Source organism: Microchirus variegatus (assembly GCF_963457635.1).
Source record: "Microchirus variegatus genome assembly, chromosome: 1".
Taxonomy (NCBI): domain Eukaryota; kingdom Metazoa; phylum Chordata; class Actinopteri; order Pleuronectiformes; family Soleidae; genus Microchirus; species Microchirus variegatus.
The window spans coordinates 18,582,187-18,636,453 of NC_139802.1; the positions used below are offsets into that span (position 1 = coordinate 18,582,187).

At 40.3% G+C, this 54,267-nt stretch overlaps 2 protein-coding genes across 4 annotated transcripts; one reads left to right on the forward strand and one right to left on the reverse strand.

Moving 5' to 3' along the window:
- Window positions 1-16,697: 16,697 nt before the first annotated feature.
- Window positions 16,698-22,274, reverse strand: abhd5a (abhydrolase domain containing 5, lysophosphatidic acid acyltransferase a). 2 transcript variants are annotated; one of them, XR_014592784.1, is made up of 9 exons: window positions 22,236-22,274; window positions 21,816-21,896; window positions 21,547-21,632; window positions 21,079-21,454; window positions 20,839-20,993; window positions 20,298-20,409; window positions 19,027-19,213; window positions 18,135-18,289; window positions 16,698-17,203 (listed from the first exon to the last, which is right to left on the reverse strand). XR_014592784.1 is itself a non-coding variant. In XM_083885911.1 (8 exons), exons 1-8 carry the CDS (start codon window positions 22,265-22,267, stop codon window positions 18,200-18,202), a joined length of 1,119 nt encoding a protein of 372 aa, XP_083742037.1. In that variant the 5' UTR covers window positions 22,268-22,274; the 3' UTR covers window positions 18,103-18,199. The 2 variants fall into 2 exon arrangements, 1 of the variants encoding a protein (XP_083742037.1); XM_083885911.1 differs by lacking the exon at window positions 16,698-17,203 and having other exon boundaries at window positions 18,103-18,289.
- A 2,081-nt stretch (window positions 22,275-24,355) lies between these two features.
- ano10a (anoctamin 10a) lies at window positions 24,356-49,778 on the forward strand. Of its 2 annotated transcripts, XM_083888046.1 has the most exons (15): window positions 24,356-24,480; window positions 26,900-27,042; window positions 27,127-27,324; window positions 28,083-28,217; window positions 29,196-29,315; window positions 29,796-29,980; window positions 30,054-30,438; window positions 31,683-31,738; window positions 31,970-32,044; window positions 32,141-32,329; window positions 32,958-33,149; window positions 34,007-34,135; window positions 42,475-42,591; window positions 44,843-44,859; window positions 48,443-49,778. In XM_083888046.1, exons 2-15 carry the CDS (start codon window positions 26,928-26,930, stop codon window positions 48,510-48,512), a joined length of 1,983 nt encoding a protein of 660 aa, XP_083744172.1. In that variant the 5' UTR covers window positions 24,356-24,480; window positions 26,900-26,927; the 3' UTR covers window positions 48,513-49,778. The 2 variants fall into 2 exon arrangements, with proteins under 2 accessions (XP_083744172.1, XP_083744173.1); XM_083888047.1 differs by lacking the exon at window positions 44,843-44,859.
- The last annotated feature ends 4,489 nt before the right edge of the window (window positions 49,779-54,267 follow it).

Below are 54,267 nucleotides of genomic sequence, written 5' to 3' on the forward strand. Positions count from 1 at the left end.
TGTATTGTGTGGATCATTTTGCATTGAAAAAGCTCTCTCTCTCTCTCTCTCTCACGCTGTTGATTAGCAGCGAGAATGTGCTGTATTGCAGCCATGGTTTCTCACACATGCGGACTTTGGCAACGCCTTTATATAGAGTAGCAGGTGAAGCCTCTCTGGATTAGGTTCAGCTGTGCTCAATTACACCTGTTTCCTTGATATCTGTGAAATTCCACAGGGTTGTTGATGGTTTTTTTTATGTGTAGTACTATAAACTCATAAACGTGTAATTCAATAGCAGTTTTTTCTTCTCTACTATTTCCCTATGTTTCTTGCGCCAGTGGTCCACAGCTATGAGCGCATTTCAACATTGAACATTGTTTTATTATTTCAAAAAGTGGAGGATATAAATTTCCCTGACGCGGCTTGATCACTGTAGCCTAGAAATCTAGACGCCCCTAGCGGCAGGCTGTGATCACTGAACATTTGATCGCTAAGAAGGCTGTTAAGAGTGGGTCAGCTCGATCTTACGTTTCCTTCTTAGTGAAAGATCTTCTTAAGCTAAGAGCGACTCTGGGAAACACGTTCTTCTTTCACAGCGTTCTTAAGAGGGCTCCAAAGAAGATCTGGGATCGCGGCCATTAACTGTACTATTATTAGTCCGGGTTTCTTACATTCATATCATATAAAAATGTGTTTTGAATGCTAATAATTCACTTCATGTTTATGTCATTGCGGAATCTGACTGAGCGAAAACAAATAAGAATACAAATGATTATTGTTTATCAAGTAAATATGAGGTAAAATCATGTCATGTAAAATAATACATGAAAGGGGTGGGAGGAAAAAAATCAATACAGTGAAATATTGAGGTAATTTGCGTGGCCATATTATGTCGCTTTTGAGATACCAAGTATCGATATTTTCTTTTAGAATACGTTTGTTTTTCAAATAAACATTAAACTTTTTTATGGATTAGCTTAAAAAAATCAATTGGCGTTTCAGTCCAGAATGGTACCAAGTGCTCAGTGGAGATGTCGTGTGAGTATATCGCAATATTCGATTCTGCAAAAATACACAATATCGTGGTAATATCGTAACACGGTCTAATCAATCGAATTGTTTAATACCACAATAGTAAGAGAAACTCTTAGCAGCAGGTTTTTTAAACGGGACATTGAGGGTGACAGACTCGCATATTGATCAGCACACAAACGCTGATCTCTGCATAACAGGAAAAGGATGATAGTAAAAACCCATTTTTCCTTTAATTATTATTGCACTATAAGACCTCTCCACCCCCCCCCCATCCACGGCTTATATTACACAAACACACACACACACATCTCCCAACATCCATTTCCTCCGCACCCCCCCCCCCCCCCTCTCCTTTTGCTATACTCTTAGTTTGGGTGTGTCCATCTATTTCAGTGTCTGGCTGGGCTGGTGGTGGGTAACGGTGGCTTTGCATTGCACTCAGCAGCAGAGCTGTCCAGCCAGCACTCTCCCTCATTAGCCTCATGCCTCTTCTTCCTGAAAATGCACTTTTAAAGCATCTTAATTGCATTGGGGAGATAACCCCGTGGGCGCAAGACAGGAAGCCTTGACCATATAGAGCTTGAAGGGCTGGAGGGTTTGCGTGTGTGTGTGTTAGTGTATTTGTGTGTGTGTTGGGATGTCGAGAGTGGAGAGTTGAGGTTCTTTTCGTCAAATCAATGGCCCATCCAGAGGCTAATGCAGCTCTGGGCAACTCCTCAGGAAGCATTAAGACTATTAGTGCAGGCCTGGCAGGAACACACACACACACACACACACACACACACACACAATAAGAGAGAAAGAGAAAAATGCCGTACATGCACACGCTGCCTTTACGTGATAGACACACACTGATGCATTCCCATTATCCAGTGGTGTAGTGTGGTCTACTGTAATGAGGATACTGTTACCCCACCACCACCACACACACACACACACATTTTTACACAGCATTCAAAATGAGAACCCTCATGACATAATGCTTTCCCTAACCCATTAATCTAAACACCAATTCTGACCCTTAAACCGGGTCTTAACTCCCCAAAAGTGGTCATACCTATGTTCCCCGTGTCCTATGTATGAGGCGCCGATTGTAAAGTTGCACATGCTAAAATAAACAGCAACTTTTTGCCACATTTAGCAAAATAACATATATAAAAAACATGTGAATTTTTTTAATCTTAGTTTTGACCAGATTTACAGCAATATTTGTGAATTTTGTGATATTTACTTCTCCTGTGAAAATATAATTTCAATGTTTAATCTGAATAAAAAATCTAAATCTAAATGTTAAATATTACATATAAATTTTAAATGTTAAATAACATAATACATATATATATAAATATATACATAGCCATGTAAATCAAAAAAATAAATGTTTTTCTCTGTCCCGGAACGTAGTTTCCAAATCATTTGACGCAAAAGAAATTAGTCATTTAGAATCCAATCATGTGGTTTGTGTATTAAGATAAGACGTATTTATAGTTTGGCAGCGACGTTGTCGGAGGTGATCAGCTCCGCCTCTGTGGACGCTCGGTGCGCACAGTGGCCGGCGTTGGGCATAGAGCAGTGTTTCCTCTGCCTGTCATATTGAAATGATACGCTGGCTCAGATGTCTCTGTCATCAGATACTTGGTGTGATCCATAGATTTGTTGTTGACGTGTTATTTTGTTTTTAATGTAAATGTTTTCACCTGACAGTTTGAAAAACGTTTATATAGTTAAGGTAGTTATTAGTTATAGTTTGATTGTATAAACACAGCCTGACCTCCTCAAGCTTTTATTTTGGTACATCCGGTTACCGGCAATTTGAATTTGCATATTAGCTAAATATTTCGTTTCAAACGATATATATATATTTATATTTAACATTTAGATTTATATTTAACATTTATATTTAACATTTCGATTTAACGATCAGGGAGCATCGGACCTTTTTTTTAAAAAAGGGTTCGCCCATGGTTTATATAATTTTTGGTTAAAGCTAGCAGGCTAACGCTATGCTTTGCCAGCCTGCTAACTTATACGTAATTATAATTTAAGAGGGTTGTAATTTGAAAACTGTGAGAGAACAAATGTAACGTGTTAACAGTAAGGGATTATTTTTTAAATTAAGAGAAAGTAAATGAATAAATTATGTATGTTTTTATTTATTTATTTTGCTTTTGAACATTTTGATTTTGTTTTTGTGGTTTTTGTTTTTTGTGGTTATTGCTGTTGTTATTCTGAATTTTTACCTAATTGTAGAGATTAGGCCAAAATAATCCTTGTGCTTCATCCTGTTCCTTTTCCGGTTACTGATTTTGAGAAATGTATGTTGAATTAGTTTTTCTTTGCTTTTCTATCTAAATATTCTGTTGTTCCTTCCTCTCCTTTTTCTTTTAAATGCTCAATTTCATTGTACTTGTGCAATGACAATAACATCTTTCTGACTCTGATTCTCTGCAGGACACCTGGTTTACTTTTTGTAAATAATATTATTTGTTAAAGAAATAATTTGTCACCAGTTATGTCGTGAATGGGGTTGTAAAGGTTAGTCACTGAAGTTTAATCTGCTCTTGCTAGTTCTTCTGGAATATCAGTGTCAAACAAAGTGAATCCTACATTAACACTCAAATTCTCCATTGTTCTGATGTTACACCTACTTTTTTTTATCTTTTGTCAGAATGAAACTTCAAACCTCACCTGCCGTAGAGTCAGTGGGAGTTGGCGAGGGCTGGAAGGTCTGCTCTGTGTTACAGTGGATGTCATCAGCACATCCACTCGTCTCCTTCCATCAGGAGAATCGTGATGAAGTCTGATTCTGACTTCAAAAGATCACACTGACCTGTGGCAAGAAGAGAGTAAGATTTCTACCTGAGCCTTTTGTCAAATGACATGGTTATGTTTAGATAATGAACTTTGATGTATATTATTATTATTATCGTGTGTAGCTTCAGATGGCCAGTATGTCATTTCTGCCACTTGGGTTTTATCAATGAAAACAATACCAAAGTTAGACCTAGTTTGATGACATCAGATAGCAGCGTGAGATCATTGAAATTGACCAAATAGATAGACCAAAACCTGGTCCTAGTGAGGCTGTACCTACACCACCGTTCAAAACTTCTCATTTTTGAAGGAAAAGCACTTTTTTTTTCAATGAATATAACATTAAATGGATCAGAAATACCCTATACATTGTTAATGTGATAAACGACTATTCTAGCTGCAAAGGTCTGTTTTTTAATGGAATTTGTACATAGGTGTATAGAGGCCCATTTCAAGTGTTCTAATGGTACATTGTGTTTGCTAAAGGTGTTAGAAGGCTATTGGATGATTAGAAAACCCTTGAAAACCCTTGTGCAATGATGTTAGCACAGCTGAAAACAGTTTAGCTGGTTCTTTTGAATAAAAATCATTATTTCTAATCTTTTTATTCATTTTGCAACTCTTTTGATGAATAAAAGTGTGACTTTTAAAGGTCACATAGAGTGGTCCTGTTGCACATATATGTTAGTTATGGAGGTCTACTTACATACATTAACCACTTCTTCCCTGAGTCCCTGCTCGAAAATGACATGCCCAAACTAAATAGAGTAAACCTCTGCAGTTACAAGCTCTATGTGGATTATCTTGGTATCAAAATGAACTCGGGGAACAGATAGAGATCATTCATGTTACTGTGAACTAAAATGTGCCTCCAACCTTTAGCCAAAGGCACCGAGTTGACGGTCTTCACCTCCATCCCTTTTCACCTGTATTCCCTGTCACCAGCCAACAAGACCATGCTTTCAGCTGGGACTCCCCTGGTTGCTATGGCAACCCACTCTGGTGGGGCGGGGGGGGGTCGCTCTTAGTGTGCCTCACCTGAGCAATTCCAGACTGGCAGACAGACATGCTGTGGGCAGGTGTGTGTCAGCGTCAGCGCTGTCCCTGCTGTGGCGATATCACCATGGAGACCAGTGTGTGTGTGGAGGTGTGTCGCTGCGGGCACTTCCTCGCCTGCGTGGCAGATGCCAGATCGGGCGACCACACACCACCACCCTGCCTATACAATATCATCGACATCATGTTTTATGGATTTTCGTCCCCTTCCGCTTTGTTTGCCGCTCCCCTGGCTGTCGATGGCACCCACAGAGTATTTTTAGGAGTGTATTTCTGTTTTCGCTCTGCTTGCACATAACTCGACACAGCCAGCTTCACATTGATTTTGGAATGCATGATCCCTCTCTCTTTCTATCTCTTTTCAATGTTTGTCCCCCCCCCCCTCCCTCCTGTCGATTTATTCTCCTCAGATTTACATCCATCTGTTTTCCTCAGACGCCATCCTCATCGTTTCAATTCAGTCTTTATGCTTCTGGCACTTTGCAGTCTTCCCAGCTCCCTCCTGCTTTTCTTCTATCCATCTTTCTCTCTCTCCTTCCTTTGCTTTCATATTCTCTGTGTCATGTCACAGCAGCTGAGGCCAGCCATAAACAGGATATGTACCTGTGAGATTGTGTGTGTGTGTGTGTGTGTGTGTGTGTGTGTGTGTGTGTGTGTGTGTGTGTGTGTGTGTGTGTGTGTGTGTGTGTGTGTGTGTGTGTGTGTGTGTGTGTGTGTGTGTGTGCACACAATAGGACCAGCAGCCCTTTGGGGTGAGAAGCACAAACAAACAACCACTGGGCAATAAACTATATCTTTCCCCCCGGATGATTTTTTCAGAGAGGAAAGAATAGATGTGATGAGTACGGGAAGAGGGAAAAGATAAAATAATGACAAAGGACAGTTGGTGAGGGACCCTTGATAGTTTAAAAAAAATTTATTTGTAACGCGGGAATCAGACTGCATGATATTTTTTAGTCTTCTACGGTGTCAGATTATCAATCACAGTGGCATAGATTCTGGCAACACTATACATTTGCCCACAACCAATCATTGTTTGCGACACAAAGTGAGTCCATAGGTCATTGGGAGGCGGGTGGTAAGGAGTTGTCAATCATGGCTTCTGTTGTCAAAGCTCAACGAAACGTCTACGGTGTCACTATTCCACCTAACAGCTGCAGCATCCCAGGAGCATGATGACGTAAGAGATGTCAGACTAGGCAAGAAAATAAAAAAACATCCAACATGCTAGACTTCTCATCAGGGTGTCATGGAGCATCCCAGACGCCAAAATCTTCAGTTGTGTTCTTCATTGTTCCCAATGTTTGTAATCTGGAAATGAGTCGGTCAAGACCAGATCGCTTGAAAATCGGCCTGAATTTGTGTCGGCTGACCCCGACATAAGACCTCGACTGTCTACAGTTTTCCTCCTTCCTTCCATGAAGTAGATGCCAAGTACAAACAAATGTGCACAGTTTTCCCACTAACTGCTTCTCACTATTTGACAACCTTTTCCAGCTTGAAACTGAAGTTTTGAAACCTGCCCACACCAAAACCCATTGATAAAATCAGCAGGTGTGATCTTGTGAATTCTTTGTTGGGGAAATGTTTGTTCTGATTCAACACAGTGACACAAACTTACCAAAGAAGGCATGCCGTTTACCAACATATCCTTGAGAGATGAAAACTCGTTAGCGGCGTCAACGGTAATGCACATTAACGCATTACGCTAAAGGTGCTAATGCAGCTAACTGGTAAACGGTGCCTGGACTCGTAAACATAACGTCAGGCACGTCTTTTTACGGTCAGTCATCGTAGAAACAGGCCATGTGCTAATGTGCATTAACGTTTACGTCGCTAACTGCCGTTAACGTAATAAAAACACACATTTTATCTATTTATGGACTGCGGTGGCAGGAGGAACACGTGCTTGGACTCAATCAGAAGACTTAATCTGTTGTTTATTAACCTCCAATGTCTCTGTGAGTATAACAGAGACATTGCTTAATGCTTTTATAAGCATTTACTAGTACAATTATTGTACTAATACATACATTCACTTTGTTCATAAATAAATATATAAAGTGCTGTTTACACATTATTTTATTTCCTTCCTGAAATACTACATTTTTCATTGTTGCTCAAGCGTATAATTCAGTTTAACTTCCCCCCTTAATTCATAATTATCCTCCTGGTAAAAGAACGTCTCGGTGTACTGCCCGGTTGGAGATTATATTTTATTTTACTTGTTCCACAAGAGCAGTGAACTTAAAAAATATGAAGTTCAAAATAAGTAACACTCTCAAAAAAAAAGAAAGAGAAATAAATCATAGCAGCAATACGGAACAGGATTGGGGCCACAGAGGGAAAAAAATATTTGAATTCTGACTTTAAAACTCTCAGAATTCTGACTTCTGACAATCCTCCTCTTTACAACACTTTTAAATGAGTTGTAAAAATATTGCAGAGATGGTGAATAAGGATGCACAGAGTTAGAAATAACACAACGTGACTTTTCTCCTATCTGCAAGAAGTACACGGAACGTGATAGGAAGCGACGGCGCGGCTAAAACCTGCTGCTCTTTCACTCACTGTGGGTTCATGCAGAGACCTGCCGTGAAACTCCCAGGTGTGAATTTAAATTATTTTAAACAGAAGTGATAGTGGCACGCCACAGATTCACAGAGGACTGGTTCATGTCTGTGCAATTTGTTTGTGTGTGTGTGTGTGTGTGTGTGTGTGTGTGTGTGTGTGTGTGTGTGTGTGTGTGTTTGTGTGTGTGTGTGTTTTCTCCACACATTTTCATTTTCTCCAACTATATAAACACACCTTTGTGAATTTGTGAAATTTGGAAACACATCACAGTTTTTTTAAAAACTGTCGAATTTTGTGACTTCTGCACAATTAATGTCAGGTATATCTGTTAACTGACTTGAAATGACATTAAAAGCTTCAAGTAACTAAGTGTAAATGCCTCTCTGTAATGCATTCATGTGTAATAGCACTAAAGAGTCATTGCATATCTCTGTTAAGCAGTACTTATGGCATCTAAGCATTTACTAACAATGATCACCCTTTCCGTTATTAATTTTCCTTGCGACCATTTTATTTGAACATTAACAATAGTTATTACAGGATAAATTGTGCTCATATAAAGTTTATTTGGGGTGTGTATTTGTGAAGTTGTGACCCACAATATAACATTTATACTTCCTGAAACACAGTTAGAGGTTTTTCGTACAAAGCTGTCGACTCCACACAACTGTTTCTCAGTCTAGTCGTTTTTTCAGGCACTGACTCTGGACGATTCGACAGTTTCTGGAGTTTGAGACATGTTGTTCACGTATGAGAAATTCAGCAGAGGGGAAAATGTCTAACTTTCATGTGAGGCTTGAAACCATTGGTTTTTGTGGACACTTTCTTGCCGGTGAAGCAGACGCAGCTCCTCCAGTGTGTTCTCACAGGGGCTCAGTGTGACGTTAGCCTGAAATCTGACAAGAGAGCCGGCAGGTGGAGTTGTGTCTGGACTACAGAATGACTTATGCATATATATATATATATATATATATATACACACTCAACAAAAATATAAATGCACGAAGAAAAACTTGTAGTTATTGTTATGTGACAAAACAGAGTAACTATCCAAAAATAACAGTACAACTTTATCAATAAAGTGGCTTTAATTTGCGAGCATTAGGATCAATTTCAAAACAAAAGTCCTAGAGTAATGGCAGGAAGAACTCAATGGGGGTCAATGATCCATGAGGTTTGATGAGCCACTTGAAGTTGGCGGCCGTTCTGGGGAACTGGAACCCGCTGGCGGACACGCCTACCCAGAACATCCCAAAGGTGTTCGATAGGTGACATGTCTGGTGAATACGGCGTCATTCAGTTGTGTTGCCACAGCTGTAACGCTCAACCCAGCACTCAGCATGCCAATGGCACGCTCCCTCATGATTTGTGACATCTGTGGCATATTGACAAGTGACAAAAGTCCACATTTTGGTGTGCCCTTTTATTGACCAGACCATAAGGAGTGTCTGTGTACTGGTCACGCATAATTGACCACCACTCTGCCATGCTCCATGACTCTGGTGAGTTGAAATAGGAGTGGCCAAGTGACACTGGACTACTGGGTTTGAGCAAAACAAATCATTCCGTAAACAAATGCATCAAGAATCTGAGCAAATGTCATGACATTCTGTTTCAAGTTTGTGCGTTTATATTTTTGTTGAGTATATATACACGCCCTCTGAACAATTCCTGCTTCGATTTCATCACTCTGCCAACCCAGTTTCCAGCTACATCAGGCTCTGTATGAAGTCAGCCCACAAAACAGCAGACAGGAGTCGGCAGCCAGTGGCTGAACACTCTGCAGAGGAGGAGGAGCTCATTCCCTCAGAGGACAGTGACCAAAATAGAGCTAAAAGGAGAACATTGGACTGATATTATCAGGACTCCTGGAGAATGCTGAATATGTTTGTTTTCTTTGCATTTGTGACATTACAATGATGTGTCAAATATCACATTTATTGCGGTTTGTTGCTCCCCAGTTGCAAAAGAAACAAAAAAAATATGATTGTATTACAATTTAATGTCTTAAAAAAAAGGACCCAAATGCAAATTTAAGACAATCAAAAACCCAGGGAAACATTAGGAAACCGAAGAAGTGCACTGAAACAAACGAAATGAACCAACGTAGACACTGAAGAGCACGGAGATTAAATGCACTCGGGAGGCACGGGGTTAATCAGACACAGGTGAGACAAACGAGACGCAGGTGGATCACATCAGGGCCAACAGGACGAGGAAGTCAAAGTGAACAAGGTACACACAGCAGGGAGAAGTACAAAATAAAACAGGAAAGGTCAAGAAATAAAGAATAAGTGTCAAGTAACTCACAGCTACTGTATTCAAACAAACTGACTATTCTACCTGCATGTTACAAATATAATCAGGATTATTTTTGGTCAAGATAATCACAACAAGAAATTCTTATTTTGTCCAATGCCTAGTAGTCTGAAGTGAGGGCTTCTCTCCTTGCATGAACATATATATATATATATATATAGTGCACATTATTAAGTAAACAGAAGATATTTTCCAATCCAACTCCTTCCCACTAAACGCAGAGTATCTCCACAGTCGTGTAGGTAAACGGCAACACCTCAGTTCTGCAGACATATAGCTGTGAAACTGAAATAAAATCTTTGTATGTAAATGACAAAAAAGAATGCTTCTGCCCACATACATTGGATGCACAAAACAGTAGAGAGCGAGAAAGAGAGAGAGCTGTGAAAGAGTGTCAATGTTCTTTCTGGAGAGAAAACACCAGCATATTCAATTGTGCTCCTGGCCTGTGGAGGGCGCTGTCGTGCAGCTCTAATGCTGTGTTCCAGAGCCCATCCAAACCAGTTGGACATGGGACTTATCCTACCTCCAACTAGAAAAAGTGCACTGGAATACCTGTCGAAGTGGGACCTCCTCCTCGCGAAGTCGGGGCTGATCGATCTACCCCGACTTCACCAAAATGACGTCAGAGAATAATGGCGGCGCCCATGGAGTCACATGAATTAACTATTTTCATTCAGGAAAAGTTGTTGTTGTGTTGCCTGTTCTCTCTTAAAGCACTCGGCAAATAGCCGCTAGCTAGCTAGTTAGCTCGCTGCTTTCATAAACCGTCAGTTATTTTCTGACTTTAGTGTTCAAACTGAAATAAATTCTCGAGTTGTATCTAATTTCGTATCGTATCTAGTCGTATCGTATCTAACCAAGCAGGGCGAAGCTGCATTTAGCTTCTATGGTCCTTACCTGTGGAACAAGCTCCCTGAACACCTGAGGCGTGCACAAACTGTCAGCTTGTTTAAATCAGGGTTAAAAACATTATTGTTTACTGCAGCTTTCTAATATTACCAATTTTAACCACTTTAACTTTCCTTTTTAATGATTTTAATAATTTTAAAATAATGATTTTAAATTGCATTTTTTTGCATGATTTTAAGTTGTTAAATGTTTTAAATTGTTGATCTTAAATTGTTTAATGTTTTAAATTGTTTTAATTTCATAATTGATTTTTGAATTTATTGCTTAAATTTCAAATGATTTTATATTACACTCATTTCTGCTTGATTTTAAATTGTTTGATGTTTTAAATGGTTTTAATTTCTTTACTTGATTTTTTAATTGATTGTGTTTTAATTTCAAATGTATTTCCTGCCTGTAAAGCACTATGAATTAACTTGTGTAAGAATGGTGCTATACAAATAAACTTGCCTTGCCTTGCCTTCAAAGCTCAACGGTCCTCTGGATGTATATCAAACCAACATATTCCAACACATTTCGACATTGTAACGTGCTTATTTGCGAAAAAATGCTTACAACGAAATTGTTCCTCTGCAGATGTGGCCGCCATCTTTGTTGAAAATAATCAGCCGGTTCGCTGAATTCGCAAAGCATCATGGGTAATTTCAACTTTCACTTCTTTTTAAGCCCGCATCAGAGCTCACAAGGGCAAAATCGCACTCCCCCTGTCCCCCCCCCCTACACGAGAATACACAAAATTAAGGATTAGGGCAGAGATTTAGCTCCCCTAAATTATTGTTATGGGGCCTTTGAGTGTCCTCGCAAAGACTCTGTACAGAAATCACACATACACACAGATCACAATCACACCCACACCAGCTACTACATCTTCTTATTCAAATTTTCTTCAAGCCTCCTGTTCCCTGAGGGCGTCACAACAGTGGGTGGGTATTATTTCTCTCTTTCATCAGCCTCTCATTCTGTCATACACACACATGAGCACCTAAGGCCAGTGATGATCCACCAACTGAGCCGAGCCGTAGTAGCATAAAATTGGTGAGGGAGCTGCTAAGAAAGAAAAAAAAAAAAAACCAGGTTTAACAAGCGTTTTTATGGCCTTTCATTTTACGTTTCTTTGTTGGTGAAGGTTGATGACGTCTCATGTGTGGCTGCAGGTAGGTTTGAAGTGCGACTCTCTTTCTCTCTCTCTCGGTTTGTGCTGTGTCACTGTGTTCCGACCAAACCGTGACAGCTGTGCCGCTGATCTCACCGCGCTGAGGTCACGACTGACCGTATACCCTCGGCGGTCATGAGAGGAAACGTGTTTTCTGTGTCTGACTTCACTGACGCTTCATACATATTTTACGGTGGGCAGCTGCAGCCTCATCTCCCTAAAACATTATTACTATTTCACTTTTGGCGCTAGAGGTCGATATCCAGTAAATATGCTTCACTGCAGTGGTTCTTAAACTTTATAAATCAAGCACCACCTGAAAATATTATCACCAACGTTAAAATACAGTGGTGTAACTCAGCCACGCGCTTTTTACAGGAGGCAGATTTATTCCCAATAAGATCATTTGTTCTCTCATCATCCTCCTCTTCCTCACATATACTTCACACACTGGTATAGTGAAATTAGATTAAGATGCAGCGCGAGAGATACAAAATTGTTATTAATATTGTTTGGTTAATTGTCTACGCACTCACAGTAGAACAGTATTTCTGACTTTTGTACCAACAGAGGAAGCTCACGTACCACTGGTGGTACACGCACCACAGACTGAGAACCATGGCTTTACTGTATTTCTGCAAGCCTAAGTCTTAATAAGGATGGTTTAATGATTATTGATTTGCTTTGTTGATAAGAAATGACTAGGACTGAAAAGAGGCTTTTGCTCAGTGTACAAATAAATAAAATGAATGAATAAATATGCAGTCCCATGCGATCACAACTGCAATGAGAATATATGTTGTATACAGATAAATGGAGCACAGATATGGACATTTTCTTCTATTTACAATCCGACTATAAATGAGGTTTAAAAAAACAATTTAGGCAAAAACAAATAGAGCAACATCAACATGTAAGTCAGTGAGTATATTTCATTTACTTCACAAGAAAATACAAGTAGAATACAACACATAAAATAATAAAACACAGTTTACATTTAAATGATAGGTTTTAAAAACACATTTAAATGAATAAAACAACGACAAACATGTCGGATTATACCCATCAGTCGGACATTCAAGTTGCCTTAGCTGCTCTGATACCTATCCAGGAGTCATTTCAGCAATTAAGCCGAGTTAATGTTTTGGTTTTCGACTGTGGGTTACTTTGTGCTACTAGAGAGAAGTAGAAGGAAGTTTCAACGCATGCACACACGCTCCTGGTGTTGTTGTATGGCAGTGCTTCACAGTGCCACCTAGCCACCTGGCATGCATACTACACCATATTTCACACACTTTAGCGTCACCGTGTGCATGCAGATTTCCACCCAAAGACGCTCGTCTACATAAAAAGTGGGAATGCAACGCCACCTTTACGGTTTGTGTTCACATCGTCGTTGTGTAAAGTCAGCCTTAAAATGTGTTTTTCGAACCACAAATAGTCCATACATCGTCACCCGTGGACGCATGATGGACTTAATTCCAAATCTAGGACTGCATACTGAAGTGTAGTGATGTGGTCATGTGACGCAGTGTAAATGGTGAAAGTTTGACCCTTATGTGCACAAACACTACCTCAGTTATGACTGACAGTATTGCTTGACAGAGCTTTTTCAGACCAAGAACGCAGCTAATAATCCAAGCAGAGGCCAAATAATAACATGAACCGGGGAATTGTGCGTGTGTGTGTGTGTGTGTGTGTGTGTGTGTGTACATGGTTGTGTGTTTCGTGTGCTTGGTAAGTCACAGAAAGTCTGGCCTGCCCGAGGGGTTGTGTTCACGGATTGTTGTGAAAGATACGGAGGTGGCACTGGTGAAACAGCCGGAGAGGATACACTGTATGAGTCCTGAGACGTAGGGAGGACGGGAAGGAGAGAGAGAAAGAGATGCACACATGCATATAAGGCAGCAGGGGAGTATCTGAACGAGTGAGGGGGGGTAGGAAAAAGAGGGAAGGAGGGAGGGGGACAGATAAGCGCCTTAGAGGGTGAAAAAGATAGGGACAGATAAGGAAAGCAGCAGTGAAGGCGAAGTGAGCGAGTGAGACAGACGCAGAAAGATATAGGCGAGAGGCTGAATTTAATAAATTAGATCAGGCACCTTGTCGGTTTCCTAGCAACCCAGACAAGATGAGCCTGGTCTGGCCGGGTCTGTGCTCCAGAATAAAGGTCTTTCTCCTCCGCCTCCTCTCCCATCGCCCTCTGGTTCGTTTTCTTCCTCCTCCTCCTCCTCCTCCGCTCACTCATATCAGCACTAGACACAATCAGTGCTCCACTCATTGTTACAGACAAGTATATTTAGAAGCAGATTTATGCACCGACGTAGAAAAAAAAGTACCGTCGATTACCATCTGAGACGGCGAAGAACTCAAGAAAAAAACAACATATGCTCAGACAACTTTAGACGTGAAACATAAAATATGTTGCTACAAAATTTACAAAATTCCAACTTTCTGAAAAATGACTAATGAGCCGGACAGACTGTGGGTCATAGCTGCTATTTGCAGAAGCTGCTGGAAGAGCGAGCAGCCATGACACAGCAGAAGAGGTGAAATTCGAAATAATTCTTAATAAGTTGTAACTGGTATTGGAGATTATAACACGATGGGAAACTAAGTAGGAAACCAGGGGAGGTTTATGCTCTCCAGGTGCTTTCTCTAGCTTATTTTACTGCATTTATACTCAGACAGTATCCTCATCACCTCAGAGAACAGGTGACCTTCATTAAGGACCTGCTTCTCTCGTGATGCTGCTGCTGCTTCAGTCTGATTTGATTGTGACTGGAAATGTGAAATCTCCACCTCCACTTATCAATCCTGTGATTCATCAGTTCCTTCCTCGAGTCACCGGAGTGAGTCAAGTCTGCAGCTCTTGTTATTTTCCTGTTTAAAGCAGAACTACGCTAAGATTGTTTACCCTAATGTATCATCCTCAGAGTCATTGTGATGGTTAAATGTCGTGTTGGCTCAACCCCGACAGTCTGCCTTGCTAGATCACTGCTACACCAGCCAGGAGGTCTTGCAAGGAAACTCAAATTGCTTTACGGCACTACACACTCATACGCCTCCCAGATATAACATCAAGGCAGCGATTGTGTTGTTTTAGACGTTTATCATGGCAGAGCTCGCAAAAATAAAGCAGAGAAATCTGTTGTCGGAGAAAGTGAGGAAGAGGAAATGAAACACGAATATATATCGGATTTGTTATTTATGTGTATTTGCACTTTCTCAATGTTTGCTATTTTAAAAGCATTTACGAGACTATTTTTTATCAACGATGTCTGTTGTTGGTGTGTTTTGGAGGATGTTTATCTGTTCTTCCATGAGCGTGGACACGGCTATGCGGCTTGTGTGCAAAGAGCATCAGCTGTGGGGAAAGAGTGGTAGCCACAAGGTGGAGCTATGTGGAGGAAAAAGGCGGGAAAAAAACCGACCAGGCATGCAAAGTCCAGCAGGATGGTACCTCTGTTGCTTAAACGTATAACCTGACGGAAATTAACTCCATGCCAACGATATAGAGCTCATCTAAGGTAACGACGCTAACAGCGCCAACGTTAACGCATGACGCGTTTCCATGACGACTGACCGGAAAAAGACGCGTGTGACGTCATGTTTTACGTGACTCCCGATTGTTAAAATTGGTCTCTAAAGTAACGCTAAACTTTAAAAACAGAGGCACACATACACAGTTCACAGATACACTGGTTATTTGAAGCGCTGCTGTTTTGGTTTAATAAACAGACCGCTCCAGTTCGTCTGTAGGCATGCTAACCGGCGCTAAAGGAGCTAATGCAGCTAACGGCGGTAACCGGAAAACGGTGCCAGGACTCTGCTGCCGCGGCACGTAAACATAAGGCCACGCACGTCTTTTTGCGGTCAGTCGTCATGGAAACGCGTCGTGCGTCAACGTTGACGCCGTTAACGTGTTAACGTGCCCTGCACTAGAAAAAAAACTTCCCACATCCCCAGTGTGCAAGTCTTTTTGCCCCCAACTGCATACCAAAGACTCTTTAGGACCATACGGAACTGCCCCCTGGTGGCTACTTAACATATTGATTGATGATTGATATAACATTTTAGAGAGATGTAATATAAATTATTTTTGTGTTTTAAGAAACTTTTATGTATCGTTTTGTAATTTCAAGATTTTTTAGATATGTATATCTATCTCGTATGATGAAGGTATATTCCTTATGTGAAGTTTGCAATGGTAACACTAAAAGTATCAGGAAGTTTCGCCTCAATAATCGAGCGGTCCTGAAAGTGCTTCCTCTGTTTCCATATGACTTGGAAAATACTTTGACATGATCTTGCACATTTCCCCCTTTGGCTATTAAAGGGGTGGAATAAAAACAGACAGGAAGTATTTTACGATCAATATACAGTGTGTGTATTAATATTGAATCCAGATCCGAGGATGGAGATGATGGAGATGCTGAACATTCACCTTAAATGCTCTCTCTTTCTCTGTGTGTGTGTTCACATTCCTTACAATCTTAAGTGCCAATTCAAAAAAAAAAACCTTGGGATGCTTGTTGGTTTCCATCTGCTGTCCTTTAAAACAAAAAGAAAAAGGTGGAAATATGCAAAGAAAAGAAGGTAAGAAGACTGGACAGCTCCTCGTCTGAACACGAGTGCCCCTCAGTGGTCGTGTTAAGGAACTACAGCGTCATTTCCCCTCACTGGCAGAGGGGATGACAGCTACAGAATGATCAGAGGAAAACATTGATTCATCCGTCACAGATTCAACACACACAGGTTAGATTATTCAGACAGTCGTTACATTATGCCAAACATTTATTTACACATTACACTTTATGGAAATAAGATCGCAGGGCCGTATAAAGGAGGTTTTTACATGTATGTACATAATCAGTGATAAGAAACTGGCTCAGGAAACGCAGTTAAAAAATACAAAGTCCTATTTCCCTGAAAAATCGTTGGTTCCTCTGTACTGACACAGTAGGAAAACACAACTTGCATTTGTCGCTTGTGTTCCGGGGGGGGCAGATCCGTACAATGACAAAGCAGAGAACGTTACCAGCACCACCAACAACAACAACACATTCATTGATAGCTGCTTCCCGGTGCTGATGCAAGTGGAACTATATCCACTGATGAGAATATTTCCTGTCCGTCTGTTTGGAATCATACGGAAAGCAAAGCCACAGTTCCGCAAGAAGCAAAGGGAACATGTGGCGCTGTAACTGAGCTCTCTGAACACAGTGACATTGTGACTCACTTTCATTACATTTAAATATTTAAAAAGTGAACTGTACACTGATCCGTTATATACACACACACTGAATACTGGATCTTTGTGTTCAGCAGTGCAGTTTACGGTTTACTCTCATTTCTCCACTGCAATTCAGAAAAAAAGAAGCAAATTCTTAGAAAAATACTGTACAGTTAATGCTGAAACTAATTAACCACGAAGCTGCAGCACCGCCCAGTGTGTATGTGTGTGTGAGTGTGTGTCCTTTGGTGTAGCTTGAACAGTGATGTTTTAAATGCCGTGACCAAATCACAGAAGGGTTTCTATTATAAGGGTGAAATATACATCGTGGCGTCTCCACATGTCTGTTCCTTGAAAATGTGACGTGTTTATGGAACAACATTTACACAAACAATAAAAAAGTGCAGTGGCAGAAGAGATAACATACTCACCACAACAGTTGGGCTACAACGATTATGAAATTACTAAATTTAGAGAATCGACTAGTGATGATAAATTCTGATTTTCCAGCTTATTTTCTGGTTTCTTTGCTCCATATGACAAAGAAATAGTTAAAATTTACTAATTTTGGGCAAAACAAGATATTTGAGAACATAATTTCAATGTTTTGGTAGCACCGATCAACGGTTTTCAACATTTTCTGAAATTTTACGGGGCCAAACAAGTACTTTTTTAATTGACAAATGTAAAATAATTGTTAGTTGCAGCCCCACACAACATCGTTGACTATGAAAAATGCCAAGAAAGTGGGCTGAGAGTGATGAGTAGGATTTAGTGGCATAAATAAATTTTTGCTACACATTCCCTCAATCATAAAAGAAAAGTGCTTTGATTTTGTCCGTCCTGGGATTGCGTTCATACATGGCAGAACCTGCTCCCAGTGTAATATAACCAGATCATTCTTAATTTTCTGTCATGATCTCCACCCGAACAACCTCTGCTGTACAACACAGTCTGAATAATGTGGTGTTCCCCCTAGTGGAACAATCCAGTTACCACATGTAGTACGGACGTCGAAGCAAAGCAAGAAAACATGCGAGTGTAAATTCAAATGACCTGCTTTCTTTTAGAATCTGCTTTGGCAAATTGGAATCCCCTTTTTTGTTGTTGTTGCCTCCTCTTCAGTCCACTTTGTCGCACACTTGTAAAACTCGGTGGTTGAAGTCCTCGGGCTGGTCAGCGTACACATAGTGTCCGGCTCCACGGATCGTCTACAAGTTAAAGAATTTAAAATTACAAACACAAATGTGTAGTCTGAACTTAAATGTATAGCAAAACACACAAAACTATTTGATCCAATGGTTTTCTAAACATAGGAATGCATTAAAAAAAAAAAAATGATATATATATATACATATATATATATATATATACATATATATATATATATGTTACCACATATATATACCACTCGATTTGTTGTTTTGAATTTTGAGAAGTGAATTAAAAGACAACTAAAAGAAAATATTACTTGGAAAAGTGCAATATGAAACAGTATGGACACCATATTTTCATTAGATGTTGTTATTTTTCCTTTCATACTAATATAAAAGAACACCACCAGTTGTAAAATAATTTATAATATATATTTGGTTATATTATAACCAAAATGCAACCAAATGGGAACGTTGTGTGCAAACCACGGTGCAACCACAGGAGAATGTTTCAGCTCTTGGTTCTTGACTAACCCTGAGGGAATGTTCTCTAAACATTAGTTTTTGGTTTGCTTGTAACTAAGGTGTCAAATACAAAATATAAAACATATTTATATCTTTAACTGTATGAACAAACATTTAACTGACACATATATTTGATCTTCCTTATCTTCACTGGTGAACACCAAAATGAAATGAAACAGGAGTTCCATTGAGGGAGTTTAGGTTCAGAAATCTGCTAAATGTCATATGAAATATGGTCAAAATGTTCTTAAAATACACCGTGAACGTACAATAATCTCCACGTGAGAGTGAGGTCTCATCTCTTTGACGGTGATGCCTGAGGAGCCGTCGACGCTGGAGCGCGAGCCGTAGATGATGGTGATGTGGATGTCGGGCTCCAGCTGGTCCATCCTGTGCAGCATCGGCCTCTTCGCCCAGCCGTACGGAACTGTCATCGTCTTAAAGGCCGTTTCCCCACTGTTAGAACACAGAGGAGCGGATAACACAAGCAAATTAGTCATTTAACCAATTAAAATACCACTTTGCTTACGTAATATCGCTGTTTTAATAAACAAACAAAAACACAAATATGAATTTACGCATGTTCTACATCGGTCATTCCCAAAGTATCAAAACTGATATAATTAGGTTTTAAATAACATGCAAAAAATTCACTAAATTTACTTTTGTCACAACTGATTTGTAAGAGTGATTTGAGTCACAATAGTTTGCCATATTTAAAAAGTGAGTCCCCATAAAGAAAGTTAGGTAAACACTGTTCTACATGATAATGAGGTTTCCTTTGGAGTGTAAACACAGCGTGGGATTTGTCACTAATTAGCGACAACATTGACTTAATTTTCTTCTTTTTGTGCAGTGTCATATTTAATCTAAAGTGTTTCCATTACCCTTGACAGATTTTACATCTGCTCATTTGTAGAGAATAATTGCCATATACATGGAATAATCTATGTGCTAAAGTCAGGGGGATTAAGAAAATGATGTTTTAATGGGTTTCAATACAATGCTGAGTAAGAGGATTTGATTTGAATACACATGTATTAATTATATATTATACAACTAATAAAGAAACTCCCAAAAGTGCATATGGGTCAGTTGTGTTAAGGTATACAGTATTTATTTTTAATAGGTGTGCATTTTTTACATTTTTGTTTGAGGCTAAACTTCGGCAATGCCTGATTTAGAAAAATGCCAAAAAAGTGGGCTGAGAGCTGAGTGAGTGAGAGAGAGAAGGAGGGAGGGAGTGGGGATATAAACACAGTAGGTGGTGTTTGACCAGAACAGCAGTAGAATTTCAAAACTTTACACCCCATGGTTCTCAAACTGTGGTATGTGTACCACCAGTGGTACATGAGCTTCCTCTGGTGGTACTTGGGAGGACAATCAGAAATACTCTTTGACTGTATATACCAGAGTGGAGCTGACAACAAAAACTTTATAAAAAATAAATACATTGGTTTTCACCTGAAAAAAGGTGGTTTAGTTCCACTTTAATCACTGGGTTAATGCCAGAGAAACAGAGATGAGAAGGTAAACAGACCTGGGTGTCTGCACGTTTAGGTGGTAGATGTAATCTGACACGGTGTTGTCCTTGAACATGGCGGAGTACTTCCTCTTGAAGTCAGGTCTCAGAGTTTGGACAAGAGTGGGACCTGCAGGGGCCACAGATGGGACACCGACACAGTCACACAGAGCAAGCAGCAAATCAGAAGTGTGTTAGAGTGCAGGGGAAAAGTGTCAATGAATGGAAGAAAAAAAAAAAAGAGAAAAACAGCTTTAGAACAGTCAGTGTAATGTTCATGTCACAAGTATGTGGGTTTTTATAATCAACATAATGACGCCATTTTCATTTTACACCACATGTACTGTATTTTCAGTATAATGTATTTTCCCAGAAGTTGATTGGCCACGCCAGCGTGATTGACAGCTGGTATTGTCCAATAGGAGCCTGGTTACAGGAGTTATATCCAGTATATCAGCTCTTTTATGTTAACCTACTCCATTTACTTCTTTTTTGTGGCAGATTTCACCTACTCTGTCGCTCTGCACCATCCTTTACCAGGTCAATTTCCAGATCTTACCCAGTGGACCCACCACGCGCAGGCCCGCAAGAGGGTTGAAGGGGCTGAACATGGCCCCGAGAGCTTTGATCCACATTGGGAGGGGACGATCGGCTTCTTCTGTGTCTGGACGCTCAGGGAAACCCCAGGGTTCCACCAGCATAACATGCTTCACTCTGCAGGGACAAAACAAAATCAGGTCTAATTCACTGAACCACAAACTTTGCCTCTCATATAGCGTTAGCAGTAATCCTCACTCACCTGTCTGGGTACTTGATGGAGTAGGACACTGCCAGGTATCCTCCAAGGTTGTGACCCAGCAGTATCATGGACTCCAAACCCAGTTTAGCCCTCCATTGTTCTATAGACTCCACAAACTGGTCCTCAGCTTCCTGGGCATCTGTAGAGAACTGGGGTCTGCTGCTCTGACCGAAGCCCAGTAAGTCCAGAGTGAAGACGGGCCGGTTCTGAGAGAGAGCATCCAGGTTCTGAGCCCAAAGGCCCACACCACCTCCGAAACCATGGAGCAGAACCAGCGGGGTTTTGTGTATCACATTGGTGCTGATAAAGCTTAGCGTCCACAGGAGGTTGCCACTGGAAATAGGGACATGCTGTTTGGAGACAGGACTGCCTACACCTGTCAGGACAACAAAGAGAGGAAAGAGAGGGGGAAAGTTAAGAGGTAGACACTATTTTCAGACACTGACAGAGACTTGGACTGATCCTTACATCTAAGTATCATGTCTTCTGCAGTCTTTAGGTGGCTCTGAGAGGTGGGGCACCATGATGGCAGCCAGTTGGGGATCCAACACCACCTACACAGGGATCACACATGTTACTTTTGGGATTAAGATACGTCCTAAATTAGATGCTCAGTTACTTCTGTGCCTCGTTATAACCACATTTAAATGTCCAGTGTAGGAATTAGTGACATCTCACTGTGAGACTACATAGTGCAAGAAACAAAGAATTTATCTGGTGACAGAGACCTGACTTACTTTATTGTTGTGTCTGCGTAGCCCCACACACTGTGGACCACACTGGTAACACCAACAGCGGACAGCACTCTGTTAACAACCCTGAATACAAGTGAAACAAAAACTTCTCATAATCATCATGTCAACATTTTAAAGATTTGTCAGGAAGTAAATTACGGATGCATGATAATCTGTGAGTCATCTCCTGGGAGGCAGATTGACAGCATGGTGTTGATGTAAAAATGTGAGCGTTTTTAGTTGAACGTTAGGCTCGTGCGCGTGTGAATATTATTGACAACTTTATTTACATTCGCTAGTCTAACACAACACTTCGCCCGCTTCACGTTGTCACACAATGTCTTCATGACGCCGAAAAATAATACTGAAGGAATAATATTTGCGTTGGGGACATAATGTCCTAAGTTTAACAGAAAGACTCACCCTCTGTTCGCTGTCACCTCCTGCTCGGCCATACTTCCAACAACTTGACTCTACTCGCGGTCACGTGTACTGAGACTGTGACGTCTCGTTAATATGAGTGACAGCGTTTGATTTGTATTTTGGGGGAGAAGAACAGTGGGTGGGGTCCTTTATTACCGCAGTCAAGTAGCAGCTGTTCCCGCCCGCGTCAGCTTGTAAGACAAAACAAGCGCACCCAGCGACAGACTGACAGCGTATTGCGGAAGTAGCTGCCCGGACAAAATATCTAAACATTGCAGCTAAGCAGAGGGCAAGTCTATGGTAAGTACACCTTTTACCCTTTTTTATACATTAAAAATGTCAGTTATGTGCATAATTCTGAATACTCGAAGCTCGTGCGTCAAAATTATGAATCCAAACTGCTAATCCGTAATCATAATTCTGTTTATTCTCAGTAAAAAAAAATAATAATTCCAAATCACAGTTCTGCACACCTCATAATACATAGATTCATAGATCATTTAGCATATTTATATTTAAGTGACACAACACACAATATATAATAGGGGTGGGACGTCAAAAATCTAATACTTTGGTACCAAAGTACTAATAGTACTGGTAATAGTCACTGAAACACTGATACATTAACAACTAATGGGGAAAATAATCACTATGTGTAAGTAATGTAATGGATAAAGCATGTATACATACTTATAACATTAGAACATGTTTGTTATACAGCTTAAACAAATCACGAGTGCTTCTTCAGTGCCTGCACAGAAAGCTCACGTAGCAGCTTAAAAGAAATCCACTGTTATTGTAATTCATGCTCTTGTTGTGATACATTTCTTAGAACTGGTACATATACAGTTTATCCCCGAACAAGACAGAAACCGCAACAACTGCAACTGAACGTGAGGTTTCCTGTGCAGGCTACACGTTTACTATAAGACCCAGTAACTTTCAGGTCTTCAGGAGAACTCTTTTGCAGTAGCAGTATTCACAGTTTGTATTATTGCAACTCACAATTATGCTCATAATGGTTAAATCCGTTGATTATTATCTTGATTCATTTAGTATTTTTTTTAACATTAACACTGCTAATCTGTGCGCATAATTCTGTTTATTCTGAGCAAAAAAATAAAAATAAATCCAAATCACAGTATTGCACACCTCATAGATTGCATCATTTAGCATATTTATATACAAGTGACACGTTATAAATAATATGTAATAGGGCTTGGACATCAAAAATCTATTTTATCACAATACTTTGGTGCCAAAGTACTAATAGTATTGATAATGGGGGGTTTGGATTTAACTTTCCACCTTAAAAGCAAATTGAATGGTACATTTGTGTCTGTCGATTATTTTCTCAATTAATCAAGTACTTGTTTGCCTCGTAAAATTTTATCCACAAACCGAAACAATTCATTTTTAGCTGAAAAAGCTAAACTTGTTATTGTATTGTCATTGAAAATAGGCTCAAAGTGATTTATAAATGATCAAATAGTTGCCAATGAATTTAGTAATTCACTATGCACAGGCTGTAAAAATGCCAATGAAAACCAGCAATAGCATTTTAGGTGAGTCATGTATTTGCCCGTTTGTTTCTCCTTTATGGGAGAAGAATATTTGTGACACAGATGGAGAATTACGTCTTTGAAATAGCTTGAAATGGCATTATCATGTTGTTAACAGCTCCATAGTTTAAAAGGTCTAAAATGACTGATATCGGACCGATATCAGTATGGGTCGATACTTACCGGTACTGATATCGGTGTTGGTATCAGACATGAAAAAGTGTAATTGTGCCATCCCTAGATGAAAATGTTTCCCAAACCTTGAAATGGTGATGTTCTCTATTATCACAAACTAAAATAGTTCAGTTTTAATTTTTATTTTATTACATGTTGCAAATAAACCAGAAAATATTCACATTAAAGAAGCTTAGATAACTTGTTTTTATTATTAAAAACCAACAAACACTCAATGAATCAGAGTATCAGACACAGTAACAGCTAAAGCATTACTAACAGGAACAGTATCAGGAGCAGGACGTTTGTGGGTGTGACAGCTTAAGGTTTGCTGCGCTGTCCTGTGACGTGGAACATAACTGCAGTCCACTCGTGTGCAGGAGCCTTCACACACTACAGTACACGAGTGCACGGACCTGTCGTTCACTCTGCCGATCTGTCTGTCTTCACAGATCAGCAGGGCCAGCACCGCTGCGTCGAGGCTGGGACACACACACACACAGACCTGGGTGAGTACAGAGCTGCCTACACACGCACACACACACACTCATGGAAACTCTCCCTCCACAGCATTCCCCCACACACACCTCCTCCCTCTCTGTCTGTGTGTGAGTCGCTCAGCTGTTTCTGTCAGTAGACTGGCTGCTGTCACTATGTTCTCCGTAACGCTTACACTTTATGGATAATACTACAAATCAGCTCACATGTGGTGTTTTATGATCGATGATTCATCTGGGAACCACTTGTTTCTCTTGTACACACCTGTACTACACAAATACCTGCGTGGAACACTCTGACACGCCTTGTGTAAGCCTGTCACTGAGATATCAATGAGTGTTTACTCACATATCTGACTGTCTCTACCATACACTACCTTTCAAAAGTTTGGGGTCACTTAGAAATGTCTTTATAAAAGCACTTTTTTTCAATGAATATAACTTTAAAGGTGCATTATGTAATAAATCTAAAGCAACTGACCATAAAATCCTCCTAATATGTAACAGAGAAAAAAAATATTTTGCAGACTGCAAATCATGTTTATGTTTTGAAATCATGTTTTGGCAGATGGCGCCACCTACCGCCATCTACCAATCATTGCAGTCAGTAGAGTCTCGGCTGCCGAGCAACCACGGGTTGCCAGTTACATCAGAACACTAAACCGTTTTTGCCCACATTCTTACAAACACACTCTATACATTGTTAATGTGGTAAACAATTATTCTCGCTGCAAATGTCTGGTTTTTAATGGAATATGTACATAGGTGTAGAGGCCCATTTCCAGTGTTCCAATGGTACATTGTGTTTGCTAATCGCGTTAGAAGGCTTTTGGGTGATTAGAAAACCCTTGAAAACCCTTGTGCAATGATGTTAGCACAGCTGAAAACAGTTTTGTTGGTTCTTTTGATGAATAAAAGTTTTAGTTTTAATGGAAAACACACAAAAAAATTGTGACCCCAAACTTTTTAACTGTACATGTACATTTGTGAATGCAGAGTGATTATGATGGCGCACAGCAGTGTCCTGAGGTCCTCATATATCCTACAACAGGGAAATTATTAAATTGTTAAACTTTTCTGTGAATGTATAGTAGGTAATAGCCCGAGGAAAAAATTATTCGATTTTGATGTGAGTGCTTTCTTTCATTCCCTGAACACTTTACAAGGAACACCATGCTAATACTGAATAGCTATCCTCTTTGCTCTCAAACTTCGTTGTTTTTTTTGTGACATGATTTCAGAAATATTTCTTCTCCTTTTGGGATTCATAATTACACCCAAGGCTGCAATCAACCATTATTTTCACAATCTGTTGATTCGATGTTTGTCAAATGACTTGTTTTGTGTCCACACACCAAAGATATACAGTTTTACTGTCGTAGAGGAGCAAAGAAACCAGGACAATATGTAACATTTTGGCAATAAAATGTCATCTATATTTCGTTGCTGTAACTTCAAGGTCAACCCACCAATTAGGACTTTTGTTATTTGTTTTTATTTAAAACTGTATCAGTCAAAATCATTTGGCATGAATCACATTATTACCATATTTCTGATGTGTCATAGTCATGAACATCAACCAGTTTGTGATGTGGATATTATCATGTTTAAACTGGATGATGGTGAATTGTGGGATGCACATGGTAACTAATAGTAACTGTACAAGTAACAAGAGCTCAAAGTGTGTTCACCACATCCATCACACGCTTAGAAATAAGGGTTCCAAAAGGGTCCTTCTACAAGGGCTGAGGTTCTACCTGGAACCATTAAATTCAGAAGCAAATTTTGCTTCTGAAAAACCCTTTTCTGAAGAAAGGGTTTTGCAAGGGTAACACTTGGTAACACTTATGGTTCTAGTAAGAACTATTTTGATACAGAGAGCCCTTTAAAACCCCTTTCCTGAATAAAGGGTTTTAAAAGGGTTCTTGGTGGAACCCTCCAAAAGGATTCCAGGTGGAACTTTTTATAAAAAGGTTCTACCTGGAGCCAAAAAGGGTTCTCCTATGAGGTCGAAGAACCTTATATGGTTGTACTTAGCACTTTTATTTCTAAGAGTGCACCACCAGTCCAGACATTGACATAAAGCAGGTTAGATGCATGGATTGGTTCTTGGTTGACACAGAAGTGAACCCTGATGTGGTTAGGGTAATTCTGAGGTGAGATGGTTATCTGAGTTATGGTAACCTTTCCCCTCTCCTCTCCTCTCTTCATGTTGCTTCTACTCACTGGTGTTTCCTTGTTCGATTGCTTGCTCTAAACTCTGCAGATGGTTCAGTAGTTCAGCAGTTTCACAAACACAACAATCACGTCCTCATCAACGTTACTTTAATCTCATGTTTTAAACTTTCCTGGCCTCCAGCCTGATTTGATTATTGCCTCAGTTATGTGTTACAGTAATGGTGTTACTGTCTCTCTCTGTTGACTTGTCCAGGCGCTCTGGGACTCTGGCAGAGGACATAATGATGCAGGACTCCAGCTTCACTCCTCTAGTGGTGGTGGAACTGGTTTCGGACACAAAAGAAGAGGCTGTTGCTTGGCTGCTGAGCAAGATAAGAGACCCACAACAAAATGGAGGTATTGCACTCAGTGACAGTTCTCCTTCTCGTGTACATTTGGACATTACATTCAATGTATTTGACCCTGTTATTTTCACCTAAGGTGCTGAGCTGCTGGTGGAGCAGTTGGGCCCTGGAGTTGGGCCTCAGGAGAAGGAGAATCCCAACCTGTTCCTGGTGGGAGCCTCCAGGCAGAGGCTGCTCTCTGGTGCTGAGGATGTGGGGCTCTTCAAGGAGTTCAGCGATGGATCTATGAGGGCTTTCACCTGTGCCAACAAGCACAACTTCAAATACTTTCAAGGTAAAGTGCATAAGAAAGTTTGTGTGTTTGTGGCTTTAGGTTTTATTTAGACCTGAGTAGTAAAGTGGATATTTGTGGCTACAAATATACTACCGTTCAAAAGTTTCTAAATAATATTTAGAAACTTTTGAACGGTAGTATATTTGTAGCCACAAATCATTATCTCTGATCTTGTCAATGATCAGAGATAATGATTTTTATTCAATTTTTATTTATTTTTGCCCTTTCGTCACAGAACCAACAAAACTGTTTTCAGCTGTGCTAACATCATTGCACAAGGGTTTTCGAGGGTTTTCTAATCATCCAATAGCCTTCTAATGCGATTAGCAAACACAATGTACCATTAGAACACTGGAAATGGGCCTCTATACACCTATGTACATATTCCATTAAAAAACAGACATTTGCAGCTAGAATAGTTGTTTACCACATTAACAATGTATAGTGTGTATTTCTGATTGAGTGCTTTCCTTTCAAAAATAAGGACATTTCTAAGTGAGCCCAAACTTTTGTACTGTATGGTTCCTGGTGAAACTGCAGCAGATGGATTGCGTTCAGAAATGTCCACATGTGATCAGTGCACCCTGGATGGATGTTAATTAAAACCAGGTGTGAACAGGGTTTCTTTCCTGATAAGAACATTGCTCGATCGTCTGTAGCCGATTTTCAATCATCACAGCTGAAGGTAACCACATGATGCTTGAGAGTGGGAAGAGAAAAACGAACCTTTTTCCTCCCGTTCTGCTCTGTGACCGCAGGAGACGGAGACGACTTCTTCAGCATGGCCGAATGTCAGTACATCATCAAACACGAGCTGGACACGTTAAGAGCCAAAGATGAGACTCATGTACCAGGATATACTCAGATCAAGCTTTACCCCGGGAAATCTATCAGTGAGTGTCTCACACACACAAAATGTATTATTCATGATTATTAATTGACTATTTTACTGAAAACAACCTATTTTAAAATACAATAAATAATCCTTGATTAATTTCAAATTAAAATACTGTTCTAATTAACACATTCTTTGTGGCGTATTTATGTATTTAGCTTGGCTCGATGTATATTTTCTTAATAGTAACAGGTTTTAAAGTTGTAATTAAAGGAAGCAGTAAAACTCTTAAGTGAATGCTGCCTCCACACCTCCCTCTCTCTTGGTCTATGCAGCAGCAGCAGCAGTGTGAAAACAATAAAAATGCAAATGCAAGTGAAATATTTCCAAACGTGAGATAAGGACGCAGTGCATTTTCATTGGCGATATTGTTTTCTCCATTCAGCCGCCGTGCTTTACAAATGGCGCTGAAGCGGAATGCAATCACGGCCGACAAATGACACGCTGGAGAAAAACGGCAGATGAAACGACGATAGCGCTTGTGTTAAGTCATTCTGTGTTACACAATAGGAATTACTGCCGCAGACGGCGCACAATGGGCCGACTTCCAGTCATTGTGTGCCTCCACTCAAACCTTTATTAGTTTTTTCTTTGAAAGAAAAACAAAAAGAAGCTGCATGTTTGTTTAAAGTTCCGGCAGAAACTTTCGGGGGAGCAAGTTATTTCTTTGTGTTTTAAACACTTAAATCCAGTACAGTTGACTTAGATTAGCTTAATGGATAAAATAAATGTGCTTAATTGATTACAGGAAAATACCGGGTTCCTGCAGATCCTTAAAAAGTCTTCAAATGCATTGAAAAGATGTAAATGTCTTAAATAATCCCTCTTTCAAAAGTATTTGTTAACACACAAGAAGTAGGATTGTATGATTTTTTTTTGTAATTGAAAATCTCAAAATAATTGGCTTTTTGCAGTAATAGCACACAGATTAGGACAGTGGAACCAATAGTAACATGCTGTTTTCTTTCCATCGTAGTTCGCAGACTACAATCCAAAGGAATTCTCATCCAAATGTTTCCCATTCATGAGATGGAGGAGCTTAAGAGACTGTCGTTCTCCTGGTACAAAAAGGTCAAGTTGTCCTTTCAGCCTCTCGGTGAGTTGTCAACTCGAAAAAAAAGCCTTTTTTTCCCCCACAATTATTATTTAAAAAAATAAAGGATATTTCTTCTGTGCACTCCAAAGGCTAATTTCTCTCCAGCGTTGTTCAGACCATTCCTAACGTTGTGTGTAATGAGCACTTCATCCACCTGACAGGTGATGATTATCGAGATGCTGAATAATAATAAAAAAAGAATGATTGTTGCACAGATGTGGCACTTGTTGTTTTGCATAAAAGAAATTAGAGCGGCGGGTTTTTACTGTGACCAGGGCCAAGCAACATCTGTTTAATGTGCTTCACCTGCCAGACAGATGGATTATTCTTAGCAAGGATGAAGAGCCTTAAGTGATTCTACGAGTTTACGACATTTTTACCACTAACACTATAATATTGTGTTTTATTGCTATTATTTCAGTTAGGATATGACATGAAAGGACCAGCACAGCTTCATTGTTCTGTCTCTTTTGTCCCCAGATGCCATCAGACATTACTACGGTGAAGGTCAGGCCTTCTACTTTGGCTTCCTGGAGTACTTCACCATTGCCCTGTTGCCTATGGCCCTCATCGGGGTCCCTTACTATCTGTTCGACTGGGAGGACTATGACAAATATGTGGTCTTTGCTGTGTTTAATTTGATCTGGTGTACTGTTATTCTTGAGGTAAGTAAGTCTGTAAACTCGTTATGTTGCAGCTTCCTGCTCTGTGAGGTGACCTGAACGTGTTCTTCTTTAGTTATGGAAGCGATGCAGTGCCTCGCTAGCTTACCGCTGGGGCACACTGAGCAGGAAGAAAGCCTTCGAAGAACCCCGGCCCGGTTTCCACGGCATTCTCGGTTTCAACCCTGTGACGGGCCGCGAGGAGCCTCTCTACCCCAACGCCAAGAGGCAGCTTCGCATCTACCTCGTGTCCCTGCCGTTCGTCCTGCTCTGCCTCTACCTGTCCCTCTACGTCATGATGATCTACTTCCAGATGGAGGGGTGGGCACTGTCGGCCCACGACGAGGAGCCCACGTTCTGGACGGGAATACTGTTGTTCATCCCCAGTGTCATCTACGCCGTGGTCATAGAGATTATGAACCTCATCTACAGATACGCTGCGGAGTTTCTCACAGAGTGGGGTGAGTCTGTCCTTGGTCACAAGACACCTCCATTACCGTTCATAAGTTTATGCTAGTCTAGTCTAGTCTATACAGTTTTTTTTTGTGTTTTCCATTAAAAGTCACACTTTTATTCATCAAAAGAGTTGCAAAATGAATGACAATTGAAATCTTGTTTTCAATAACGAATAAAGCTTCAAACCGATTAAAGCTCCCATAGAACGGAAGTACCAATTAACGCTGTTTTTTTGGTGTGTGTGTCTGCGCCATTACCTCGTTTATGAAGCCCTGAAGGTTCGAAACAAACAGTTCAGACACTGCTGAGAACGCTGTGTTGTATTGTAATCTCGGGCTCAGTGGGAAACCCGTTCTGGTTACGTAAACAGCATTTCTCCTGAACGGCAGATCTTCCTGCTCCGGGCACATCTGGTTGCGTACATTGAACCGCAGAAGAAGAAGAGCTTCTGTTGTGGAGGTGTTCCACTTGAGACAGTGTCTTATGACTCTTGGTCTTGACTCCGGGTCAAAGGCGTAAAAGAGACTGTGGCTGTGGGGAGTCGTGAAGAAGCCATTTTAAACATTGTTAAAACAATGTTTTGATAATGAGTAGCAGTGCTTCCACCGCTCCAGAGGGGGGAGCTGCGCTTCTGAGAGCTGGTGTGCTAATTACGTCACTTCCAGGTATTGGCCAATCACAAGACAGTCGGGAAAGCCCTCGCTGCCGGGTCAATCACAACACAGTCTGTCTTCTGGGGGTGAGATTTCAGTCTGAAATAGTGACTGACGAGAGCTTCAGTGAGGAGAGATTTCTATCGGCTTATTTCCAGCAACTAGGAGGTTTTTGACCATAAAAACAAGTTAATGTATGTAAGTACTAAGTAGACCTCCATAACTAACATATATGTGTGATAGGACCACTCTATGGGAGCTTTAATCGATTATCAAAATAGTTGACTATTCATTTAGTAATCGATTATTAATCGACTACTAATTTTAATCGATTAATAATCGATTACTAAATGAATAGTCAACTATATTTTGATTCATTGTTTCAGCTCTACATATGTTTACTTATGTTCATTTAATTTTGCACAGTCAGGCCAAACGTGCTTCACTAATAGAATTGTACGTTTTTCTCTCTGCCTGCTGACAGCTTGTAAATAAATGAAACACTTTATTGTTGATAGTCATTATTCATTATCATTTTTGTATGTTTTATAACCCTAATTATATCAAGATTTGTTTCCCCCTCTGTGTGTTTTTAGAAAATCACAGACTAGAATCGTCATACCAGAACCACCTGGTCCTCAAAGTATTAGTTGTAAGTATGACCGGTTTGTTTTATGTTTTCCCAAAAACATTGCTGAATTATTTATATTTATCATAAATATTAATACCACAGAAATGCAAACCACACATCTTCATTCTCCTCTTTTCTATCCATATAGTAGCTGTATGCAATACAATGACAATAAATGCTATTCTTATTCTTATCCTTAAGTTCACTCTTCAGTTTGAAGACTCCACTGATCATCTTCTCTTTTCTCTCCAGTTCAACTTCTTCAACTGCTTCGCCTCGCTCTTCTACATCGCCTTCGTCATGCAGGACATGGTGCTGCTCAGACAGGTAACACCCCTCCACTCTCTTCGATCACATTAATTTCTCCTCTTTCTTTAAACTCACACCATGTTGCTTTTTTTTATTATTATTGTCTGTATGTAGAGTCTGGCCACCCTGTTGATCACCAGTCAGGTTTTGAATCAGTTCATGGAGGCGTTCCTGCCCTACTGGCTGCAGAGGAGACGCAACAAGAAGATGATCCGCAGAGTGCAGAAGAGAAAAACTCTGGAGGAGAAAGAGCTGCCTCTGGCTGAGCAGGTTCGTCTGGAGGCTGACATGAGCACGTACCTGGTAAGTGACTACTTTGATAACCGATTAATCTGTTTGAATGTTTTTCCAATTATTAAAAAACAAACTTTCAGCTTCTTAAATGTGATTATTTTCTGGGTTTTTTTTTTATCCATATGACAAAGAAATCATTCTAACTGAATCATTTTTGGTTTGAGGAGAAAACAAGACATTTGAGAACATAATAGACGGATGTATCGATTATGAAAATAAATGTTAGTTGCAGCTCTAATATCTAATTTTCTCATTCATAGAGTGACCATAATATTTTTAAACTCACAAACCAGGGCCTTACAAACACCTCATGTTCATACACATATACATTAATCCACTCACCACTAGTGTTTTATTGTTAATTATTTTGGTACAGGATGCAATATCTTGCAAAATAACTAGTTAGTGTAGTGTTACATTTGAATGTTTTATGAGTACAGTGTTTTATTTGTCATGATTTGAGACTGGGAGAGTAGTAGCAGTAGTAGAGCTTTATTGTCATTGTTAAATAAAAACTCAAAAACAAAATAAAACTCATAACTAAAAATAATTACTCCTCCATTTTCTGTAATTATTCACTTCAGTACATGAGACGTATGTAGAGCCAAATGTCTTCTCCCTCTCTCTCTCTCTTCAGGGAACATTTGACGATTACCTGGAGCAGTTCCTGCTCTTTGGTTACGTCAGCCTGTTCTCCTGCGTCTACCCTCTGGCCGCCGTCCTGGTGGTGTTGAACAACATCACAGAAGTTTACTCTGACGCCTTCAAGATGTGTCGCGTGTTCAAGCGGCCGTTCTCCGACCCAGCTGCAAACATCGGCGTCTGGCAGGTGAGCAGGGCGCTCACTCAAGACTATCAAGATTCTTTTATAGATTCTTATTCATTAAATTATTACATATGTGTGTATATAAATATACACATATATATGTATGTATACATACATATATACACACACATATGTATATATGTGTACCTATTTATATGTGTGTATATATATATTTGTATGTATATATGTTTACATATATATATAACATATACACACACACATAATATATATATACACATAATATGCATATATGTATACACACATACATACATATATACCCTCATACATACATATATATATACACACACACATTTATGTGTGTATATATATATGTATATGTATATAACATATATACGCACATATATATATATATATACATATATACACACACATATATACACACACACATATATATATATATAAATATATATATATATATACATACATATACACACACACACGTATATATATATATGAACAAGGTTATTCAGTGATTTTTTTTGAGTTGATTGAATAAAACATTTAGCTGTGACTGTGACCACTCTGGGCTTCCATATTACGTCGATATTTTTTTCAACAGAAAATAATTCTCCTAAAGTGCAGATTTAACCAAATTATTGCTGTCAGTAAGTGACACAGGGATACATGTCGTCCTCTCTGGTTACTGGTCGTTCACTTCCCGCTTGAAACATCATCCGAGGAGGACTCTGTCGATGAGACGATGACACTTCCCCAGAGACTTAAACGTTGTCTTCATTTTAACATGTCTCTCTATTTCTGAACTCTATTACATGCGGTCTGATTTACTCCACACTCACACAGCTGATTTCCCTTTTTTTTTTTTCTCTGTTCACGTTCAGCTCGCCTTCGAGGCCATGAGCGTGATCGCCGTGGTGACCAACTTCGCGCTGATCGGCATGTCTCCTCAAGTCCGGGCTTATTTCCCCGACTCTGAGACGCAGCTCATACTGTGGACAGTGGCGGCCGAGGTACGTTCGCAGTCATGCACACATATTGATTATATTATTGCTGTTTTTGATGTCAGGTATTTTAAAACAAGGCCTGGAGAAAAGTCTTGTTATAGCCCCATTTAGATATGGTATTACAGGGTAACCGCAGGGTCGTAAAAAGTCTTAAATCCAATAATTTGAATTTAAGGCCTTAAAATGTCGTAAATTCTCCTAAAATCTCCTAAAAGGTCTTAAATACAATTTTGAAAGGTCTTAAAAATCTATTAACGTTACTTTTATTTAACTTCAGTCTCACTTTGAAATGTATATAGTTTTGAGGATGCGATAACATAACTACAGCACGGAACTAAAGTAGGCCACCTGTGCTGCCAGGTTAGAATTTATCGGGCACAACTAGCTAGCGGGCTGTGCGCACGCTGCGGTGTGTTACAGCTTAGCATAGCAGCGTAGAAAACTCAATGAAAGCCCACAGCTAAGCCGAATTGCAAGTTCAAAGATTTGTGGCTCCAATTTTCCTTCATGTCTTTTGTACTTTTTGGCCAGTATGGATGTGAAATGGGTCTTAAATTGTATTCATTATGGTGTTAAAAAAGTCTTAAAAAGTCTTAAATTTGACTTGTTTAAACCTGCAGAGACCCTGGTATTAACAGCCATCCTCAGAGTTCCAATCACAGGAGGACAACTCTGTGTGGGACTGTTCATACCTGAAATGATGCGTCTCCTCTGACCACATGTGATCAAATCCCACTTTCAGGGTGACATTGTGTCTGTTTGCAAGGACAAAACAAAGACTTTATCCAGTCTGATTTTACAGATCTGTGTACTTGTTGTGGTGATGTTGTTCACACAGGTTTTAACAGAGTCTTGATGGAGGTTTTTAGGCTCTTTTAATTGAAACATGGAGGTTCAGACCTATTCTGTGCCTCTATATCTCAAACTGTGGTATGTGTACCACAAGTGGTCTTGAGCTTCCTCTGGTGGAACTACAATCTGAAATACTATTTTTTTTTTTTTTTCTAACAGTATTTTGAGCTGAGTGCGTCGAAAATGTATATTTTACACCACTGTCTTGAAGCATAATGCTGCTTTTTACTCACTAGAGGGAGCCATAGTCCAGATTTCCTCCACACCGAGCTGTGAATGCTGGGGAGACGAGGAGTGTGTGTGTGAGAGAGTGAGGGGATGTGGTTATCTGCATACATGTCTATAGACATGTGTTTCTTACTGTAGTTGTGAGGACAAAAAATACTTTAATCCAACAACTTCAAAGGCTCTTTGAGTCCTAAGCAGGTTTAGGTTGGTCGGGATAAAAAATGAGATGTTTTCTCTCTGTCATTCAGCTCTATTTGCAGTTCCAAATGTAATCCCGTCGTCAGCCTGCTTCCCTGTTTCTCTTTATTCCATTCACGCCACACAATGACACTTCCACACACACACACACACACACACACACACACACACACACACACACACACACACACACACACACACACAGGCGACATACACACATGTCTGCAGGCAAAAATACCAGCACTAACAGAGAGATGTTGGCTCTCTCAGTGCTCACCATTGCAGTGTTTTTCCCAGTACATTCATAGAGAGACCATTTGTGTGTCTGGGGCTGCGGGTGGAGGATTTTTCGAAACCGACAGTAAAACCGACTGTAAAAGGCTCTATAAAGTCGCTGTGTGATGCCGAGAAAGAAACTGGGTCATTATTGATCGTCTGGGTGTTTGATTGAATGGGTGGTCTGCACACGAAGAGCTGAATTACAAACTTGTCTGTTGGAGGAAAAGTTGTTTACTGTGTTTTTTCGTTTTTTTTTTTGCAGTAGCTGCCAGTTTAACCTTGTGATCAATTAAACCTTTTTCATTTGGTTAAAGATTAACTGATTCCCCGTGGCCTTGCTGTGTTTCACACACCATGAGAGCCCCACATATGTGTGTTTTTGCCCTTGAAATCCTCGTCTGCAGGATATTGATAATATAGATGTATTTACTCTTTACACACTTTACAACATATGAAATGAAATGTATATACAATTATTGAATTAAATAAACAGCATTGCAATCTATGCAATGGCGGTTGCTATCTCAGCTTTATGTTTCAAAGAATATTCAAAAAACAGGACAAAATACAGGTGCATTTGGTTCTGTTACTGTGTGTGTTTAGAGTATGGAGCTCCCCTTCAAAATAAAAGAAAACAAATTCTACATGCTCACTTCTACAAGTTCTCTCAGGGATATTTTAATAAAAAATAACCTCAGGTATGTTAATGATACTTTTGCTGCTTAATCTCACCATTAATTTGTGCACAATCCCAGGACCAAAGTCCACAGAGAAAATTAGTGATTTATCAACATGGCACATAGGAGTTGTTGATTCATGGGCGCCTTCATTAGTTAGTTCAAATATGTGTTACTTAATGAATTTGGTGTCTAAAATGCTTTGTTCAGGTTTACCTCAAACAAGTTTGCCAAACAAAGCAGCAATAATAGACCAGTGAGTTCATTGTCCCATGAGCTAAAATCGCCTATTTTCTCTATGGGATTTGGTGTGGGGGGAAAGTGATCGCTTTACAGACTTCAGTTTCCTTGTTTAGAAAAAGCTGTTAAATGATAAAGCAGCAAACATTATTCATAAATTATCGTGCACTTAAGTGTAGTGTAGATTTTATTAGGTGTGCATTTTATTAAGTGGTGTCCCTGCTGGTGGCCATGTTTCCACTGAGTGTGTGCCTGCAGGTTTGGCTTCTGCAGGTTCAAGCACATCACGGCACAGTCAGCTGTGTGTAAGATGCTGACTAAGTAACTCGTACTACCACTCTAAATTAACATCACATTTTCGCAATACTTGGTGGCAGGCTGGGGAGCGTGACACAAGGAAGAACCCATTACATTTTGGAGCAGATCCAATTAAAGGGTGGATACAGACAGTTTTTTTTACATTGAGAGATTGGGAAGATTTTTTTCTCAAATTTCTGCAAAATAATGCTGAGATCATTATGGGAAATATCCAGTATGTGTAGAGTGGTTGAATTCAAAACTCAGCTGAGGAAATGGTAGGGAAGCCACGCACTCTTGTGCTAACAGGAGCTCATCCATCCTGCTCCCTCCTTACTCTCCTGAGCCAAATACAAGTTGACATGACTTTTTATTGCAGAAGAGTAACTGCTGGCCTCAGAGGTGATGTTCTCTATTTGACTTAAAGTCTGCTGCTCACCTGAGTTGGTAGAGGAGGCGAAGTGCTGCTCTGGTGAACACAGCAAAAAATGAGCTTACACACACTGATGTTGCTGACTGTATTTGTGCTGGGATTTTCAGTCATAAATCATCAGCACTTTCATCTCTTAGGACAGTTGGCACATGTTAGGACAGATATAATACAGTTGTCATGCTGGGACAATGATAGGACAGTATTTATGTTGTTGCAACTACTTTAGGGTCGTCATCATATTGTTAGGACAATATTAGGACAGTTGTCATGTTGTTGGAACAATGTTAGGACAGTTGTTAAAAGTTGTTATTGTTAATGGATAATGTTACAGCAGACATTGTTAGGACAATGTTAGGACACTCTTCCAATTGTTAAGACAATGTTAGGACAGTTGTTATATTGTTAGGACTATTTTAGGCCACTCATCTTATTGTTAGGAGACTCATCCTATTGTTGGGACACTTTAAGGACACTCATCCTATTGTTAGGACAATCATAGGACACGCATCCTATTGTTAGGACAATGTTAGGACTTTTGTTGTATTGTTAGGACAATGTTAGGACACTAATCCCATTGTTAGGACACTCATCCTATTGTTAGGACGCTCATCCTATTGTTGGGACAATGTTAGGACTTTTGTTGTATTGTTAGGACAATGTTAGGACACTCATCCTATTGTTGGGACAATGCTAGGACACTAATCCCATTGTTAGGACACTCATCTTATTGTTGGGACAATGTTAGGACACTCATCCCATTGTTAGGACACTCATCTTATTGTCGGGACAATGTTAGGACACTCATCCCATTGTTAGGGCACTCATCCTATTGTTAAGACAATGTTAGGACAGTTGTTGTATTGTTAGGGCAATGTTAGGACACTCATCCTATTGTTGGGACAATGTTAGGACACTCATCCCGTTGTTAGGACACTCATCTTATTGTCGGGACAGTGATAGGACAGTTGTTATATTGTTAGGACAATGTTGGGATTGTTGGGACACTTTTACGACACTCAATCCTATTGTTAGAACAATGTTAGGACACTCATTATTTTGTTAGGACACTCATTCTATTGTGAGGACATTGTTGGAACATTCCTTGTATTTGCAGCAGTTTTATTTCCATGTTTCTTCAGAAGATCCAGACAGAAGATCACAGGTCACTCTTATCTTGGTTATGTTTGTGGCAGACACAGGCAGGAGAGTAGTGCCTCTTTCCTTTCCTTTCCAGCAGCACTGCAATGATACCTGGGTAATTACTTTATAGGGCTTACACGCATCACCGAGCAGTAACCTGGCAACCTGGTACTCACACAGACAGACAGACAGACAGACAGACAGACAGACCTTTCAGTCACAGGTGTGTCTGTCATAATCCAGTCTTGTAACTGCAGCCGAGGCAGCAGAACCTGGACTGTGACCCGAGTCTGTTCACAAAGACAGACACTGTCCTGACAAATCTAATGGTAGATTTCGTACTGGTACTTTATATGTGACTGTAGTGGAGTTGTATAACTATCAGCCTTTTTTTCTTGTACTAAGCAAACACATTGGTATCAGCAACATTTTTGTAAACATTTGCCTGTTCAAACGGTTCGCAAACAGCAGCATCTCTCATTCATATCTGAATGGCCAAAAATAAATGTATTAGTTCCCCTGCAGTATCTCTGCTGTGCTTAAATGGCATGTGTGTTGAGATACATACAGTCTGTGTGTGTGTACGTCGCTAACAACTCCACCTCAGTCGTAACAGCAGCTCCCAACCCAACTAAACAATACATTTAGTGACTGAGTAACCTTTCACTTTCAAAGTAAGACAGTATGTTTGAAAGGGTAATATCTCCCGCACGCTATGATTACCTGAAATTCATCCGACAGTGAGCAACATAATAACAGTAGTAAATGTCACTGGAATAGTGCAGCTCGGTGCATTAATTTCACATTCACTGTGTTTTAAAAAGGTCCAGTGTGTAACATTTAGAAAGGATTACTGGCAGAAATTGTGCATAGTTGCTTCAAATTAAAAATAAGTTAGTTTGCCTTCTCGTGGTTTAAAGAAATGGCCTTTTTGTGGGTATTAGGCAAGAGAAGAATGGCATCACTTTGGTATGCATAGGCCACCGTAGTTCCCTGATGCACTTGGGGAAAGGTAGGGGTGAGTGAAGAGTCCTCTGTTTGTTAGAATTTGCATATATTATGCCTAAATTTATCATTCAAGTTTCTCAATTATTTGTACACAAAAAACTTAATTTTTGGAGTTCCACAGGGCTCAATGCTGGGACCGATACTCTTCACTATATACATGTTTCATTTGCACAGTATTACGAAAAAGTACAACATACATTTACATTGCTGTGCAGATGACATAGGTTGATAAGCTGGGATGGCCTGTAACTTTCTATATTGATGATGAAGTTTCTGTCATTTTAGACAATTTGCGAAGCTGTTTGGCAACACATTTGTGCATGGCGGTGGATTTGAAATGACAATCTTCCAATTAACGGTGACGGACGGGGTGCCATGGTAACGGTATTAAGTGCTGAATACTGAGAAGTGGAAATTTGTGGCAGTCTTCTCAGTGTAGTGTGGCTGCCTGCTCAGGTTTACAGACTGGCTGCTCTGATTACTATTCCCATCGCCAAAATGGCCACGATAACATTTAGAATGTTGAAGCTGACTTTTGCTTTAATGAGAAACCCTGGCTTTTGTCTGGGAGAAGGACTCAGTCACCGCGATGAATCATTTTGGTGAAGGATCACTCAGGTGAAATTCCTTCCTAAGATTAATGTGCTCATTGTTGCGGTAACGGAGAACGTACCTTTTTTAGATTTAGTGTCTGACCTTTCGCAAAAAAACAAATTCATTATGAAACCTTGAAAATGAAACGGCGTTTCACATTCTCCTCGCGGTCTCCACTCAGCAACCTCTCACTCTCAGCCTAACCTTGTGTTGCTGAGCGCTCCGAAATATAAATTAGTCTTGAATAGCATTAGCAATCAGCTAAGAGCCAGAGTCTTTATTGTTCACCTTCAATCAATATGACAAGTCGCTAAGATCAGGGATTTCTTAGCTTCTTCTATTTTAATTAGTGGAGCTGCTGTTGCTGCGCTGACTGGAATGACAAAACGTCTCCATCGGTGAACGTTGTCCTTGTGATCCAACTTGATTAGAGGTGGAACATCAGCAGTCCACAAACATGTCACACTTACTCCAGATTTATCACCTTTCATTAATTCACTTCTTCTTCTTTCTTTTTTTTCAAACGGCTCCACTTATTTTCCAAAATACCTCATTAAATATTACCTTCAAAATCTAATATCTGACTAATCAGAACAATTTAGGCTCAGGAAACTGGCGGAAGATAAAATTAACATATACATCATGAGCGTGAAATGTAATATTATATTAATATACAAGCAGATAAAAGAACAAGCTGCTGTACAGACATGTCTCTGTCGAGCAGTTTGTTCCCGATCTGCTGTCACACCATTTGTTCCAGCTACTGTTTCATACACGAGTCCATTACAGTGATGAAGAGGAGGCTCCTGAATCAAAGGAGCTGACGGCAGCTGGCAGTCGTCCACATGGACGGGCACTGTGTGTGTGTGTGTGTGTGTGTGTGTGTGTGTGTGTGTGTGTGTGTGTGGTGGACAGTTGGCGATCATTTGGTCAGAACAGATGTGAAGTGAAGTGTACCACCCTTTTCATGAGAACACAGCGTGATGAGGACATACGAGATACGAGATGAATAAATGTCGTCACTGAAGCGCATTTATAAGCATAGAGTTGCACGGCTAATCGCTCAGCTACCACTTTATTAGCAACAGGGATGGGCATTTTAAATGAAAATGCTATTTGGATATTCAACAGGACCATTTGTTGAATACTCTAAATAGAGATGGGAATTGGTAGTGATCCGATACTGGTCAAAATCACTGGATTGGATATCAGACCGATAGAAATGTAAAATACATTCCAATCCAAAAACCCTGTTGTAGTGGCATAATACTTCATAAATGGTTTAAATTATTTATTAAATTTTACTGAATTGGACTAATATCAGTTTGGTAGATACTCAAGTTTGTGATATCACAAAGAAGTGTTATCCCTAATTCTAAATTCTGTCGCATGAGAGCTAGTGAAAGTAATGCAGTGTTCACAGCACATTGTGCTAAGAAGAGTAGCTTACGAGATGCATTCAAAGACCCCGATAAATTCCCCAGGAATCTACTTTGTTGAGCTTTGAGGAGCATCTTCATAGTGCCTTCAAGAAACCTTAAAATTCATTACCACAAATGCAGGGTTTGGGTTTTGTGTCTTTGTAATATAATTGTGAAAAGTCCTATTAATAGATTGACTGTTTAATAATAAAATTAAACAGTTTGATTGAAACAGTCAATCAAACATCCATTTAAACAAGCAAGACAGGAAAATACTGTGTCTATGACATTGTTAATTCTACATTCTAGTATTTCATTGAACTATATCATCACACAACTTTATTTGTCAACCTGCGACATGGATAAAAACAGCTGCATGTCATATGCATAGCAATGGAAATTTATGTTGTACTTTCGAGTACTACTGTGCAAATGAAGCATGTATATAGTGAAGGTTATCGGTCCAAGCATTGAGCCTTGTGGAACTCCAAAATAAAGTTTTTTTGTGTTCAAATAACTGCATCTCTTGAATGATACATTTAGGCATAATGTCAACCATGTGATTTTATTTATTTAGTTAAAGCTGATTACTCACTGCGAGGACTACAACAATATCTGAGAAGTATAGCCCACAAACATTCGGCACTGACACTCAATTCCTATTCAATATGTTTATTATCCGTTTGTTCTGTTAAGCAAACAAACTGACAAGCTTTATTTCTCTTCCTTAATTTATCTCCAAGGACATTAGCACAGAGCCAGACTGTCTCATCCTGATGTTCCACTCACTCACTGCCCTTGTCCTTTTTCATTAGCTCGTATTGTGGTGTCCTTTGAGAGACACAAAAATATAACCAAAGTGCCTTTATCACAGTTTTCCCCCCCCAGTATTTGCCAGAAAAGGATGCAAATAAAAAAAGAATGATCTTGTTGTTGTATGTAACCCCCTGTGATGTGTTTGCTGTTGTGTGATTTCAGCACGGACTACTGGCCATCAAGTTCATTCTGGCCTTCCTCATCCCAGATGTTCCCAAACACATCCAGATCAAACTGGCCCGTCTGGAGTTTGAGTCGCTGGAGGCCCTGAAGAAAAAGGTACGGCAGTTTGCTCAGAGGATTATCTGCCCTGTGATGTGCTGTAAGAACAGATTACACACGCAACACCGCTAATCCAATTATGTTCTCTTTTACAAAATTACACTTTTTGTTTACACTCCTAGTTTTATGTGGGTTTTTAGATCATATCATATTGTTCTATTAGTGTTTTTCCAATATCCAATCCAGTGTTTCTGATTTTAACACTGAACCTCTAGTTTAGGGGTTCCTTGAAAAAAATAAAAAATAGCAAGAAATTATGAAAATGATGCCTTATCTGGCAGGACAACAGGCGAGGAGACATTCAGAGGCCTGGATGATTTCCTGATTAAAGTGATACTGAGCTTGGGAAAATGGTGTGGCTGTTTGTAAGGAGAATGATGCTGCGGTGTTGACGGGTCACCGAACTGGATAATGTCTGTCAGCGATGTTCATTCATTCACATCCAGAGTCAAATCTTCACTCTGGTTTGAACACATCTGTGACTGCGGGTATTTTGCACTCACAGCTGCCAATTGTGTTTGTTTGGAAGGAACACACTACTATTTCATTTTTAATGTACAAATAATTCTTACTGAATCTAGGATTCCCCAAAATGTATGAGTCTTAGTTGAGTGGTAAAGTCATTTAAAAAGAATGGCAAATGGAGCTGCTGGGCAGAAGGAAAAGAAGAAGACCACAGAGAACGTTCATAGATGTTGTGAAGGAGGACATTTGGTTTAATAGAGGAGACAAGGGAGAGGGCAAAATGGAGGCTAAATCCCAAACTAAAAATAAGGGAAAGTGTGTAGGGAAAGTTCTGTTTCAGGTATCTCTTACATGGTGTTGTCAACCTTCCAACCTGCTTCACATTAACCATGAAGAAAAGGCTCTTGCAAAAGACAAAGTGCATGCTTTAGTACGGACATGTCTCCACAGAGAAAGCATTAGCCAACTCTCGACCACAGCCGTTTATCCGACGAGGCCTGACAGGACTGAGTGGTTTGTCGTTCCTGTACGTTGCCATTTAACAGGTTTTACAGGAACCTCAGTTACTAAGTCAAGGGAATTAAAAACTGCTCCAAATGATCCATCATGCTTTCAAATTTTGTTCTGGCATCGTGGAGGGCAATATAGGACATGGTTGAGTCACTAGATCAGAAGCTGAGATGTCAGATGTTTCTGCCTCACCATGATTTTGCACCTCTTAACCTTGTGTCAGTGCAACTAACTTGAACTGAATGTGGAGACTCCCTCTGCCTAACTTTCCCCCAAAAAAGCTAAATAAATAAAACAAACAATTTTAAGTTTTCTTTAAAACAATCACAAAAAGTCTGCTGGCAGTCTGACATGTGAGTGGCTCAAGGGAAAAGTCCACTGCTGCTGCTGCTGCTGTGACCATCAGGCCTCTTATACCTGAGCCACCTGTGCAGGACCAATCAGCTCGCAGGATCCACCGAGACACACACACACACACACACACCTGTCAGTCAATCAAGCGCACACACACACACACACACCTGCAACCCATCACACACTCACATGCAGACACACAAGAAAAGAAGAAGATCTTATACATATTTATTTTTACTCCCAAACCACTGAAATTAGACCCACAGTTTTAGAGCCGCAACTAAAGATTATTTTTCATTATTCAAGTAATCGTTTGTCAGAAAATCTTTTTTTATTCAAACCTGGAAATAATGAATTTCTCAAATCTTGTTTTGTCCACAAACTAAAATGATTCCGTTTTTTTTTTACGATATACTTATAAATAAGATTTTCAATACAAGACACAAAACAGACAGCAGTTACAAAGTAATAATCTAAAATATTGTTGCGAGGACGATAATAATAAAACCACAAAGGGAAAAAAAACAATAAATGAATATATAAATAAGTAAATATGTGTACATACAAAAAAAGTTCAGTTTTAATGATATTCTTTGTTATGTGGAGCAAAGAATCCAGAAAATATTCACATTTAAGAAGCCGAAATATGTGGAAAAACTTCTCAAAAAACACTCAAACCGATGAATCAAGTAGTAGTTGGTGACTAATAAATAATGGATCATGTAGCAGTGGAACTAACCTAGAATATTTTGCTATATCAGCAGCAAAACAAACAAACAGTTTCTTATTATTATTATATATAAAGCCTCTCTCCTAGTATCAGTGACCTCTGTCTCGTCAGTCTCTGGGTTGATGTATTGCGTCCTGTTCCCTGTGTGTCGTCTGATCCGTGTTGTTATGTGGTCTCTTGGTTCTGCAGAGACAGCTTCATGGAGGGTGAGTAGTTCAGTGTGTGTGTGTGTGTGTGAGACCCACGTGTTACGATGGATGACATTACAGTGTCGACGTCGTCGTCTCGTGTTCTAACTGTTCTAACGGTTGTGATGTGGTTGAGCGTTTTGATGTAATCAGGATTAACTGAATCAGAGCCAGTTCTCCTCTTATCATCCATATGAGGCGTGTATTACTAAATCATTACACACTGAATTATTCAAGTTTTCAGTGAATAACAGATACCAGATGTTAGTGATGTTCACAACATCTATTCATTTAAATATTTAGTTACACATTTGCCGATTTGTTCATTTACATTATCCTCCACATTTTAAACATAGTCTATTTTTTATTTGATGTCCTGTTTGTTTTGCTGTTCCTCCACGACACAAATATGTCATAATATACATAACTGTGGACATTATTAGCCTTTTACTACGGTTTCTCGCTGAAAAAAAAATACATTCATGTGTTTTTCACGGCAGCTGCCGACACATAACGTCCAGAGCACCGAGCAGGGTATTAGCCAATGGGGATGCTCCCCTGAAAACTCCGCCCATATTTGTATATTATCATGATATGATATTACCACACTATTATTATTATTATATATATTATCACAATATTTCAGTCACAATACAATATAATCACAATACGATATTTTCACGATATTTCAGTCACGATACGATATTTGTCACAATAAGATATTATCACAATATATTATCAAAATATTTCAGTCATGATTCGATATTTCAGTCACAATACGATATTAACAAGATACGATATCACAACATATTTTCACAATATAATATTATCATGATATTTCAGTCACAATATGATATTATCACGATATGATATTCCATCCATCCATCCATTTTCTACCGCTTATCCGGGGCCGGGTCGCGGGGCAGCAGTCTGAGAAGGGACGCCCAGACCCCCTTCTCGCAGGACACTTCCTCCAGCTCTTCCGGGGGGACCCCAAGGCGTTCCCAGGCCAGCCGGGCGACGTAGTCACTCCAGCGTGTCCTAGGTCTTCCCCTGGGTCTCCTCCCGGTGGGACATGCCCGGAACACCTCCCGAGCGAGGCGTCCAGGGGGCATCCGATTCAGATGCCCGAGCCACCTCAGCTGGCTCCTCTCGATGTGGAGGAGCAGCGGCTCTACTCCGAGCTCCTCCCGGGTGACAGAGCTCCTCACCCTATCTCTAAGGGAGCGCTCCGCCACCCTGCGGAGAAAACTCATTTCAGCCGCTTGTATCCGGGATCTTGTTCTTTCGGTCATATCCCAAAGTTCATGACCATAGGTGAACCAAGCTCCTGCTCCGGTCGTACAGGGACCGCACGGCCCTTAACAAAGGGCCCCCAACCCCATACTCCCTGAGCACCCCCCACAGAATGCCACGAGGGACACGGTCAAAAGCCTTCTCCAAGTCCACAAAACACATGTGGACTGGTTGAGCAAACTCCCATGAACCCTCGAGCACTCTGCGAAGGGTATAGAGGTGGTCCAGTGTTCCACGGCCAGGACGAAAACCGCATTGTTCCTCTTGAATCCGAGGTTCGACTATCGGCCGAACTCTCCTCTCCAGTACCCTGGAATAGACTTTCCCCGGGAGGCTGAGGAGTGTGATCCCCCGATAGTTGGAACACACCCTCCGATCCCCCTTTTTAAAAAGAGGAACCACCACCCCGGTCTGCCAATCCAGAGGCACTGTCCCCAACCGCCACGCAATGCTGCAGAGACGTGTCAACCAGGACAGCCCTACAGCATCCAGAGACTTAAGGTACTCAGGTCGGATCTCATCCACTCCCGGTGCCTTGCCACTGGGCAGCTTCCTAACTACCTCAGTGACTTCGGCTTGGGTAATGAATGAGTCGACCCCTGAGTCCCCAGCCTCTGCTTCCTCTAGGGAAGGCGTGTCAGTGGGATTGAGGAGATCCTCGAAGTATTCCACCGCCCAACGATGTCCCCAGTCGAGGTCAACAGCTCCCCACCTCCACTGTAAACAGTGTTGGCGGAGTACTGCTTCCCCCTCCTGAGGCGCCGGACAGTTTTCCAGAATCTCTTCGAGGCCGACCGGTAGTCCTCCTCCATGGCCTCCCCGAACTTTTCCCAGACCCGAGTTTTTGCTTCTGCGACTGCTCGGGCAGCTGTCCGCTTGGTCTGTCGGTACCTGTCAGCTGCCTCAGGAGTCCCTCGAACCAACCAGGCTCAATAGGACTCCTTCTTCAGCTTGACAGCATCCCTTACTTCCGGCGTCCACCACCGGGTTCGGGGATTGCCGCCATGACAGGCACCGGAGACCTTACGGCCGCAGCTTCGAACAGTCCACAATGGAAGTGGAGAACATGGTCCACTCTGACTCAATATCTCCAGCTTCCCTCGGGATCTGGTCAAAGCTCTCCCAGAGGTGACCTCCCTGACAGGTGATTCCGCCAGGCGTTCCCAGCAGACCCTCACAACACGCTTGGGTCTGCCAAGTCTGTCCAGCTTCCTCCCCCGCCAGCGGATCCAACTCACCACCAGGTGGTGATCGGTTGACAGCTCAGCCCCTCTCTTCACCCGAGTGTCCAAGACATGCGGTCGGAGGCCAGATGACACGACCACAAAGTCGATCATTGACCTCCGGCCTAGGGTGTCCTGATGCCACGTGCACTGATGGACACCCTTATGCTTGAACATGGTGTTTGTTATGGACAAACCATGACTAGCACAGAAGTCCAATAACAAAACACCACTCGGGTTCAGATCGGGGAGGCCATTCCTCCCAATCACGCCCCTTCAGGTCACACTGTCATTACCCACGTGAGCATTGAAGTCTCCCAACAGAACTACGGAGTCCCCGGTTGGAGCACTTTCCAGTACGCCTTCCAGGGACTCCAAAAAGGCCTGGTACTCCGCACTGCCGTTCGGCCTGTAAGCCGAAACAACAGTGAGAGACCTACCCCCCACCCGAAGGCGGAGGGACGCGACCCTTTATGATATTATCACGATATATTATCACAATATTTCATTCACGATACGATATCATTCCGACATTTCAGTCACGATACGATATTATCACGATAGTTCAGTCACGATACGGTATTATCAAGATATTCAGTCACGATACGGTATTATCATGATATTGGAGCCACAATATGATACTATCACAATATTTAAGTCGCAATATGATATTATCACAATGTGTTATTGCCGCAATATTTCAGTCATGATACAATATTATCCCAATATTTAAGTCACATTACAATATTATTCTGATACAAAATTATCACGATATTTAAGCCATAATACGATACTATCACGATACAATATTATTGCAATATTTAAGTCACAATACAATATTATCATGATACGATGGATGGATAAATGGATTTTATGCTAATCCACAAACAATTCAGTGAAAATACTTGGTGTCTCAAAAATGATATAATATCGCCAGGCAAAGCGTTGCGATATTTCACCCCCACCCCTACTGAACAGCTTTACTGAGCGTGATGTGGCCGTGATCGGGTCACTGAGGAGAGTCAACGATAAACCTAACAATGCTAACACGGACGTGTCGCTGTTTTGTCATTGTGTTTCAGAAAATGCTCGAAGCCTCGGAGTTCAGGAAGGTGGAGCAGTGAGGAAGAGAGGAGAGTCTACAAGTACTGACGGAGACTCACACACACAAAGATGTGCTGCTGTTTCGCAACAGCATCACTGACGTTTACGGTTAATACAAACTGTTTCCCGGTCAGTTGTGTAGCAAACGCGTTATTATACTGTTCTCTGAATAGAAAAACATACTGTAATAAGGATCAGTGTTAATTCACACATGAATGCTGTATTATTATTATTATTATTATTATATTATAATATTCACTTTATATCCGAGAGCTTCAACCAAAATAGTTTGTTGTGTGCGTTCAGTCATGTCTTGTACTGATTATTAACCACTCCACTTAAAAAAAGCTGCTGCCTTAAATCACAGTATGATGATCGACGCCGACGTCAGCGTCCGTATTTACAACTGCTTCTCTCACGTACAGAAGCCCAGGAGGACAAAAAGTGTTGGAATCTTATGTATTTCAAGACAAATTTGGTTAAGTAACAGACGTTTGCGCCACCTAAAAATGTCAAATATTCTACTTCTACCTGTCTTTGTTTTTTTACAACAATGTCCAGGAAGTCGGGAAGAACCTGTACTATAATAGCGATCCGCGTGTCACATGACGTGGGTTGTTTACACCGCGGTTTCAGGTCCGTCAGGGTTCACTGCGCACTTTAAATCCATGGATAAAGAGGAAATGTATACCGCAAGAACTTGACACACTGCCCCCTGGTGCTTTAAATGGAGTAGAGAAACTAGCGTTAATCCACATCTGCAGTATTCCGACAACTTCCTAATGAAAGACTTTTCCTCGTCAACACAGTAACAAGTGATTTTTAAGGATTCGGTCAAATAAAATAAAATCTATCTCTACCATCTTTACTAATGAGTTTACATTGTTAATACGTTAGCGCCGCGTTACTGTGGCGCTATTCTTTATACAAAAAATGGATTCATATTATAAATCTTGCTGTCTGTTAATGTCTGCAGTAAGTGCAGTAAAGGCGGCACCACTAGGTGGCAGAAAGGGTCCAAATTGGTCACTATTGAGACAAAAAAACAAACCCAGAAATTAAAATCCTGGATGTTTAAAATCGCACAAACTCTTTTCAAACGTTCATATTCTGTTGCTTTGTAAGATACGGGTGATTTTTTTTTTTTTTTTTTTTTGCTCATCTCCGCATGTGAACAGGATGTTATGGAGTCATCAGTTATCACGTTATTGTTACTTTATGTTACCTTTTTGGGTTGTTGTTGTTAAAGCCCCTGGTGCCTTGAAATGTCAATCTGTATTAGTGTTGGGACACACTGGACTGGACGTGATCAAATACAAAGACGACGATGATGACGATGAACGTGAAATGGGCTGCTGTGCTTTTGCTGCAATAATTAAAAAATAAATAAAAAATACATATAAACAAGTTAATGAATGAGTCTGACTTTACTTATTGTATGTTCGTACTGTGGTGTGTTTGTGTGTTTGTATGTCAGTGGTAAACGGTAACTACACTCAAATTCAAAATACCGAGGTCTTATATGTATTATGTGTATATTGTTGTATGTATCGTTTTCTCCGCCATTGTAGCTCAGACGTAATTGGCAACCCGTGGTTGCTCGGCAGCTGAGACTCTACTGACTGCAATGGTTGGTAGACGGCGAAACATGATTTGCGATCCGCAAAATACTTTTTTTTTAATGCACATATTTTGTCTGTACTGTTGTTGTTGGTGAGTTCAGTTTGTTATATGAACATTATTCCTGAGTCTCTGTGACATATTTTATGGTCAGTTGCTATTACATAATGCACCTTTAACTACCATATAAAGACAAGTTTGTGACTCGGTTTAAGAGTTAGAGAATTAGGCTTAGGTTAAGTTTAGTGTCCTCATGAGTGTGTATTTGTTACCTCTTGAGGACATTTTCTGCTCCAGCGTCTCCCGGTCCTGGTCCTCGGCAGACGGTTCTTCTCTGACGTTCTCCTGCTGCGACACACCTGATTCAAATAGCTTGTGATGAAACTGATAACAAACCGCTCATCTGATTCAGGTGTGTGTGTTTGAGCAGGTTCTGCTATAAACTCTAAACTGTGTCTTTAAAAAAGGCTTTTTGGGCGTTAAGAGCTGGTTTTGGGGTTAGTGTTAGCATTGATCTGGGCTGTCATTATGATGGTACTAGGTCTATGAGGGTCCTCACTATGAATGAAGCACAAACGTGTGTGTGTGTGTGTGTGTGTGTGTGTGTGTGTGTGTGTGTGTGTGTGTGTGTGTGTGTGTTGTGTGTCACTGGAGTGGCTGAGTTTGCAGAGTGTAAAAGCTCCTCAGTGTCGTGTGTCACATTCATCACCGCTGAAGCTTTTCAACACCTTCACTGACCTGAACCTCAGACCAGACACCGCAGAGACCAAGACCTGGTCCTGAACCACATTTCTAAAGGGAACTGGTTGTGGTTTAAGTTAGACAACACTTTGTCGAGTCCTATGAAATGTGCTATTGATTTATTTATTGATTGATTACCTCCATGATGATAAAAAGTGTTTTATTTAAATGAGTTTGCTACTTTTCTTTTTTAAATTTTACTGTCAGTTTATGGGGGACGAAACATGACATATCTATTAATAAATAAATGAATAAATAAATACATGAATAAACAAATACATCATGAAATTAAACTTCAATTATTTCTATACTGTTTTATTTATTTGAAGTTTTGACTTACAGCGTGAATAAGGTTATTTTTTAATCCACATTTGACTGTTTTTGTGGGTGAAATGTGACGCAGTAACGCCTCGTCATGGATTCACGATACGGTTTCTACTCCATAGAAGAAGAATTCACCCCTTTTCTCAAGTTGTCAAATATATATTCTTTCATTTCAGAATGCATTCGTTATATTCCCAACCTGGTGGTCCAAACCACCCCTGAGGGGGGCGCCAGAGATCAGATGTGAGGTTTTTCAAATGTGCATATTAAATTTAGAAAATCACAACCTTTATTAGAGAACTCAAGACACTGAAGTTAATATTAACTTGACCCATGTCTATTTAGGCCAAACTTTCTAGGATTTCAAGGACTTGTCAGGAATATGTTTAATGTACACTACCAGTCAAAAGTTTGGGCTCACTTAGAAATGTCCTTATTTTTGAAGGAATTAATCAGAAATACACTCATATATTACATTGTTAATGTGGTAAACGACTATTCTAGCTGCAAACGTGTGGTTTTTAATGGAATATGTACATAGGTGTATAGAGGCCCATTTCCAGTGTTCTATTGGTACATTGTGTTTGCTAATGGCATTAGAAGGCTATTGGATGATTAGAAAACCCTTGAAAACCCTAATGTTAGCACTGCTGAAAACAGTATTGCTGGCTCTTTTTTTGGAAAAAAAAAAACATTATTTGTAATATTGTCAATGTCTTGACTATATTTTCTATCCATTTTGCAACTCTTTTGATGAATAAGTGTGACTTTTAATGGAAAACACAACACAAATTGTATAGGTGACGCCAAACTATTGAACGGTAGTGTAGAGTGAAAGAAAAAAAACAACAAGAAGAGTCACAGGAGCACATGTATATGCGACAGTACTCCACTTTTATTTTTGGATATTACCATAGCTATATGTAACATCTGACAACAGGTCAACTACAGAGTAATACACTGAATATTCCTGTCACTTCTTCTTCTTCTGTTGCTTTTTGGTCCAGTAACGTTCCGCTCTCTTGCCTCAGTGTCACTGAATGTCAAACATTGAAACACATGCACGTCGTTCACCTGGTTACAGCTGAGCAAGACGACAGTCGAGGGGAGGGAGGGAGGGAGGGGGGGCGAGGACCTGACGTCGGTGGCGACCGCTTCGCTCTGAGCCGAGATGCCCACACAGTAGTACTAATTATCAGAAGGCTAGATGGCTGTACAGCTAAAAGTTTTCACTCGGCTATTCTAGGAGAGAAAGAGCACCATATTTACAACTCTATGTACATTTGGTTTTCAAAATAAAACGAACATGGAGACAAAAAGAGAATACAAACGCAGCCTTCTCTTCTTTTTTCCTCTCCTTTACAGTCCAATATCGTCGTTATGAAGCTGCACAAGTTTGTAATAAACTTAAAAACAAAGAAAGAAAACGGTTCTCTGTACAGATAGCTGCAACACACAGTATAGCTTATTGCCAATGCCCCTTGAGGAATCTCCCCCATTTTCCTTTTTATCTTATTTGTTCATTTTCAGCTCATTTCGAGCTGCTTCGTCGTCAGCTACTCCTCCTGCACACACACACACACGCACACTTCTACACAAACAGCCAAAGAAAAATAAAGTTTAAAAATAAACCTTTAGTGTATCTACAACGTGTCATCGTCACACTGCAGCGACGTGTGCAGTGAAGCTTTGGGTGATGCCGAATCACAACAAACACACACACAAAAAAACCCAACAATATTCAATGACTACAGCATGAATAATAATAAAAAAACAAAACAATAATGATTTAAAAAAAAAAAAAAAAAAAAAAACTTGTATCTTTTAAATACAAAATGACAGCAGTAACATTTTCCAAACATGGCGGATGTGAGTGTTGTTGCTACAGCATCAGGAGTGGACACACTCTGCTCAGGGACACGTCCATATTTAAAGGGGCTGTTACCAACACTGACGCCAATGAACAGTCGGAATAAAAACACATTTTAAACAACGCTAAAAAACAAACAAACAGATTGTCTGAGTGCAATGTGGGGGTCAGAGGTCAAAACCTTTCCTCTTCCCTTTAAACTAGCTGTTGTGTGAGCACTTTCATCCCTCAGGCTGCTTTCAGGAAGTCCAAACATTCTTCTGAAATTTATGCGAGAACAAGAATTAAGGACATTATTTTCCCAGAACTCCAGAGAGAGAGCGAGCGATCCCTCGTCAAATCTGCGGACAGAGTTGAGTATCGAGCGTGACTCCGCCCCCTTAATCTGCATTCTTTAGGAGGAAGAAGCAAAAACCCTGGAAAATGTCCGTTCTCAACTTTCTGGACATTTTCCAGAGTTCCTGTGTGAAAAAGAAACGGTCTTTAGAGACTAAAAGTTCAGAGGTGAAGGAAGTGGGAGTGTATGGAGTGTTAAAAGTGCCCAACTGAAAAACACAACAAAACCACGTGTTCACTTCGAGAAGAGAAACACTGTAGCCTCTGCCTCCATCTTCTAACCAATCAGAGGAGGCCAAAACATTTTTTTTTTTTTTTAAATCAGGACTTTAAAGCTACCACATCGGCACCTCCCAACGGCAAGAAAAGGGGGCGGGAGTTCAAGGGGTCCAAATCACACAGAACCACACGAGAAGAGACGTGAGCGGGTAGGAACAGGGAAGGTGTGGGCAAAAAAAAGAAACTGATAAAGTGAAATATCACCATATTTTGCGTGCCGATATTATAAAACAAAAATGAATTGACCTTTCAGTCCACTAGATGGTGTCAAGAGCTGACTCTGACCTGTTGTGAGTCGTTCGCAATATATGAGCGTGATAATGTCGCATTTATCAATATCGTATCCTATCGTGGTGTCTAGGGTTACGAAAGGGGAGTAGTTACTTAGGAATTAACACTGCGTTCCATTTACGTCGGAACTTGGAGGTCGGAACTTGGAAGTGACATCATCCCCGAGTTCACTGCGATCCAGCTGAGAAGCCGGAAACGCAAACGTAGTTCGGGCTAGCCATTGTTAGCAAAATTCATGTCAATAACAACGCTCTACGTCGTATTTTATGCACACAAAAAACACTGCGGAACAACACGTCTACAGTTGTTAAAGATGAAACAGTACTTTGTTTTCCGACTGAT

What these genes read in the sequence shown, in the direction of transcription:
- abhd5a (XM_083885911.1), bottom strand. Translation starts at nt 22,267, where the DNA reads ATGGCCGAGCAGGAGGTGACAGCGAACAGAGG. An exon ending in CTAAACGTGCAGACACCCAG is followed by an intron (nt 19,214 to 20,297) that starts GTCTGTTTACCT and finishes GTGTTCTAACAG; the next exon opens with TGGGGAAACGGCCTTTAAGA. An exon ending in ACTCTCACGTGGAGATTATT is followed by an intron (nt 18,290 to 19,026) that starts GTACGTTCACGG and finishes TTTAACTTGTAG; the next exon opens with ACGATCCGTGGAGCCGGACA.
- ano10a (XM_083888046.1), top strand. Translation starts at nt 26,928, where the DNA reads ATGATGCAGGACTCCAGCTTCACTCCTCTAGTGGTGGTGGAACTGGTT. An exon ending in GGAGTTTCTCACAGAGTGGG is followed by an intron (nt 30,439 to 31,682) that starts GTGAGTCTGTCC and finishes GTGTGTTTTTAG; the next exon opens with AAAATCACAGACTAGAATCG. An exon ending in ACATGGTGCTGCTCAGACAG is followed by an intron (nt 32,045 to 32,140) that starts GTAACACCCCTC and finishes GTCTGTATGTAG; the next exon opens with AGTCTGGCCACCCTGTTGAT.